The 72,089-nt window shown below is 43.1% G+C and overlaps 1 protein-coding gene across 1 annotated transcript; it reads left to right on the forward strand.

Moving 5' to 3' along the window:
* Positions 1-25,754: 25,754 nt before the first annotated feature.
* LOC142740518 (thread biopolymer filament subunit alpha-like) lies at positions 25,755-46,562 on the forward strand. Its single transcript, XM_075849991.1, has 11 exons — positions 25,755-25,926; positions 25,963-26,420; positions 27,838-28,049; positions 28,931-28,991; positions 29,268-29,363; positions 29,743-29,919; positions 31,419-31,544; positions 32,322-32,435; positions 33,029-33,135; positions 43,288-43,646; positions 45,736-46,562. Exons 1-11 carry the CDS (start codon positions 25,755-25,757, stop codon positions 45,756-45,758), a joined length of 1,905 nt encoding a protein of 634 aa, XP_075706106.1. The 3' UTR covers positions 45,759-46,562.
* Positions 46,563-72,089: the final 25,527 nt, after the last annotated feature.

Consider the following 72,089-nt stretch of genomic DNA (forward strand, 5'->3'; position numbering starts at 1 on the left):
TCCAGTCCACCAAATAAAATGTCCTTCCTCCCACCTTCTTGGTAGCCAGAATCTCCTTTACCTCGAAAGTCCCAGATGGGCCGCCAGGAACCACTGTGGGACTAGGAGTCCTGGAGTAGCAGTTCAGGACCACGGGTTTTAGCAGGGAGACGTGAAAGGAGTTAGGAATCCTGAGAGTGGGGGGGGGGGGAGCCGCAGCTTGTAGGATACCGGGTTAATTTGTAGCAGGACTTCAAAGGGACCAAGGAACCTCGGGGAAAATTTGCATGACTGCACCTTCAGCCGGATATTCCTAGAAGACAGCCAGACTTTAGTCCCTGGAAGGAACTGCGGAGGAACCCGTCTTCTTGTATCTGCCTTTCTATTCATGCAGTCCACCGCCAAGAGGATAGAAGATCGGGTCTGTTGCCATATCTGTAGAAAGTCCCTGAAGGTGGAGTCGGCTGCAGGCACCTGGGACATTGTAGAAACAGGAAGAGGTATACGAGGATGTTGGCCGTAGACGATGAAAAATGGACTGGATGTGGTCGACTCACTGGTGTGGTTGTTATAGGAGAACTCTGCCCACGGGAGCAACTGCACCCAATCATCATGTCGCCTGGACACAAAGTGACGTAGGTAGTTCTCCATAATCTGGTTAACTCTCTCGACTTGCCCATTGGACTGGGGATGATAGGCCGAAGAGAAGTCCAATTTCACACCAAGGAGCCCGCAGAGTGCTCTCCAAAACTTCGAGGTGAACTGGACACCTCTGTCCGAGACAATATGCAGGGGCAATCCGTGCAGGCGGAAGATGTGCTGTATGAAGAGGTCAGCCAACCGCGTAGCAGACGGCAGAGCGGTCAACGGGATGAAGTGAGCCATCTTGGAAAATCGATCCACCACCACCCAGATCACACTGCAACTCGCAGAAGGAGGAAGATCCGTGACGAAGTCCATAGCGACATGTTGCCATGGGGCAACGGGCACAGGCAGTGGTTGGAGCAGGCCCGCAGGTCTGGAGTGAGCAACTTTATTTGCTGCACAGACTGTGCAAGAGGAGACAAAGTCCATGACATCTTTGGGCAGCGTGGGCCACCAGAACTGATGGGTGATTAAATCTTGGGTCTTACGAGCACCTGCGTGACCTGCCAGCTTAGAGTTGTGACCCCAGCGAAGAATTCTTCCTCGGTCAACCAGACGCACAAAAGTCCTACCCGGAGGAATGTCTCTGACTTGCAGGGGATTCACAGAGAAGATACAGGATGGGTCAATGATATTCTGTGGAGACTCCATGGCGTCCTCGGTTTCGAAAGATCTAGACAAGGCATCGGCCCTCACATTCTTGTCGGCGGGACGGTTAGGAAGTTCGAACCGGAACCGAGCAAAGAACAATGACCACCTGGCTTGATGAGGATTCAACCGCTGGGCCGTCTGTATGTAGGTCAAATTCTTGTGATCCGTGAAGATCAGGATAGGGTGAACCGCGCCTTCCAGTAGGTGTCTCCACTCCTGCAGAGCCAGTTTGATGGCCAGTAACTCCCGATCCCCAATCGAGTAGTTACGCTCTGCGGGAGAAAACAGCTTGGAATAGTAGCCGCATACCACGGCCTTGCCTTTCGGTCTTTTCTGGAACAACAGTGCACCAGCACCCACCGAGGAGGCGTCCACCTCTAACGAAAACTGTAAGGATACGTCCGGATGGTGCAGAATGGAGGCAGATGTGAAGGCTTTCTTTAAGGATTCAAATGCGGCTTCAGCCTCCGGGGTCCACATATTGGCATTCATACCTTTCTTAGTGAGGGTGGAGATAGGTGCTGTCAAAGATGAGAAGTTGGGGATGAAGAGTCGATAGAAGTTGGCGAATCCTAGAAAGCGTTGGATGGCCCTTAAGCCTTGGGGGCGTGGCCACTCCAGGATGGCCTTTACCTTCTGGGGATCCATCTTGAGACCCTGATCTGAGATAATATAGCCCAGGAAGGATAGAGACTTCTTCTCGAACACACACTTCTCCAATTTGGCGTAAAGTCGATTCTCTCTTAGACGGAGCAACACCTGGCGGACATGACTTTGATGCGTTACTGGGTCTGGGGAAAAAATCAGAATGTCATCGAGATACACCACAACACAAACATACAGGAGATCACGAAAAATTTCATTGACAAATTCTTGGAATACTGCGGGAGCGTTACACAGGCCGAAGGGCATGACTAAGTATTCGTAATGCCCATCACGAGTATTAAAGGCAGTCTTCCACTCGTCACCTCGACGAATCTGGATCAGATTATAGGCCCCCCACAGGTCCAGTTTAGAAAAAAATTTTGCCCCCCGTATGCGATCAAACAGTTCAGAAATTAAAGGCAGAGGATACCTGTTCTTCACCGTGATCTGGTTTAGGCCTCGGTAGTCGATGCAAGGTCGTAATGATCCATCTTTCTTTTTAACAAAGAAGAACCCTGCTCCGGCCGGGGATGAAGATTTACGAATAAAACCCCTCTCCAGGTTCTCCTTGATGTAAGCCGACATGGACTGGGTCTCTGGCAAGGAGAGAGGATATACTCTACCACGAGGAGGAGACGATTCCGGAACCAGGTCGATTGGGCAGTCATAAGCCCGGTGTGGCGGCAAGGTCTCGGCCTCCTTTTTATTGAAGACATCGCCGAACATGGAGAAACAGAGGGGCAAACCTGCCAACGACTGAAGAGGAGCGGGCTGTGGCGACTGGATGTGACTCAGACAGCGGTCAAGACACTTCAGGCCCGACTGGAGAACCTCTCCAGAGTTCCAATCCAGGACGGGGGCGTGCAGACGAAGCCAAGGCAACCCCAGCAGCACGGGGTTGACAGCCTTGGACAGGACGAATAGAGAGATGATCTCAGCATGAAGGGCTCCCACTTGGAGTTTCAACGGCTTGGTTACGAACACAACTGGGTCTGGTAATGGCAGTCCATCCACCGAGGCAACGATCAGCGGCCTTTCAAGCGGGATAGTGGGCAACTGTAGGAGATCCACAAGATCCTGACAGATGAAGTTGGCTGCAGAGCCGGAGTCCAGATATGCGGAGACCTGATGAGACCTCTCGCCAGCAATGATGGTTACAGGGATAAATAGTTTGGAGGACAGTTCTTGCTTCAATGTGTTGACGCCCAGGGTTGTCTCTCCAACCAAGCCTAGGCGCTGGGGTTTTTTGGCTTGTGAGGGCACAGACTCACGACGTGGCCAGCGAGGCCGCAATATAAGCACAGTCCAGAGGTGCGCCTGCGCTGTTTCTCCTGGACCGATAATTTTAGTTTGTCAACTTGCATCGGAACCTCGGGCAAAGCGATAGAAGCAGGCAAGAGGGGTTGCTGAAAGTTGGGCGCCAGTCTAGGACGCCGGCGCTCCTGACGAACCTCATGGGATCTCTCCCTCAGCCTTATGTCAACCCGAGTGGCAAGCAGAATCAAGTCGTCCAACGTGGGAGGCAGGTCTCGACCAGCCAGTTCGTCCTTGATCTCGGGCGACAGGCCATGCCAATAGGATGCCACAAATGCCTCATTGTTCCAGGAAAGCTCTCCTGCCAGAGTTCGGAACTGAATAGTATACTCGCCCACGGAGTTGTCCTCTTGGCAAAGGTTGAAGATGGCGGTGGCGGCTGATGAGACTCGTCCTGGCTCCTCAAAAACGGTTCGGAATATTCGTGCGAACTCCTGGAAGTCTCGGGTCTCGGGTCCCTGACGTTCCCAGATAGGGTTAGCCCATGTCAGGGCCTTGCCGGTCAAGAGGGAGATGATAAATGCGATCTTGGCTCCATCTGACGGAAATGCCCGAGAGTGCAGGGTAAAATGAATGTGGCATTGGTTCAGGAACCCCCGACAAGCACTGGCGTCTCCATCGAACCGAGAGGGCAATGGCAGCGAGAACCGAGGGTCCGTACAGGAACTGCCAGGAGGAGCAACAGGAGGGTCGGCTTGAGGAACTTGCATAGAAGCAGGAATGGAGACAACTAGCGTCCCTAGCTGCTGCACCATAGAGTCCACGACCACGAGGAGCTGGTCCTGCCTAGCTCGGAGATCCAGCAGATCCGCCTGCATGGCTTGGGAGGGTGTCAAGCCCTTGAATTGGCCAGCGGGCTCCATGGCCAGAGCGTACTGTCACGATGCGGGGTGTGGACCCACTGGGCCGTACCGCGTAGCGGGGATGGCAGCTGGCCAAACCGGAAAGTACACAGTTCAATGGTTCAGCGAGAGTACCTGAGGCAATCGTAGGCAGTGGCGAGGCGAACACGTCCAGAACCAGGCGGTGGGAAGTCGTTCGGTGAGGCGTAGCAGGGTAGCGTAGACTTTAGCACAGCACGGTAGGTAGCACAGCACGGAAATAGCACTAGGTAGCACGGAAACAGGATACGGGATACGGAATACAGGAGCAAGGTACACTGGGAGGCTGGAAGACACTGGGAGACCATAAGCAAGACGAACAACGGGAAAACTAACAACGCTCTGGCAAAGGGCAAGAGGGCAGAGCCCCTTTTATAGCCCAGGGCATACTGGGCCAGATTACAGTTTTTGCAAAACGCGCGCACTGGCCCTATAAGGCCGTGCACGCGCGGGCGCGCGCACCCGCCGGAGACACTCGGAACCCGGAAGAGAGTGCCGGCGCCTGACTGGGGGACGACGCTGCAGGCAGGTAAGCTGTACATGGCCACGGCCGTCGGGGTTAACGACCGATCGACGGGCCGTGGCCATAGACGTTACAATAATAAAAGTGGGAAATGAACAAAATCTTGTGAAAAGTTTTAAGCTATTATAAGGGAACCTTTAATAACATAATCTGGATTAAAGTAAAGCAAGTATTGTGATACTGTATAGTCTACATAGTACTTCCTTGTAATGCACACCGAGGCATGAAAGCTGTGGTGGACCAGAAAAAAAATGTCAATTCGGATTCCTTGGAATGCAGAACCTTAGGCTTTACAAGCTTTGAAGTCCTCAGTTTTAGAGAAATTCAGGGACAGTCTGATAATAATATGTTACCCATGTCAGCTAGTACAGAATGGAATAAGGATATCTGAAAGAACATGGTCAAGAGAATGGGACCCACATTTTGTGCCATCTATTACATTTCCCTATAACATGTAGGACAATTGTAGCTGAGGGGGGTTTGTTGTATTCTGCAGCTGAGTTGGTAATTTGGCTAAACCCATTGTAATATCTCAATGTGTTATCTGTGGTTTTCCAATCAATGGTGTAAGGTCCATAAAGGCAGAACATGTGGCTGTTATGGGGCATTTGGGGAAGCCCTGGTTGGTACTATCATCTTTGCTATTAGGTGTAAGAACCTGTGTAGGACTCCCATCTGCTAATGTACTGCATTGGCTGCAAACAAAGGGGTGAGGAATTGGCCCAATAGTGATGGAAAGGACATAGAGGGGGAAACAAACATCAGACCCAATGGAGGCCCATTTTGACCTTTGCTATGGGGCCCTCTTTTTCTATGTATGTCACTGCATAGGACTACACTGTAATATCATTATCTGTTAAGGATCTGCCAGGCACAGCTTCTGTATCTACGCCCATAGGTAATCAGTCTGCACCTGCTTCTATGTCTGTGAGACTGACTCCATCTTCCACCACTCAGGATGGCAGGCTTAGGAGTGGGAGAGCCTATCACAGCCTGGCCAGACGGAGCTAGCTCCCGCCCTCTGTCTATTTATACCTGCCTTTCCTGTTCCTCCTTGCTTGTAATTCTTCTCATTTGGTTTCCTGGCCCTGCTGCAGCTTCTTGAACTATTTGACCCTGCTTCATATTGACCCTGGCTTACTGACTACTCTCCTGCTCTGCGTTTGGTACCTCGTACACTCCTGGTTTGACTCGGCTCGTTCACCACTCTTGTTGCTCACGGTGTTGCCGTGGGCAACAGCCCCTTTTCCCTTGCTTCTGTGTACCCTTGTCTGTTTGTCTGTCATGCACTTATTGAGCGTAGGGACCTTCGCCCAGTTGTACCCCGTCGCCTAGGGCGGGTCGTTGCAAGTAGGCAGGGACTGAGTGGCGGGTAGATTAGGGCTCACTTGTCTGTTTCCTTACCCCCATCATTACATTATCACAACAAAAAGTTTCAACCCCCAAAAATTACAAATTCTTGTCTCCTACATCTGTTCACCCTCATGTACAGTAACATTGAAGGGGTTGTCCAGGAAAACAGTGCCATGCCTGTCCGAAGGTTGTGTGTGGTAATGCAACTCAACCCCATTCACTTTAATTGAGCTGAGCTGCAATACCAGAGACAACCCATTGGTTAATGTGGCGCTATTTTTGAAAGTGAGTGGCCATATTTTTCTAATCCTGGACAACCCCTTCAAAGTAAATCTTTAGTCAAAAACCTAAAAAATGCATTTGCTCTAGATAGAACAACCCAAAACTAATGCTTCCAAGTATTCTTTCCTCAGGGACTACTTTTCTGAGAGTTTTCTGGTCACTCTAGGCAAGCTGGAGGTCTAACATGACTATTTTATTATGCATGAAGCAGGAGGTTGGCTTTGGCACCCCCTTTGGTAGCCATTCTCTTTAATATTGCAATCTTTCGCTTACCTGTAGATTTCGGCAGCAAAGTTTGGAAGTTGAATCTTTAACTAAAACTGAAAATTGCACTAGAGAATGACTCCCATGTCTTCCATTATTTCGAAGACATTCTAATGAACCATCCAGGGCAATTAAACAATGCATTGCTTACTTCAACCATGACTGAAAAGAACAAGGGACTTATTATAATGCATTTCTTCAAGTGAAAGGTGCAGTGGGGCATGTATAAACGAACCATTTAAATTAGATTCTTACTTACACATACATAGAATTTAGATGGCATTGCAGATTCACATTGTATCTAATATGATGGCTGTCAGTGGAAAAAAAAATAGAGATAATAACTTGAGAATGAATGTTAGCAATTTTTTTTTTATTCCTAACAGTTACTGATGAAATTATATATTTCCAGAATTTCCTAGTTCCAGGTTTGGAATGGATCTATAGTTCTTGATCAACTGAGAAATATAGAGATAAACAAGCAGCTGTAATTTCCTCTAAATAATACTTCACGTCAGTGCTTAAATAATTCTGCCCTATAGTGCGCATAGCTGTATATTTCTCAATACTCTCCATATGCAATACAGTCACCATGCTTAAAGGGGTATTCCCAAAATCAAAAATTCTCACCTATCCACAGAATAAGTGATCTTTTTCTGATCGCTGAGGGTCCCACCGATTGAATCCCCACTGATCATGAGAACGGGGCTTCTGAACCCCCAGATCCTCCGCACTGCTCGACTGAAGTGCCCGCCGCTTTATTCACCGTCTATGAGAATAACAGAAACAGCCAAGCGCTATACTTGGCTGTTTCCATCATTCCTATAGACATTGATTGGAGTGGCAATTCGCATGTTCGATTGGTGCTCCATTCAGTGTCCTACTCACTGCAGTTGAGCAGTAAGGAGGATTTGGGGGCTCAGGACGCCTGCTCTCACAATTGCTGGTGGTCCCAGTGGCCCCCAGAAATCAGAAAGTTAGCACCTATCCTGTGGAGAGGTAAACGTTTATGATTTTGGGAATACCCTTTTCTATAATGCCATACAATGTTCTCCAAAAAGTCATAATAAACACAGACAAATAATTATTCAAATAAACACAGACATGAATATGTACATATAAAATATCTATACATACACATACAAACACATACACAAATAAACACACATAAAAGGCAATACACACATACAGACATAAGGCAGATATATAAATACTGTTTCAGAATCAATTTTTATAGATCCGCTATGTAAAAACTATAATAATCATGCTTTTACTTAACTTCATTTGTCTATAACATTATTTATTAAAATGCTTCATAGCACATTAAAAAACTTTTACTGTGTTAAGTGCGCTCTACTTTTGCAAAACACAAATCTTTCTTTATATACTTTTAAATATGACACTTACGGCAAGTTTTCTCGTAATTTCAGCCCACATAATACCATCATACAGTGTTCACATAATATGCGATATCTAAATAATAATCCCGATCCCAGATAATACTGACAAATGGTTCCCACAAAATATTACACTTTAATTTTCAAATAACTACTATATATCCCTCAATAATACGCGGTGGTTTTTGCTCCTGGGGTTCATACATACACTATATGGACAAAAGCACTATAGGAGCTTTTATACCCATTCTATATCCATAGGCATTAATATGGAGTGGGTCGCCTCTCTTTGCCGCTAAAACAACTTCCACTCTTCTGGGAAGGCTTTATACAAGATTTTGGCAAGTGTCTGTGGGAATTCTTGCCCATTCATCCAGAAGAGCATTTGTGAGGTCAGACACTGATGTTGGATGAGAGGACCTGGCTCGCAATATCCGTTCTATTTCATCCCAAGGGTATTGGATGGGGTTGAGGTCAGGGCTCTGTGCGGACAGTCAAGTTCTTCTACACCAAACTCCCCCGACCATGTCTTTATGGACCTGCTTTACATCACTACGGCCGACGCTTGGCATTGTGCATGGTGATGTGAGGCTGGCATGCAGCTGCTCGGCTATGGAAACCCATGTCATGAAGCTCCCAGGGCACAGTTTTTGTGCAGATGTTAATGCCAGAGGAGGTTTATCCTCTGCAGTTATTGAGTCAGCCGAGCGTTGGCAGCTTTTCTGCATTATGTGCCTCATCACTCGATGACCGCGCTCTGCAACTTTACATGGTCTCCACTTCGTGGCTGAGTAGCTGTGGCTCCTAAACATTTCCACTTTACAATAATACCACTCACAGTTGATTGTGGAATATCTAGGAGGGAAGAAATTTAATGAACTGACTTGTTACAACGGTGACGTCCTATTACAGGACCACACTGGAATTCAGTGAGTTCTTTAGAATGACCCATTCTCTCACAAATGTTTGTAAAGGCGACTACAGGCCGAGGTGCTGGATTTTATACACCTGTGGCAATGGGACTGAATGATACACCTGAATTCAATTATTACAAGGCATGTCCCGAGACTTTTGTCCATATCGTGTATATAGAACCCCCTGGGGAAAAAATTTGCCCCTGGCAACTTCTACCAGTGGCTCTTACTTCACAGATGTAAGAAGCTGTGGTCTGCATTTGCTGCCAGCTTTCTGCTCTCCCTAGCAAGGGCAATGTGTTGTGCCAGCTTCATTCATAACGTGTGTTATCGGACATTAATGCAGATAACAAAATGTGTCAGGGGAGTGTGCAATTCAGGTACACCGCAGACAATTGTGGCATGTGGCTTGGGACCTGGAGCGCAGCCCTTGGGTGGCCAATGTGTTCCCCCTAGTCCTGTGGCGCCTTCCGTTTGGAGTGCAAAATTCCCATCTCCAACTTAAGGCTCAATCTACCCCCCTTAAGTCATCTAGGGGTTCAGGTAGCTGAGGTTTATGGGTACTCCTTTGCTGGATTCTTACAAAGTTGGAGAGGGGCACAGAGGTACAGGGGAAGCAATCATATCCCAGGCCTTGGTGCTTGAGGGATCTTAAAGGGAATGTGTTGCCAGAAAAACATGTTGTTTTTTTTTAATTAAACAATTAGTGTGTAGGTGATTAAACATTGTTCAAATTTTTTTTATTTTTTTCACGAGTCAGGAAATATTATAAATTAATTCTAATTTATAATATTTCCCATTGCTGGTCACTAGATGGAGCTATTCCCAAAATTGCAGCATTGCAAAATTGGGTAAAAAGCCCTCGCTCTAGTGAGCTCTCAGCATCCCCCCCCCTCCTTTATCCTGGCTAGTGCCGGGATAAACGAGGGGTTTGAACGGTCTAACCTCCTACAACTGTGTGTCGCCATTTTTTGAGCTAACACACAGTGTAGTAGGTTTACATACAGTAGTAAACGTACACAAACACGAACATACATAGAAATCTCTTACCTGCTCCTGCCGCCGCGGCTCCCTCCGGCCCGTCCGCTCCGTCTGCTGCCGCTGGTCCAAGTGCACAAGTCCGGAAGCCGCGATCGGAAGTAGTAATCTTACTGTCCGGCCGCGACTTCCGGTCCACAGGAAAATGGCGACGGACGGCGCGCATTTCAAATTGGACTGTGTGGGAGCGGCGCATGCGCAGTTCCCACACAGACGGCGTACATGTTAGTGGATGGAACGGGCCCCGTTCGCAGTCCCTATGGGACTGTGGCTGCCGTATTCCATGTCTGTATGTGTCGTTAATCGACACATACAGAAATGGAAAAAAAAATGGCAGCCCCCATAGGGAAGAAAAAGTGTAAAAATAAGAAAAAGTAAAACACAAACACACAAATAAATATAAACGTTTTTAATAAAGCACTAACATCTTTAACATATTAAAAAAAAAATTGTGATGACATTGTTCCTTTGAAGAGACTCTGTCACCAGATTATAAGTGCCCTATCTCCTACATAATCTGATTGGCGCTGTAATGTAGATAATTTTTTTTAGCACGTTATGAACAATTTTAGATTTACGCTAATTACTTTCTTAATAGACAACTGGGCGTTTTTTACCTTTTTACCAACTGGCCGTTGTAAAGAAAAGTGTATGACGCTGACCAATCAGTGACCAATCAGCGTCATACACTTCTCCCAATTCATTTTTAGCAGTACTCGCAGCAGAGCGTGATCTCGCGAGATCACTCTGTGCTGTCACATACTTACACATTAACTTTACCGAAGTGTCTTGAGAGTGAGTAGACATTGCCTCCCGACACTTCGATAAAGTTTCTGGGGGACTTAACCCCTTCCCGACATTCGCCGTATATATACGGCACTGTCGGGCAGGGCTTCCCGCAAAGGGCAGTACCATTACATTGCGGTGATAGTGTAGGCTCAGGAGCTGAGCCCACACCATCACTGCTGGGTGACAGCTGTATGTTACAGTTGGCACCCTGAGGTATCGCCCAGGACCGTAGCTAGCATCCGATCCGGCCGATTAACCCTCCAGATGCTGCATTCAATAGAGATCGCAGCATGTGAGGAGTATTTAGCCACCGGCACCCCAGCAACATGATCGCTGGGTTGCCGGTGGCTGCAATGGTGATCGGAGGCCTAATACTTACCTCCCGGTCCGCCAGCAATGTAAGGCTTCCGGTACCATCGGCAAGATGGCGCCGGCTCAGCTTCCGGCTCAGGAGCTGAGCCGGCGTCATCAGCAGTGGGTGTCCGCTGTATGTTACAGCGGACACCCTGAAGTATCGGCAGGATCAAAGTGGTTTGTAGCAAATCGTCAGCTTGCCATGCGATGGCAAGGCTGCCAACTGCTACTATAGCAACAGGAGGCCTAACAATGGCCTCCTGTCTGCTATTACGGAAGTCAATTATGCCCTGACCGGAGCAGGAGCCTGATCGGCTTGCTGTGAGTGAACAACTGACAGTTCTAATACATTGCACTACATAGGTAGTGCAATGTATTAGAACATCAATCCAACCGTTGCACCTTCAAGTCCCCTAGTGGGACTAAAGAAAAGTGTAAAAATAAAAGTTGTAAAAAATAAAATAAAAGTTTCAATTAATAACATAAAACACGATCGCCCTTTTTCCCTTATCAAGTAATTTATTATTGAAAGAAATAAATAGAACCATACATATTTGGTATCGCCGTGTCCGTAACGACCTGAACTATTAAAATATTATGTTATATGTCCCGCGCAGTGAACGCCGTAAAAACCTAGACAATAATGCCAGAATTGCTTTTTTTTTGTCACTTTGTCTTCCAAAAATTGAAATAAAAAGTCGCATGTATCCAAAAATGTTACCTATAAAAACGATAGCTTGTCTCGCAAAAAAAAAAGCCCTCACACAGCCCTGTCAACTAAAAAATTTAAAAATTATGGCTCGTTCAACTTAGCGACAGAAAAAAAACATTCTTTTTACAAAAGTAATTTTATTGTGCGAAAAATTGTAAAACAAAAAAGTGCTATAAAATATGTATCGCCGGAATCGTACTGACCCGCAGAATAAAGGCAACATGTAATTTATGATGCGTGGTGAACGCTGTATAAAAAAAACTATGCCAGAATTGCTGTTTTTTGATGACCTTGCCTCCCAAAAAAAGGATAACAAGTGATCAAAAAAGTTGCATGTACCCCAAAATGGTACCAATAATAACTACAGCTCGTTCCGCAAAAAAACAGCCCTCATACCACTACGTCTATGAAAAAATAAAATTAGTTAAGACTCCAATAAGTCAGGAAAGAAAAATATGCAGATGCGCAGGTCCGAGGGCAACATTTCTTCTGTTTCAAGTGGCGATTTGTCAAGGCCCTAAAATTAGGGAACCAGGAAGGGGGGTCCAAACATATCTGCTGGAAGCGAGGGCGCCCGTATTATACCAGGACAAAACTTCCCAGCAAAATTCCCCAAACTGCAAAGCTGCGGAGTGTGGACCAAAAGGGGGATAAGGAAGGACATTTATCAGTACGACACTGGCCTGTGCAGAAAGGATTGTGTCACAGCATAACACACATCTATGGATTATTTTATTGTTTACCCCATTATTATACCACCTGACTATGCCCCTGATGTACTCTGCCCAGCTCACATATGCCCCACATTATAAACTGAAATACCAGTAAAACTACTACCAAGCAAAATCCACGCTCCAAAAGCTAAATGGCGCTCCTTCCCTTTTGAGCCCTACAGCATGCCCAAACAGCAGTTTACTTCCACATATATAGCATCGCCATACCTGGGAGAACCCTTTTAACAATTTTTGGGATGTGTGTCTCCAGTGGCACAAGCTGGGCATGACATATTTCCCACTGAAATGTCACATCTAGGGAAATATTTTAATTTTACTTTGCACCATCCGCAGCGCAATCATTTATGGAAAAGACCTGTGGGGTGAAAATGCTCACTACACCCCTTAATAAATGCCTTGAGGGGTGTAATTTCCAAAATGGGGTCACTTCTCAGGGATTTCTTTTATTATTTCACATCAGAGCCTCAGCAATTGTGAACCAATACTGTGTGAGTTGCCAAATTAGGGTATGCTCACACGCAGAGTCAAAAACGTCTCAAAATACGGAGCTGTTTTCAAGAGAAAACAGCTCCTGATTTTGAGAGGTTTTTTGTGCCACTCGCGTTTTTCGCTGCGTTTTTTACGGCTATTTTTGGAGTTGTTTTCAATAGAGAAAACAGCTCCAAATACTTCCCAAGAAGTGTCCTGCACTTCTTTTGATGAGCCGTCATTTTACGCGCTGTATTTTGACAGCGACGCGTAAAATGACAGCTCGTCTGTACAGAACATCGTAAGACCCATTGCAAGCAATGGGCAGATGTTTGCCGACGTATAGGAGCCGTCTTTTCATGTGTAATTCGAGGCGTAAAACGCCTCCATTGCATCTGAAAAGAGGTCGTGTGCACATACCCTTAGGGTATGTTCACACGCAGAGTCAAAAACGTCTCAAAATACAGAGCTGTTTTCAAGGGAAAACAGCCCCTGATTTTCAGACATTTTTTGAGCAACTCGCGTTTTTCGCTGCGTTTTTTGCAGCCGTTTTAGGAGCTGTTTTCAATAGAGTCTTTGAGAAAACGGCTCCAAAAACGTCCCAAGAAGTGTCCTGGACTTCTTTTGACGAGCCGTTATTTTACGCGCCGTCTTTTGACAGTGACGCGTAAAATGACAGCTCGTCTGCACAGAACATTGTAAGACCCATTGCAAGCAATGGGCAAGTGTTTGCCGACGTATTGGAGCCATCTTTTCAGGCATAATTCGAGGCGTAAAACACCTCCATTACGCCTGATAAATGGTCGTGTGAACATACCCATAGGCCTTCATTTCGTATGGCACTCTTTCACTCCTGAGTTCTGTCAAATGTCCAGGCAAAATATTAGTGTCACATGTAGGGTGTTTCTAAAACCGGGAAACACCGCATAATAATTAGAGAGCTGTCTTATTATGGTGGCACAAGCTGGGTACCACATATTGGCATATCTATGGAAAAAAAATAATTTCATTCTGCAACATCGAGTGCACACTAATTTCTGCAAAACACCTGTGGGGTTAAAATGCTGGCTACACCCCTAGGTGAATACCTTGAGGGGTGTAGTTTCCAAAATGTGGTCACTTCTGGGGAGTTTCCACTGTTTTGGTCCCACAGGGGCTTTGCAAATGCAACATAGTGACCAGAAACCAATCCAGCAAAATCTGCACTCCAAAAGCAAAATGACGCTCCTTCCCTTCTGAGCCCTGCCATGTGCCCAAAAAGCCCTTTATGACCACATATGGGGTATTGCCGTACTCAGGAAAAATTGCTTTACAAACATTGTGGTTCTTTATTTCCTTTATTTATTGAGAAAATTAAAAAAATTTTAGCTAAAGCTACGTCTTATTGATGAAAAAGGATTTTTTTTTATTTTCACTGCCCAATCCTAATAAAATCTATGAAACATCTGTGGGGTCAAAATGCTCACTACTCCCCTAGGTGAATACCTTGAGGGGTGTAGTTTTATGAATGGAGTCACTTTTGGGCAGTTTCCACTGTACTGGTTCCTTAGGGGCTTTGCAAAAGCGACATGGTTCCAAGAAATCAATCCAGCAAAATCTGTACTCAAAAAGCCAAATGGCGCTCCTTCTCTTCTAATCCTTGCCGTGTGCCCAAACAGCAGTTTATGACCACATATGGGGTATTGCTGTACTCCAGAGAAGTTGCTTTACAAATGTTGGGGTTCAATTTTTCCTTTATTTGTTGAGAAAATGAAAGATTTTGAGCTAAAGCTACGTCTTATTGAAGAAAAAGGATTGTTTTTATTTTCACTGCCCAATTCTAATAAAATCTATAAAACCACTGTGGGGTCAAAATGTTCACTACACCCCTAGATAAATTCCTCAAGGTGTGTAGTTTCTAAAATGGTGTCACTTGTGGGAGGTTTCCACTGTTCTGTCCCTTCGAGGGCTTTGCAAATGTGACATGGCCTCCGCAAACCATTTCTGCTAAATTTGAGCTCCAATACCCAAATGGCGCTCTTTCCCTTCTAAGCCCTGCTGTGTGTCCAAACAGCTGTTTATGACCACATGTGGGGTATTGTTTTACTCCGGAGAAATGTCATTACAAATGTTGGGGTGCTTTTTCTCTTTTAGTCCTCATGAAAATGAGAAAAAAATTAGCTAAACCTACATGTTCTTTGAAAGAATGTAGATTTTAATTTTCACGGCCTACTTCCAATAATTTCTGCAATAAACCTGTGTGGTGAAAATGCTCACTATACCCCTAGATAATTTCCTTGAGGGGTCCAGTTTCCCAAATGGTGTCACTTTTGGGGATTTACACTGTTTTGGCACAGCAAAAGCCCTTCAAAACCGACATGGTACCTAAAATATTTTCTAATACAGGTGCTCCTTTGCTTCTGATGGCGGTGCTTCGGTCCATTAGCATACAAGGGCCACATGTGTGATATTTCTTAAAACTGCAGACTCTGGGCAATAAATAGAGTTGCAGTTCTCTGGTAAAACCTTCTGTGTTACAAAAAAAAAAATGGATTAAAAATGAATTTCTGCAAAAAAAAGAAAGGAAATGTTTAAATTTCATCTCTACTTTGCTTTAATTCCTGTGAAACGTCTAAAGGGTTAAGAAACTTTCTAAATGCTGTTTTGAATACTTTGAGGGGTTTTTAAAATGGGGTTTCTAATATATAAGGCCCTCAAAGCCACTTCACAACTGAACTGCCCCCTGTAAAAATAGCCTTTGGAAATTCTAACTTATTTCCATAACCTGTGCTGCATTTCCACGACTGTTCTGCTACTCCACGCCTGACGTCTACCTGCGGCCTGGTCCCAGCCGAGCCTGCCTTGCTACTGTCTACATTGCCTCAGGTAAACTTTCTGGACTATAGACTCTGACCATACCTGTTTGGCCAGCTGCCATCCCGCCCCGCAGTATGGCCCAGTGGGTTCACACCCCGCATCATGACAGTACGCTCAGGCCATGGATCCCGCTGGTCAATTTAAGGGCATGTCACCCTCCCAAGCCATGCAGGCGGACCTGCAGGATCTCCGAGCAAGACAGGATCAACTTCTTGTGGCAGTGGACTCCATGGTGCAGCAGCTAGGGGCGCTAGCTGCTTCCCTTCCTGCTTCTATGCAAGCTCCTCCGACCGACCCCCCTGCTACACCTCCTGGTGGTTCCGGTTCGGATCCTCGGTTCTCGCTGCCATTACCTTCTCGCTTTCATGGAGACGCAAGTACGTGCAGGGGATTTTTGAACCAATGCTATATCCATTTTACTCTGCACGCCCGAGCATTTGCGTCAGACGGAACCAAGATAGCCCTCATCGTGTCTCTACTTGCTGGAAAGGCCCTGGCATGGGCGTACCCAATCTGGGAACGTCAGTGACCTGAGACTCAAGCCTTCCAGGGGTTCGTGCGGTTGTTCCGCACTGTTTTTGAGGAGCCAGGATGAGTCTCGTCGGCAGCCATTGCTATCTTCAACCTGCGCCAAGAGGACACCTCCGTGGGCAAATACACCATCCAGTTCCGGACCCTGGCAGGAGAGCTGTCCTGGAACAATGAGGCCTTGGTAGTACCCTTCGGGCATGGCCTATCGCTCGAGATCAAGGACGAACTTGCTGCCTGAGATCTACCACCTGCCTTCAGGTTCAGGGAGAGATCTCATGAGGTTCGACAGGAGAGACAACTTCCTAGATTGGTGCCCAACTTCCAGCAAGACCTCTTGCCGTCCTCTACTGCCTTGTCCGAGGTTCCGATGAAGGTGGATCGCCTAAAATTGTCTGTACAAGAGAAACAGCGCAGGCGCACCTCTGGACTTTGTCTATATTGCGGCCTCGCTGGCCATATCGTGCGTCTGTGTCCACAAAAGCCAAAAAAAAACAACACCTAGGTTTGGTTGGAGAGACAATCCTGGGCACTGCATTTAATCGTGAACTCTCCTCCAAACCCTTTATTCCTGTGACCATCATTGTTAGCGAGAAACCCCATCTGGTCTCCGCCTACTTGGACTCTGGCTCTGCAGATAATTTCATCTGTCAAGACCTTGTGGATCTTCTCCTGTTGCCCACTGTCCGTCTGGAAAGGCCGTTGAGTATCGCCTCGGTAGATGGACTGCCATTGCCTGACCCAGTATTGTCTGTGACCAAGGCATTGAGACTTCAAGTGGGAGCTCTTCACACTGAGCTCATCTCCATTTGTCCTGCCCAAGGCCGTCAACCCCGTGCTGCTGTGTTTGCCTTGGCTCCGTTCCAGGATTGGAACTCTGGAGAAGTTCTCCAGTGGGGTCCCAAGTGTCTCGACCACTGTCTGGGTCATATCCATCCACCGCAGCCTTCGCCGTATCAGTCATTGGCAGGGTTGCCTTCTTGTTTCTCTATGTTCTCTGATGTCTTCAATAAAAGGGAAACAGAGACCTTGCCGCCACATCAAGCATATGATTGTCCGATCGACTTGGTTCCTGATTCATCTCCTCCTCGCAGTAGAGTATACCCTCCCTCCCTGCCAGAGACTCAGTCTATGTCGACCTACATCAAGGAGAATCTGGAGAGGAGCTTCATTCGTAAATCCTCATCCCCGGCCGGAGCTGGGTTCTTCTTTATCAAGAAGAAGGATGGATTCCTTTGAACATGCATTGACTACTGGGGCCTCAATCGGATCACGGTGAAGAACAGGTACCCATTGCCTTTGATTTCGGAACTGTTTGATTGCATACGGGGGGTAAAAAAAAAATCTAAACTGGACTTGCGGGGGGCCTACAACCTGATTCGGATTCGTCAGGGTGATTGGCATTATGAATATCTAGTTATGCCCTTCGGCCTGTGTAACGCCCCCGCGGTGTTTCAAGAATTTGTCAATTACATTTTTTGTGATCTCCTCTATGTCTGTGCTGTGGTGTAACTCGATGACATTTTGATTTTATCCCCAGATCCGGCAACTCATCAGAGTCATGTCCGCCAGGTGCTGCTTCGTTTAAGGGAGAATCATCTTTATGCCAAGCTGGAGAAGTGGATATTTGAGAAAAGATCTCCTCCCTTTCTGGGTTATATCATCTCCAATCAGGGCCTCAAGATGGACCCTGAGAAGGTAAAGGCTGTCCTGTAGTGGCCACGCCCCCAAGGCTTAAGGGCCATACAATGCTTCCTGGGATTCGCCAACTTCTACCGGCTGTTCATTCCCAACTTCTCGTTATTGACAGCCCCCATCTCTACCCTCACAAAAAAGGGTATGAATGCCAAAATGTGGACTCCGGAGGCAGAAGCCGCATTTGAGACCTTAAAAAAAGCCTTTACGTCAGCCTCTATTCTTCACCATCCTGATGTGTCCCTACAGTTTTCTTTAGAGGTGGACGCTTCCTCTGTTGGTGCGGGTGCACTGTTGTTCCAGAAAAGTTCTAAAGGCTAGACTGTGGTATGTGGCTACTATTCCAAACTGTTTTCTTCCACAGAGCGCAACTACTCGATTGGGGATCGGGAGTTACTGGCCATTAAGCTGGCCCTGCAGGAGTGGAGACATCTGCTGGAAGGCGCAGTCCATCCTATCCTGGTCTTCACGGATCACAAGAATCTGATCTATTTACAGACGGCTCAATGGTTGAACCCTCGTCAAGCCAGGTGATCGTTGTTCTTTGCTCGGTTCGGGTTTGAACTCTACTACCGACCTGAATGTGAGCGCCGATGCCTTGTCTAGGTCATTTGAAACAGAGAACAATGTGGAGTCCCCACAGAATATTATCGATCCTTCCTGCATCTATTCTGTTAACCCTCTGCAGGTTAGTGACATTCCTCCAGGAAGAACTTCTGTACGTCTGGCAGACAGAGGAAGAATCCTTCGCTGGGGTCACAGTTCCAAGCTGGCAGGTCACGCGGGTACCCGTAAGTCCCAAGACCTAATCGCCCGTCAGTTTTGGTGGCCCATGATGCCCAAAGATGTCACGGACTTTGTCTCCTCCTGTACGGTGTGTGCAGCAAACAAAGTTGCCCACTCCAGACCAGCCGGTCTGCTCCAACCACTGCCTGTGCCCGATGCCCCCTGGCGGCATGTTGCTATGGACTTTGTCACAGATCTGCCGCTCTCTGCGGGATGCAGTGTGATCTTGGTAGTGGTGGATCGGTTCTCTAAAATGGCTCATTTTGTTCCCCTGACTGGTCTGCATTCTGCTGCTGGACTGGCTGACCTCTTCATACAACACACATTCAGTCTGCACAGCTTGCCCCTGCATATTGTCCCGGATGGAGGGGTCCAGTTTACCTCAAAGTTTTGGAGAGCACTCTGCGGCCTCCTCGGTGTAAAGTTGGACTTCTCTTCGGCCTATCATGCCCAGTCCAATGGGCAAGTCGAGAGGATTAACCAAATTATGGAGAAATATCTACGTCACTTTGTTTCCAGGCGACATGATGACTGGGTGCAACTGCTCCCGTGGGCAGAATTCTCCTATAATAACCATACTAGTGAGTCCACCACCTCCAACCCGTTCTTCATAGTCTACGGCCAACATCCTCTAATACCTCTTCATATCTCTACTATGTCCCAGGTGCCTGCAGCTGACTCGACCTTCAGGGACTTTCTGCAAATATGGCAACAGACCCCCTCTTCTATTCTGCTGGCAGTTGACCACATGAAGAAAAAAGCAGATACTAGAAGACGGGATCCTCCTCAGTTTCTTCCAGGTACGAAGGTCTGGTTGTCCTCAAAGAATATCCGGCTGAGGGTGCCGTCCTGCAAATTTGCTCCCAGGTTCCTCGGACCCTTCGAGATCCTGCTACAAATGAACCCGATCTCTTACAAACTGCGGCTGCCTCCTACCCTCAAGATCCCTAACTCCTTCCATGTCTCCTTGCTGAAGCCCGTGGTCCTGAACCGCTACTCTAGGACTCCTAGTTCCGCAGTGGCTCCTGGCGGCTCGTCAGGGAATTTCGAGGTAAGGGAGATTCTAGCCACCAAGAAGGTGGGAGGAAGGACGTTTTATTTGGTGGATTGGAGGGGATTCAGTCCAGAAGAGAGGTCTTGGGAGCCAGAGGAGAACATTGATGCCCCTGTCCTCATGAGGAAGTTTCTCTCCAGCTCTGGCCCCAAGAAGAGGGGACATAAGAGGGGGTATACTGTAACATCTATGACCGCGGTCCGTCGTTCTCTCTTACCCCTCGATGACCGCGGCCATGGACATCCTGCTGCTGTGCGGCGCCGGCATTCACTTCCGGGCATCGAGACTATCTCCCGTAGGGTGTGCGCGCGCGCTCGTGCCCACTCATAAAGAGCCAGCACGCGCATGAAATCATCATCAGCAATTCACATGATGTCCTGGACTATAAGAAGGCCACCGCCCTTCTGATCCTCGCCTGAGCGTTGTTGTTGTTTCCCAAAGTCTGTCTTGCAAATGGTCTTCTAAGTGTCTTCTAGCTTCCCAGTGTTTCCCGTACTATCCAGTACAATCCTGATCTACTGCCGTGCTGAGCTGTTGTCGCGCAGTACTGCATTTCCACGCCTGTTTTGCTATTCCACGCCTGACGTCTACCTGCCGCCTGGTCCCAGCCGAGCCTGCCTTGCTACTGTCAACATTGCCTCAGGTAAACTTTCTGGACTATGGACTCTGTACCATACCTGTTTGGCCAGCTGCCATCCCGCTACATGGTACGGCCCAGTGGGTTCACACCCTGCATCGTGACAGAGGTGATGTCTACTAACTCTCAAGACACTTCAGTAAAGTTAATGTGGGAGTAAGTGGCAGCACAGCGTGATCTCGCGAGATCACGCTGTGCAGAGAAACGAGCTAGACATGATGGAGAGAAGTGTATGATGCTGATTGGTCAGCGTCATACACTTCTTTTTACAACGCCCAGTTGGTAAAAAGGTAAAAAAAACGCCCAGTTGTCTATTAAGAAAGTAATTAGCATATAATCTAAAATTGTTCATAACTTGCTCAAAATTGATCGTTTTTCAAAATAAAAACCACTGTTGTTATCTACATTACAGCGCCGATCAGATTATGTAGGAGATAGGGCACTTATAATGTGGTGACAGAGCCTCTTTAAATGTCCCTTTGCCACATAAGAAGACACCAGTTTTATAAGTGGCACATGGTGTAATGACGGGGGTAAGGAAACAGACAAGTGAGCCATAATCTACCCGCCACTCAGTCCCTGCCTACTTGCAACGACCCGCCCTAGGCGACGGGGTACAACTGGGCGACGGTCCCTACGCTCAATAAGTGCACGACAGACAAACAGACAAGGGTACACAGGAGCAAGGGAAAAAGGGCAGTTGCCCACGGCAACACCAAGAGCAACAAGAGTGGTGAACGAGCCGAGTCAAACCAGGAGTGTACGAGGTACCAAACGCAGAGCAGGAGAGTAGTCAGTAAGCCAGGGTCAATATGAAGCAGGGTCAAATAGATCAAGAAGCTGCAGCAGGGCCAGGAAACCAAATGAGAAGAATCACAAGCAAGGAGGAACAGGAAAGGCAGGTATAAATAGACAGAGGGCGGGAGCTAGCTCCGTCTGGCCAGGCTATGATAGGCTCTCCCACTCCTAAGCCTGCCATCCTGAGTGGTGGAAGATGGAGTCAGTCTCCCAGACATAGAAGCAGGTGCAGACTGATTACCTATGGGCGTGGATACAGAAGCTGTGCCTGGCAGATCCTTAACACATGGTTAGTGAGGGTCCCTGCTACAGATGTTGCAATGGGGTCCATGAGCTTTAAGTTACGCCTCTGAGTACAGCACGGCCCCTTTAAGTGAATGAGGCTGAGTTGCAATACCAGACACAGCCTATGGGCTAACTGTGGCTCTATTTCTGGAAAAAACATACCCTTTTTTTTCTAGTCTAATACAACTGCTTTATACACCGACTATTTGGGGTAACAATAAATCTTCAGTAATCAATTTGATAATATTACAGCAGCCCATACTTGTGTCCAATATAACTGTAAAGCCGGGGCATATGGGTTTAATCTCTGCATTTTGCTTCATTGACCCTTAGTGCCTCCATTGTCCTTAGACCACTAACAATGAGCAGGGAGTTGAATCCAATAAACGATCGCCGAGGCGAAAAAATTGTCATGGCAACATAATACAGACCATATAATAACCTATCATTTCCTATTGGAGGGCTGTAATAAGCCATTTCATAGTATAATGCCATGTGCGATGCTAACATTATCTGAACACTTTACATGTGAACATATTGGAGAATATCTACTGTTCTATACCCGACGGATGAGAAACATCTATTGTTAGACTTGAATGAAGAATACAGTATAATTGAATTTCAGGGGAAACCGCTTTCCAGCCCATAAACAACGGTGAATAGATTAAGAAGCCTTTTAATGTATTTCGATCTATTCGAAATTCTGTTCGGCAATGAATTTGCAAATGGAAAGCAGATAATGAATAATGTGCCCTGCAATATAATGATTTGTCAGGTGAGAAGGTATGTGTAGAACAAGACAATTACTTCTCGCACAATGCTTCTCATGCGGTTGCTCAAGTGCCTTAACAGTAATTGAAGCAGTTTGTGTATTAAGGACTAGTTCAATAGAATGGAGGATGACGATGACGTCATGTGTGTGCGCTCCTGGCTCCAGGCATCAATTATCTATCAGCTATTGTCACTTTCTTTGATTTCCTTTTTTTTCTCCCCACCATGTAATAATGTTACATTACTGTGTCCTGAAAGCTTCAGTAATTGCCTATGTAAAGCCTTGGATATTGTTCTAAGTGCATTGCAGTTATTAGTTACGGTTTCTTGTAGACAGATATCTCAATGTAAATTATTAATATATTGTATTTTTTTTTAAAAATTATATATAAAATAGCATGACGTACTAGACTATTACAGCTCCTAAAGTTAAAATGAAAGGAGTGTGTATTCTTAGCTACAAGCTTGGATGTGGACTGTCATGCGGTTGTTTCTAATTCAGCATAGGAGTGCCTACTATATTAAGTAGGCAGAGAAGGCACAGAGGTATAGCTATGAGATTAAGGGGCTTATCCTGAATTAGAAAAACATGGCTACTTGTTTCCTAAAATAGTCCCACACCTGTTCATAGGTTCACTCTGGAATTGCAGCTCAGCTCAATTAAAGTGAATAGGGGTGACCTGCAATACTACATGCAACCTGAGGACTGGAGTGGCACTGTTTCTGGAAGAAAGTAGTTATGTTTTCCTAATCATGGAAAATTCCGTTAAGGTCTCTTTCACTTGGCAAAGCCAATGTATGGAGCATGTATGATGGCACATGCATTCCCTAAATTTGTAGAGTTGGAGGAACTCTGTGTGCCACCATATTGTGCCTCAGCAGAATATATCCACAATACATCATGTGATGGAACATATGACATTTTTTTTTTTACGGATTCCATATGAATTGAAGGCATACAAAAGTCCAGTGTGGGACCATAGATGTATTAGATCCAAGCATGGGATGTATTAGATCCTGTGTGCATGAGGTCTAGAGCAGAGAACTAGTGCTGGGTGGCATCATCATTAAGGGATGTCCACAATGGGATGTGGATTTTCTTTGCAGGAAGCACATGGAAAATCTGCAGCAGACTACAGTGCAATGTAAGTGAATTTGGTTTTCAAGCCCGTATTAAAGGATTGTGGAAATAATATACACGGATTTTGAAATCTACAACTTGCTCCATTAGTAACAGCGCCACCCACAGTGCCCTCAATAGTAATAATGCTCCCCCACAGTGCCCTCAATAGTAATAATGCTCCCCCACAGTGCCCTCAATAGTAATAATGCTCCCCCACAGTGCCCCTATTCGTAATTGTGCTGCTCCACAGTGTCCCTATTAGTAAGTGCTCCCCCAAAGGGACACCTTTAGTAATAGTGCTCCTCCGCAGTGCCCCATTTGTATACAGTAAGCCAGCCCCCACAGTGCCCCATTAGTGACAGCACACCCACAGTGCCCCCATTAAGTATTACACTCACGGTGCTCCCATTAGTAACAGTGCCCCATTAGTAATAAAGCTCCTCTACATTGCCCACATTAAAAACAGCGCCCCTATTATTAACAGCACCCACTAAAGATCCCCATTAGCAATAGTACTTTCCCCACAGTGCCCCTATTAGTAATAGTACTTTCACCACAGTGCCACATCACTAAAAGTACTCCCAAAGTGCCCCATTAGTAATAATACTCCCTTAGTACCTTTATTAGTAAAAGTACTTTCCCAACAGTTTCCTCTTTAGGAATAGTACTCCCCTCATAGTGCCTTCCTTAATAACAGCTCCCCCAAAAGTGCCTAGATAGATGATAGATAGATAGATAGATAGATAGATAGATAGATAGATAGATAGATAGATAGATAGATAGATAGATAGATAGATAGATAGATAGATAGATAGATAGATAGATAGATAGATAGATAGATAGATAGTGTTCCCTGCTATCAGTCATTGCAGGTTAACTTTAGTGGTGTCAAATGAGATTACTGTCAGTCCAGAAAAAAATCCTATTGGTGATCTTGTAGATGAAATTATGTTAATGTTATAAATATCTGTGTATATGTCCTGCGCTGGTAAGTCTTGATGTTGTACCATTGCTTTATTGTAGCATTGACCTCCAGAAAAGTAGCTACGTGGCAGTATCCTTCTTGACATGAGCTGAAGCTTCTATACAGTATATACAGTACATGGCTGAAATCCTGAGGAACATCCCACCAAAAATGATGATTATCTGAATATAACATTACAAGTTCAGACAATCTCCAGCCTGGGGGCATAGTGAAGGTAACGCTAGCCTTTGGCAATGAGCTTGAATTTAGACACTACACTTTGACATTTTCTTAATTCTTTCAGCTGCTTGCTAGCCCTTGTCCTGAGCTTGATCATTACCACCCCAAGGCTTATTTCAATTTTAAATGCAGAATTTTGATGAGTCTTGTAAAAAGGGGCCTTGCCCAATAGGAACCGGAGATTGTGCGTCTCCCCTGGACACCAGGCAGGAGTATATAATTGAGCCTCCTGACGAAGCCGGTCTATCGGGCGAAACGCGCGTCGAGGCGTCTGTTCACCCATCCAGCTCTTCTGACCCCTCACGCTCCTCAACATGTCTCAGGGTATGTGTTCATTCGGTCTTGCTATGGCAGTTTTTTCTTTTTTTACTACCTGAGCTGCTACACCTTCTGATATACATTGCCTTCTGTGCTAGCACTGCACGTTCTATTACACCTTTTGATATACATTGGTATCTGCATTATTTCTTGTGCCAGCATTGTACGTTCTATTGGATGCATACCCACTTTGATGCTCCCTTTACTTATCGTACTGGCCTTTATGCATTATTACATGTAGATTGCCATATGCACATTGCTTTTTCTATATCTTATCATATACTGTGTAGTATACGGCGGTGTATAGGTTACTATCTCTGTACACGGGAATTTTTTGCCAGCAATATTGTGCCATATGTCACATCATACACCCCTGGGCTTGTGTGTTACTCATTATCATCTGAGCGTGTTGTAGGTCATTAGTGGACGGTTGATTCTGTCGGTCATGGTCTTGTATATCTGACCCTGCTGTTTATGTCTCCGTATATGTTGTATCATTCCTCTTTTTCCTATCATTGTGTTATTTTGTCATTATATTTAATAAAGATATTTTTTGTACTTTTTATATTGAGTACAATATTTCTTTTAGGGATATGTCCCAATTGGTTCGTTTTTAGGTTTAACTGTTATAGGGGACCCCATTACATGCCATTCAGTTGGTGTGAGGTTTTTGGTTAGGTTGTCAGGAGTATATAATTGCACAGAGGTTCAAGTGCAGCTTTGTTCTGGAAGTCTCAGTCTTGGATACATCTCAGGATGACTGTGGAAAAGCAAGTCAAAGTCAGCAGCTCTGCCGTGCGCTATGGCGCATCTTATGGAGGCAACAAACTCTTCTCTGCGGGCAGGAGTGGTGGAGGATTTGGAGGTGCTAGGAGTGGTGGAGGATTTGGAGGTGGCTTTGGAGGTGGCTATGGGGGAGGCTTTGGAGGTGGCTATGGGGGAGGCTATGGGGGAGGCTATGGAGGAGGATTTGGAGGAGTTGGTCTCTCCAGAGCTGTTGGGCTAGGAGCAGGAGCAGGTGGAGCAGGTTTTGGATTAAGAGGTGGTTTTGGTCTTGCCGGTGGTGCTGGTCTGAGAGCTGGGTTCGGTGGAGGCTTGGGTGGGGGTGCAGGAGCAGGAGCAGGATTTGGGATAGGAGGCGGCATTGGTGGTGCAGGAGGCAGATTTGGAGGAGCCATAGGTGTACTTAGAGGTAGACTAGGAGGTAGAGGTTTCAAGATAGGCAGCTATGGTGGAAGCCCATCCTTCCTGTTTGCTGGAGTTAAGCCAGGATTTGGGGGATTAGGAAGTGGTCCAAGTGCTCCTGATATCCCATCTATTGACCCATCCCTGCCCTCTGTGGACACTGTTCAAGTCACCCGTCTAAAGGAGAAGGAGGAACTCCAGATCCTCAACAACAAGTTTGCAACCTTCATTGACAAGGTACATGTACTAGCTAGAACTACTTATCTATTTTATATACCTACATCTGACCATGGTAGCATTCTTGCTCATTGGACATATGACTAATTATGGGGGCTCCTTAATCTGTTCAAATCAAAATACTTTGGCAATTTGACTTTTGCGCCCTCAAAGTCATCATTTATCTATCTATCTATCTATCTATCTATCTATCTATCTATCTATCTATCTATCTATCTATCTATCTATCTATCTATCTATCTATCTATCTATCTATCTATCTATCTATCTATCTATCTATCTATCTATCTATCTATCCATCTATCTATCTATCTATTGAATATCTGTTTAGTTCAAAGAAAATGTTGATACCTTGACTACCATTTTTTTTTTCATTTTTCTTAATAGCTCTAAGCTTCTGTGTTAATTCATATATATATATATATATATATATATATATATATATATATATATATATATATATATACTGTATGTGTGTGTATTAAGAGCAATTTTAGTTCTATGTTTAGTTACAGAGCCCCTGCAGAGAATTAGATTTAAATGATACAATTCTGTCTGCCTGCATCACCACAAGGGGGAGTTTAGGAGCTCACTGTAATATTATTGGAGTCAATGAATAAGTAGCATGCAGTAAGCTCCTGAGCTCCCCCTAGTGGTGACTGTAGGCAACCAGAATTGTATCATTTAACTCTATGTCTATGCATGATTCATTTTTCACAAAAACATGTAAGTAGTCACATCCTGTCATCAACTCTGTGAATTAGAGTGTGCGCTTATACCCTCTAAATAGCCGGTTATATTCCTGTACCACCATCAAAGGAAATCAGCTTCTCAAATATTCTTCCTTTTTGTGATTCATCAGAGCTAAAAAGGGTCTAAGGGCACATATCTGTGTAGTCAAGATTCTTTAGAATCCAGAAGAGTCATGTGGAGGGGCCCACATTTTCTGGCACCCACTGACATCTATAATGTTGTCAGGTTAGCTTTAACAATAGTTCATCTTAAAATTCTGACTATTGTATAATATGATATTATTATATGACTGTAATATACCATTTAAAGTGTTGAATAAGGTATATTATACAATTTATATAATTGAAAGGGATTGTGTTTGAAAAATAAGTCTTTTTTTTCTGCAACAATGCCACCCTTTTACATAGGCTGTGATTGGTATTGCAGCTCACTTGAATGTGGCTGAGCTGCCCATGGACAATAGTGACGCTGCTCCTGGGGGTACAAAAGCAGACCCTTTCTTTTGAATCTCATACAATACCTTTATGTTTAACTAACTGGAACTATTCTTTATCGTGTAAAAATGTATTTTAGGGAACTTGCCTATTGACTAACACAGGACGAGCTGTTCACATGCGCCACATAACTTCATGATTGTCTGACAAATATCTTTTCTTATTTTCAGGTCCGCAGTCTGGAACAACACAACACCATTCTGAAAGCTCAAATCAATCTGTACAACAGAAGTGACCCCAGTGCTCCAGCCAATGCCGTCGTGGTCGCAACTACTGCTGTTGCTGGTTACAAAGCTCAGATTGAAACCTTAAATCATACCAAGACCGCGCTTTTGGCAGAGATTGATCACTACAAGACAGGGATTGAAGAAATCCAATCCAAGTGAGTGAGCACCAAAAGTGTAGATCACTAAAATGCTAGGGAGCTAGTGGATTCTTTACGGTTACTGAATTTAAAGGAGAACTCCAGACACACGTTTTATTCTTATATCATCACATGTTTTCAATCGTATTTTCATTTTAAGTAGTCATAATTCAGTCCATTAAAGGGAACTGCCCTGTTATGTTCCATGATATCCCTAAGCAGACGTGTATAGTGACAGGTTGCCTTTAACTGTAAGGATTAAGGAACATAAGGAAAAGTGTTTAAAAAGAAAACTTAGAATGTACATTTTAGATTTTTGGGACTTTTTTATTTCTTTTGACAAGTGGCTGCAATTCATAGTTTATATAATAAAATAGGACTTGGTAGAAAGCCAACAATACTCCCTACAGTTTTTATCTGCCTTGATGCACCTATGTTGCAAATCTTTCTGTCTATTGTCTGGTTTAGCAAAATCTACTTTTATGAGCTTTTAAGACTTTTAAGACTTTTAAGAGTTATTAGAGGGGTTCCCAAATTCAGGAGCCTCGTCTATTAGCCAGATCGGAGAAAAGTTACAAAGAGCAGTTCTTGTTCTGGAGGACCTGGCACCCCAGTGCATTACATGGACAGCCCATTGATTACAATGAGAAGTGTGTAGTACTTCCTTTCTACTGTGGAGGCACTGGAGGGAAAAGGCACACTCACTGTCAGGTTCCTTTACAAATTACAGCTGATCTTTGGGGGTCCCAGCAGCAGGACACCCTAAGATCAACGTATGGTTGAGGGTCCCTTCTAACCATAAGGCATTTCAAAGGGCAGATAAATAAGTTTAACTTTTTTCTTATCATAAATTTTGCTTCTATTTGATCAAAAAGCTGATTAATTATTGTTGTTTGCAGATATGATGATGACAGCTCATCCACAAAGACCCTGGAGGCAGAATGGACTACACTTAAAGAGGTAAGATACTGCCATTGATCTAATTCATAATTGAAAAATGTAATCTATGCATTCATATCTATCTCTGTATTTGTCTATATTATATCTATCTGTCCACCCAGCCATCCATCCATCCATCATCTATCTCATCCAGTCTATTTGTCTATTTCATATTTCTATCTATCTATCTATCTATCTATCTATCTATCTATCTATCTATCTATCTATCTCATATCTATCCCAATATTTAAAAATTTGCCTATATGTAAATTAATTTATTTTTTCTCTTCCTTCCAGGATGTCGATCACTTGTACCTGACAATCTTTGACTTACAGACAAAATTAACTGGAGTGGAGGATCAAATTACTATCTCCAAACAAATATATGATGCTGTAAGTACCGGACATAAAAAACATTATCCACAATCCTAAATCTTATAAATAAATTAGAGCAATAATAAAAATTCTATGTCTATTTTTATTGCAAACTGAAAAAATATTAGTTCTTGTCAATCTCAGTTCAGCCATAAAACCTCTCTACAACAATGGCTCCTATCAAACAGGGGGGGGGGCTTATTTCTAAGGAGTCAGGGAGGCGGAGCATAGAGATTAGATCTTTAAAGAAACATACATTTATTTTCCATCAGACAATACAACAAGTTGTTTTTCACAGATATCCCCAACCTGTCAAATAATCTATATGTTCTTAATGTTTTTCCATTGTTGGTGTCATAAATAATGAGTCAAATATTCTTATTTTTCCAAATCACAGAAAGTCAGAGAAGTCCAGACCATTATTACCAGCGGCACAAAGGCAGCCATTTCCATTTCATTTGACAACTATGCTCAAGCTGTGGACCTGACATCTGCCATATCTGACATGAAATCCCAATATGAATTACTTGTTGCAAGGACCAAACAGGAGGCATTTGCAGCAGCTGAGAGCAAGGTAATGTTATCAGTATGTATTAGCTGTATGTCACAGAATCCTGTATATATGTGCAATAACCCAGTGTGCATCTGAATTATATACCATAATTTTCTACGTATACTGACATAGGTGACCAAATGCGCTGTTATTAGGAAATATACAGAGAGTCATCTGTTAGCTGTTTGTTTTGGGTGTTTGCTAGAAACCATCAGATTGGCGCCCCCTACTGGTGATTTTTCACATCACCACACCTTTCCATACCAGGATAGGAGGGGCCTGTGCTTGTTCACCTATCTTTGTAGATGTGAAGGGTGATCTGACCCACAGAACTGTCAATTTTTCTCGATTTCTAACATTATGGTGTCTCTGGAGATTGGGGACCCTAAGGAAGTTTAGTTCGTCCATGGGGTTGAGGGAAGGTAACATGGTGAGGTCGGGATTCATCTCTCTGTTGGAATTGTCTTTGAAGAGGCTGCAACTGTGTTTTCTATACAAAGAGCTCGAAATCCAGCAAAATGATAAAACTCAAAATGCCTGCTGCCTCCACTAGGGGGAGATCCCTGCATATAAATGTATACAGCTGCTATTAAACTTAATGGGAGTTGTAAAATCTGTATACAGTGAGATCATTAATGGTTGCTGAAGGCAAAGACTATATCTTAGTAATGCAAAGCATTTAAGCATGGGTGTAGCTAGAGGGATGGGCTACGTGGAATGTTCCCTGGGTGGTGGGTACCAGGTGGCGCCAACAAACCACTTTGCTTGGCAAGGAAATTAAGATACAGGGCTAGGGCAGTGAACTGAACCTTTGCCCTGGGTGAAGAAATGCCGAGTTTTGGCTCTGAGATCACAATTGGGCCCTATCTAGAAAACCAAAGTTTGGCACTGTAGATCCTGACTGCGCAAATGTAGATTTTGATCCCAATCAGATGGACATGCAGATCATTTCTTATTGGGGCGATTGGCTGCCCTTGCCTTATACACACAGGGATCTTTTACTAGCATTTGAACAGTCATTTTAGCCATGTCCACCATAATTGGGGCTTTAATTTGATAATTGTCTGCAAACTACAAACATAGAGATAGCGGACTAGTTTGGAATGTTTTTAGCAGGTCAGTAAAGTATCACCTTCTTAAAAAAGCAGGGATTTGCTGGGGTGTAGCTACAGGGGGTGCGGAGGTAGAAGTCCCACGCAGGCCGTGGTGCTTGAGGGGACCTAAAGACATCTCGACCACATAAGAAAACACCAGTATTATATATGGCACCTGGTAGGTGGGAGGAATGTTACAGATCTTGCACTTGGGGCCAAGGAGCTTTATGTTACACCTCTCTGTATTTGTATGTCATCTCCAGCACAAATTCCAATAACAAGGGCTCCACAAGTTATTGAATAGCTAACCAAGAATCTAGAATTGCTTGTATATATTACAAATACAGTCTGTAATGATATGATTTCTCCAAATCTGATGATATTTTTTTTAGTCTTCACTTTGTAATTGTTTTTACTCATCTACAGATTTATATGGCATCTGGTTCTACACATCCAACTGTACATGCAATCACATCATTTAAGGAAGAATACAGGACGATCAAACTTCAGGTTGACGCAGTACAACGTGAGATTGAAAGGGTTAAGACTGTGGTATGTATCTTTCATTTAATCTTTACAAATAATATAAATCATTTATACCTTGGAAGTCATCATATTATAGTATATGTAACTTAGAGTGTTAAATCCAGCACATTCTCATCTACATATATTTTCAGTTTTTACATGCACATAAATGCAGTCATATGCTAATCACATAATTAAAGAAGAGCACGACCCTTAAGGTGTTAAAGGGGTTGCCTGCTTTCTACAATTATTATTTTTTTGCTAGAATAGTTCCCTAAAAATAAACTGTCTTAGTACTAGGAGCCTCATCGATCAGCTGTAATCTGTGAAATAACCAAGCAGCAGATGTTTAGTTCCCCTGCAGCGCCACCACAGGGGATATGAAGCATTACATTCTTAGAGTCCTCCACAGAGAGAGATTCTTTTTGTAGCTGCTCTCTGCTCTTGTTTATTGATAGAGGTTTCAAATAAGGTTTCCATTATATTAAATCAAAATTCAGTAATAGGGTATTTCAAAATAGTTGTGTCTTTTAAGACCGGACAGGCGGGTCCCCTGTAACCCTAAACTATTATCCAAAGCGCATACATATGTGATATGTGTCACGGGGCACTTATTGCAAAACACTGCATGATATGGATATCCATCGATTTCAATACACATCCTTTTTCAGGAAAATAAGCCTAAATGTTATATATATATATATATATATATATATATATATATATATATAATGTCTGTCTGGATGATGTCCAAGTGCCCTACATTTCAGATGATCTTTGTGACGCTCTTGTCTTGCTTTACAGAACATTCAGCTGGAATCCTCAATCACAGAAGCTGAAACCAGCTCAGGCAGTGAGGTTGACACCTACCAAGAACAGTCCGCAGCCCTTAAATCTCAACTAGATGACATTAGAAAGGTAAGGTTTGCAAATTCTATGGTAGGAGACATCTTAAAGCCTTTTAAACCTACCTTGATTGTGACATTTACCATAAAAAAAAGTTGATCCAAACAAATGCTATTACTTTTTTTTTATTGTGCCAATGCCTCTAAAATAAAAATTGAAACTTTGCAATAGCTCGTTTTATTTCTACAGCTCATATGCAGACTATGCATTTAACAGACTGCAAACAAATCCTGTATAGCCTGATCTTGAAGTCACACTTCCTTCCACTTGTCCTCTATTTTATGCTAACACATTGATAGATAAGCAAGTAGCAAAGGACAGATAGAATGGGATATGATTGCAGGATCAGACTACACAGAGTTTATTTGTAGTCTGTTACTATGGAGACATATAGTCTGTATAGGAGCTGCAGAAACAAAACTATGGAGGGAATATTTAATTAAGATCTATTGCAAAGTTGATTCATTACTCATTTTAGATGCATTGGGACAACAAAAAAGAAAATTTGGTTGTGAAGGTGCACATAGCCTTTAATGAATCCATCATGAAAATATAACTTTACATTTACCTTAATGGTAATATAATTCCTTTTTTTTACCTAATAGCAAATTGCTCACTATGGTCAAGAATACCAAGATCTGCTGGCAGTCAAGATGGGACTGGATGTAGAGATTACAGCCTACAAGAAACTGATGGACAGTGAAGAATTGAGGTAAGAAATCATTACATTAGAAATATACAGTGTTTAGAGTAGATTCACACTTTATTAAACTATGGAAGCAAAAAGCTTCTTTCTATAATTTATAAAAGAGGTTTTCACACTTCGTTTCATTCTATATGGGGCTGTCGCCACAGAATTGGCAATCTAATTTGTAATTTTTTCCGGAGAGTGCCAAAAATCCCAGACAGCCAACATTTGTAACTGATAAATTGGAAAATCATAATAAATCATAAAGATTATAAGTGATATATTACTGTAGATTGCAATAGTGATATGAGCACAACAGCAGCATTTACTGTGACCTCTACAATTATGATAATTACAATCCCAATTATGTATAAATGTTCCGCCAATTTAAAAACAAAAATCACGGACGCATTAAATTTTTCAATTATCGACTGACGGTCAATGTAGATTGCTATTCAAGGGTACGGGGACTACCATTCTCCTGATATGTGGAGTTCCCAGTGGGTGAACACCAACCTTTCAGATATTTTTGCCATATACTTTAAATTTCTGGAATTAAAAAAACCTCTTTATTGTGCCCTTTCGATACGGAAATCAATGGTAGTCTGAGATGTTCTCACACGTATCTATGACCCTAAATTCCATGAATCAAATGGCAAAAGGGGTGGAATATATACTAATCTGCATTAAAAAGTGCATTTCTGGGCAACATTGGGACCTTTCTGGGCCAAATAGGGCAACGCTTAAAGTATCCCATTGAATATTTGGGCTTCAAATTTTAGTAAGTGTGCCAAACAAATTGCTACTTCTATGGGGCCCCAGGTGATGTGATCCGGTCTACTTTCCTTCCAGCAAGTGTCAATGAGAGGGTGGTTGGGAGGAGTAGTTGCTTAGGCATGTTTTAAGAACAAAAACAAGAATGAGGAGTCCTCTATGGTAGTGTCTTATCTTAATATTGTACGAATATGAGATAAAGTTCATGCACATAGGGTATACCTGTTTAAATCCAGTGGGGATTATATAGTTTTTCCCTCCATTGGCTATATGTCAGATTGTATTATTTGTGAATCACATTGGTTCTATACTAGTCATATGATTTTACCATGTTGTACTTCAGCACTGTCATAGTAGTTGTCAGCTGTTTACTGTGAGTTTTATCAGAGCTGTCTGTTAAAAGAGGTATTAAATGGCGGTCTATAGCCCGCAGCATGGAAGTTGCGGTTGCGGTCTTTGCTGTGTTCATTCAGAATCTACTGCCTTCCCTGACCTGCTATTCTGCCTTACCGTGAACAGCTGTTTCCATGAACCCAGCTGATTGATCGCCGGTTTTGCTGAGTAACGGAGTGTAGCAGACTGTAAATTAGAGAGCTCTGCTCAGCCAGTCCAGGAACATACAGTAGGAATAGGATGAATTAATCAGACCCTAGACAGATCAGGCAAGGTGACCATTCGATAAATTTAGGATAGCCAGAACCGGGCGAGATTTAATGGAACTTGTTTTACTTCACTGAGAAAACAGCAGTAAAATATCTGCCTGATGTTAGAAAAGTCACTTGCATTTCACAAAGTATATTTTACATTTGGATATGGTACTTTCACAAGCAGAGATATTTACAGCCCCCAATTTAAAAAAGACCTGTGACCTCTCCTGACCTGTCTCTGTTAGTAAATAGTTGTATTTCCCATGAAATAACAATTCTGGAACATCTTTTCTTAGAACTCTGCATTGTGCTGTTCCTTTGTTATTCCTCCTAGAAATGTATGAATAAATTGACAACTGGGTGTTACCAGATGGGGGTGTGTCCCTACGCAGACTGACACTGTCCAATCAGTGCTGCCAGATGAGACTGTGGAGGGACACACCTCTTTGATAAGGAAAACGGTAACACCTAGTTGTCAATTTATTCATACATTTCTAGGTGAAATAACAGAGGAACGCCAAATTTCTAAGAAATAAGATCCAGAATTGTTATTTCATGGAGAATACAAGTATTTACTAAAATAGACATGTCAGGAGAGGTGACAGGTCCTCTTTAAAGGGTTCCCTGCTTTTCTACTATGAAACAAATGTATAAAACGATCTTCCCATGCTTGGATGTTTGCATATCTTCCATACATGTCAATGGAGAATGACCACATGGCCAATTCTCTCCCAGGAACAAGGGAGCAGAAACATGGATCCACTCACACTTTTAGGATCAATGCGGGTCCGAGAGGTTGTTGCCCCCTACCGATTATACATTTCTAGCATAGCCTATCCAAATGGCCTAGATTTGCCATTAGAGCGGACTTGTCCCCTACATCATGACATTTTGATCATATTCTACTCAGGCCCCACTAGCCAGAATGTTGGGATGTCTGGGCCTTACCAGTGATAATAATAATTATGTAACATTCCCTCATTCTTGTCTTGCCTAAATTTCAGACAACTAAATGGTGCCATTTGCAGCAGCCTGTAGTCTGTTAGTGGGCTAGCCAATACTGGCTACCCTACAATAGACAGTGTCTGCTGCTTAAGTGCTTAAAGGGATAATTTCATATTATTAACATTAAGCATTTAATTCGTTTAGAAAATTGCTCAAAATATAATTTCCCAAAATATTATTTAGGGTAACTTCAAACCAGAACTCCACAGGGGGTCCCTGTTCAGAACCCTGAAATATTAACGTGGAGAGCAGATATAAAGAGTGTCTCTTGCTCTGGAGGACCTAGCACAGGCATGCATTACTCAGACAGTCATTGATTTCAATAAGAACTGTGTCATTTTTAATTTCACCTGTGGTGGCACTGTAGTGAAGTTGAACAGTTGCTGCCAGGTTCCTCCACTGCTGATTACTGGGAGTCCCGTAATGGGACACCCTGTGATCACCTCATCATATGAATAAGTTTTAACTCCCAGAATAAACAACTGAAATTATCTGCAGCATTGATCACAGTAAGGCCTCATGCACACGAACGTGTTTTTGCGTCCGCAGTTCAACCGAAAATCTGCAAGTGAATTGTGGACCCATTCATTGCTATGGCCCATGCACACCACCATGGTTTCCATGGTCCGTGCACTGGCCGGGAGCCTGGACCACAAATAGATAGGACATATCTTATTATGGGCCACATTTGCGGTCCAGGCTCATTAAAATCAAAGTGTGCACGTGCGGGCGGCCCGCGGATGACACCCTGCGGCCGTCCGTGCCACAATCCCGGGCCGTGCACACAGCTACGGTCATGTGCATGAGGCCTAAGTCTTCATTATCCTGCTCTTATACATCACTGCAGTATAGAAAATATATTCATCTGCATTGTGTCCTGTACCAGAAGAGCTTACCATCTAATTTAGCTACTATAGAGATCCAATGACTGCTTTGATTGTTTTGTTCTAGAGTCAATGTGCCAATATGTGCAAGATTGTGGATAGCAGGGCAAGATTGAGAGTGGTTCGAGTCCCTGGGGGATAAAGGTCAAGAGACCCTTTAAATTAATCGTGTTATTATAACAGTGCTAGCGTCCCCCTAACAGTGCCCATCACAGAACCCACCGTTAAATCCAGACGATGGCCTATACTTAAACTTTAATAACCACTGCGGCTGGATCCGATAATCGGGCTGTGGGCTTTTTTTGGCCATGCCCAAATGGTTGCCCCCTTTCTGGTTGGAAGAAACTAGAATCATTTGGGGAAATCCACACAAACATGGAAATAACATATGAACACTTTGTTCTGGATAGAATGAAATTCATGTCCTGTAATCCACAGCCCAGCACCCCACACGAGGCCATTTTAGCTGGGCCAGCGGCTGACGTAAAGATGATCTATAATGATCATTTGTTATAACAGTCCAGGGAATCTAATTTCCGACAATTTCTATTATGTCTGAAACTTGAGTGGATATTGAACCTACCAATAGAGCCAGGAAAATCTTCTGTTGAAAAAGTAATACTGAAAATAGCCTGAACGGAGCATTTATTCAAAATCTTGACACTGTCGTGAAGAATTCTGGTATAATCCAGTTTAAATTATTTAGCAGAGCAATTTAGAGTAGAGAGGGACATGTCAGCCAAAAATAAGCAGAGATTGAGAGAACGTGAAAAATATACTGAGCGAAAAAGCTGGGTAATCAAAATGTGCCTGATTACATTATGGCCTCCATAGTCTGTTATAGTATGACAGGTATATTGCCCACGAGGTCAGGCCGTACTCAGGGGGCAATGTTTTAAACTGCAACGACAGTCAGGTCTTGGCTGTTTATCTGGGTTTTTTTTTTACCTTCTCTGCCACAAAATGACTAAGAAACTAGAATGCAGAACAGTAGATATTCCTGAATAGGCAGCTTCATAGAGGAAAGGCTCAATTCAGATACAGAAAACAAAAGTGACCATTGTGCTTTAAAAAATGGCAAAATAACTAATAACTATCATGAAAACACTGGTATAATAATTTACTGAGCATAGTAATACCGCATGTCACATCAGTTTGGGATTTATAATCATTTATACATGCTGTAATAGAAATCAGATCTCCCTGCAGTATCTCCCTGGTGAGCTTGTGGAGGGCTTGTGCTTATGCCTGGCAGTCAATCTGAACAAGCAGAGCTGCAGTGTAATGTAAGATGAAGGGACTGGACAGCATTCTTAGCCTGTGATGTGATAGAAGGTGGGTTTCAGACTACCTCAGATTCCTAAAAACCCATGCAGCTAAACTGCAGTCATAGATTATGACTTATTCCCTAAAAAAAAAAAACAACAACACTGCAGGAACTAAATAGATTATTAGTAGTTACAGTATTTATATGTCATTTTTAAGATACTAGCTTATTATCTTCTGTAATATAGTATTATGGATGAATGCATGCATGTCCACCTCTCCTTCCTACACAGAGGACCCAGGACCCCTGTTCTTAGGGTTCTATGTACTATGTTCTATGTACTATGCCATGTACTATGTTTTATGTACTATGCCCTGTACAATTTTCTATGTTCTATCCCCTGTACAATGTTCTATGTTCTATTCCATGTACTATGTTCTATGTACTATGCCCTGTACAATGTTCTATGTTCTATCCCATGTACTATGTTCTATGTACTATGCCATGTACTATGTTCTATGTACAATGCCATGTACTATGTTCTATGTACTATGCCCCGTACAATGTTCTATGTTCTATCCCATGTACTATGTTCTATGTACTTTCCCATGTACTATGATCCATTCTGCTGGTGCTTGGCTGCACAGGTTGAGTTTCCTCTTGATATTCTGGTGGATTCCACTAAACATTGAAGTGCATTTCGCATCAAACAAGACCCTCGCTTTAATGTATTTCTTCATTGCGCACTTGTTAATGGGTTGCTAAAAATAGCCGTACTGTATTCCAGTAAAATATTACTAGTGAAATAGAGCAGAGCGCAGGGAAGCGTAATGCATTATGTTATGTACAGCTAAAGTATGCTCTGCTGACTGGCATCTTCCTGGCATTACAGCATTTTCCAGAGCAGAGGAATAAATATACTAATGCCCTTGTTAGAAGGAATGAATAGAGCGGGGATTGCGTAAAATATATCTACCTGGGAAGGTACTGTATGCCGCATCCCCGCTCCTTTAAATAACACTTGAGCAGGAGATACTTGTGTCTTGCCGGGCTCTCCGGGGTGACATTTGTATGGAGCTTTCACTGGATTGCTTGTTCTAATCAATAAATCACTTGTAATACGCTGCATGTTGACCTACATAGAGGTTATTTACGTTGTTTTTGTTTTTTTTGTTGCTTGTGTGTAAGTGATACCCTGACCCATATTTACATTTCTTTCATTAACCCTTTTTGGGCAAAAAGTGGTATGTGCTATTTCTTCAGAGAGAACCGCTTTGATGTGGAGAGAACATTTTGGTCACCAGTCATTTTCCTTTTCTTAGAAACAATTTCAGTGGTCCACGGGGTCCACATTTTTTATTCTATTAATCTGTAGTATGTGCTTATAGATCTCTGTTAACATTATTTATAAAAATAATAATGCTGAAGCATCGTTTCTTAGAACTCTGCACTTTGGCATTCCTCTGTTATTCCTCCTGGAACTGTATGAATAACTTGACAACTGGGCAGGGGCCAAACCCCTTTTCAATGGGGTGTATCCCTACACACTTAGGCCTCATTTACACGAGCATGTGCGTTTTGCGCACGCAAAAAAACGCAGCGTTTTGCGTGCGCAAAAGGCACTTGACGGCTCCATGTCTCATCAGTGTATGATGCGCGGCTGCGTGATTTTCGCGCAGCCGCCATCATAGAGATGAGGCTAGTCGACATCAGTCACTGTCCAGGGTGCTGAAAGAGTTAACTGATCGGCAGTACCTCTTTCTGCACCCTCGACAGTGAATTCCGATCACAATATACAGCAACCTGTGAATAAAAAAAAGACGTTCATACTTACCAAGAACTTCCTGCTTCCTCCAGTCCGGTCTCCCGGCCGTTGCCTTGGTGACGCGTCCCTCTCTTGACATCCGGCCCCACCTCCCTGGATGATGCGGCAGTCCATGTGACCGCTGCAGCCTGTGATTGGCTCCAGCCTGTGCTTGGCCTGTGATTTGCTGCAGCTGTCACTTGGACTGAATTGTCATCCCGGGAGGTCAGACTGGAGGAAGAAGCCGGGAGTTATCGGTAAGTCAGAACTTCTTTTTTTTTTTTACACGTTCATGTATATTGTGATCGGAAGTCACTGTCCAGGGTGCTGAAACAGTTTAACTCTTTCAGCAGCCTGGACAGTGACTGTCTCCTGACGTCGCGTACCGGAAACTTTTTTGCCGGGTTCGGTCAAAACGAGTTCGGCCGAACCCGGTGAAGTTCGGTTCTCTCATCTCTAAGACACTCCGTTTGGATGTTTGTAAACAGAAAAGCACGTGGTGCTTTTCTGTTTAAATTCAGAGTTTGACACCTTTTGCGCGAATCACGCAGTTCGCACGGAAGTGCTTCCGTGCGACCTTCGTGGTTTTCACGCACCTATTGACTTCAATGGGTGCGTGATGCGCGAAAAACGCAGAAATTTAGAACATGTCGTGAGTTTTTTTCAGCGCACTCACGCTGAGCAAAACTCACGGACTGTCTGCATGCCCCCATAGACTTGTATAGATCCGTGCGACCCGCGTGAAAAGCACGCGCGTTGCACGGACGTATATCACGTTCGTGTAAATGAAGCCTAACACTATCTAATCGGTGCTGACAGTGTTAAACTGTATATGGACACACCCTTTTGACAAGGGAAATGGTAATGCCAAGTTGTTAATTTATTCATACATTTCCAGGAGGAAAAACAGAGGAACAACACAATGCAGAGTTCTAAGAAAATATGTTCCAGAATTGTTGTTTTATGGGGTATGCCAGTATTTACTAAAACAGACATGTCAGGAGAACTGACAGGTCTCCTTTAAAGGGGGTTTCCTATCTTAGATAATCATGGCATATCCACTGGATATGCTGAAAAAGTTTGATCGTTCGGGGTACTATCGGGAGAATGGGGGATGTAAACCATGAGGTGGCAGCCACGCCTAAGCAGAGACTCAATGTAGAGGTGGCTTCAATGAAGTCCATTGGGAGGTAAACAGTTGAGCAAACTCATGTAGGGTTACTTATCCAACTGACTCGTCTGGACACGACTGGTGGCCTCCGGTCAAAGAATGGAAGATAATAGGGACTCCCATCAGTGAGGATGAAAAAACGCTACTGGTGAAATTAAGGAGAACCCTAATACAGTGTTCTCTCTATGACACAGGTAGGAACAGGGACTACTAAAGTAGCTCTCGAGTGAGAGGACCCACCCCACCCCCAAACAACTTTTTATACAGACCAGAAATCTTTCATCTAACTTTGAAAAAGTAGAAATAAAATGTCAGGAGAGGTTAAGAGTTCTTGAAATTCAGTGAAATTGCTAGCAGAGGTCTTGGCGACCTGTATTAATCTTCTGCTACTTCTTATTGTGTGTAGCGTAAAGGGAATTTTATATCTTTAAAAATAAGCCAGACTTAATTAACTTTAATCCAAATGTCTATTTCACAAATATCCAACATTACTTTCTGGTATTATTAATGTCAACGGCATGTCAAAATCGTTATTATGAGCGGCTGATCTAATATTTTACTATAATTTTTTTGCATAAAAAGTTTAATATACTTAGAATTGTTATCATTTGTGAAAAGGTCATGTGGATTATTGCTAAAAGTGAATGTTTTAACCTGAACACCATTTTATTTTTTGTCATCTAAATAAGTCCAACATTTTTGCTTTATAGAAGTTGGGGCTCAGGTTTTCCCGTACAGAGCTCCAAATCCTTTTCATAGATACACTATATGGCCAAAAGTAGATGGACACTCCTCCTAAATATTAGGTACAGGTGTTTCAGCCACACCCATTTCAAACAGGTGCAAAAAATCAAGCACACTGCCATGTCATTTCCATAGAAAAACATTGGTAGTAGTATGGGTTGCACTGAGGAACTCAGTGACTTTATATCTATAATGATATATTAAGATATTAACCAGGACAGATGGTTGGAGCTAAAAACGATATGGTGATGAAAGGCGAATATTCACTTTAAGACGGTATAAGAATCTGTTATCATTTTGCAAAGTTTTTGTTTATTTGATTAACGTATGAGCTGTATTGGCATATAGATATATAAAGGCTGCGTTGTTGTATATACCTTCCAGTAACCCCCTTTCCCTGGTAATCTAGAGCATTTCCACTCATATGATACTCATACATGAATGAAATGAGCTTTAAGGGACCAGACAAGTCTTCCACAGGAGAGAGATGTTATGTGGGGGAAGGTAGATGACAACTCTTTTGCGCACACATTGTGTTCCTTTTAGGAGTTGTCAAGGCTGTAGACCCCTTCCCCAGCACAGGTTTCATTTATACTGCAAGGTATGAACCATCCCCCAAGTTCGATTGACCAGATATGTTCAGGTGTATTAAACTCTTTAAGCATTTTACTAAACTTTGACTACCGGTTCTTTCGATGGACCACATCCCTCATCATTTCATATCCGGATTAGTTACATTTTCTTTTCCCACTTTACTGTATCTCTCAGGTATATTGTATCTAGGACAGAAGACATTTGTGTTGCTTTTCAGGAACTTTTACATATACAAACATCTTCGATTTCTGTATTAGGAAGATTACCTAATTACCTTGGATTTCTGGTGTGGTGATGAATGAGGTTGTGGAAAATAACATCAGTTGCTTCATAGCCCAGAACTAACACATTAATTTGCTTAAAGAAAAACTCCAGCAGCAAGATAAATTGTCTCCCGTCGACCTTCCTTTTTCTCTTCTGCTCATAGGAAAACATATAAGACCTTCTATTTACCTTTTAATTCCTTTTTCTAGAGTTTGGGACCAGGGACCTTGTTCTTAAAGAGGTTCTCCAGTTTAGAAATCCCATTTTCATATACCATATCAGGGAACTCGGCATTAATAGAGGGGGGTCCTCTGTTCAGGATCCTCATCTCTTGGCCAGAGTGGAGAGCTGTAAGAAAGAGCGTCTCTCACTTTGGAGGACCTGCCCTGTTCTGCATTACACAGAAATCCCATTGAAATGAATGGGCATTGTGTAATTCTTCATTTTCCCTGTGGTGGCGCTGCAGGGAAAATTACCACTTACTGCCAGGTTTCCCCACAGATTACAGCTGGGGGTCCCATCAGGAGGACACTTTGTGATCAGCCTATTGTCAAGAGACCGTTCTAACACGTAGAGATTATTAAAAACAGAGAATCCCTTGTAGAGAAATCCTGTGTGTAGAAGTGTTGTTAGGCAATTCTACAGACTGGTCGGAGACAACACTGGTTGTCACAAGAATCACCCACCTTCCTGTAGCACATTAGAATCTGAAGAACTTCATCAAGAATAAATCCGCCAAGATGCTCATTAGTTAACAAGTTTTTCCACTCCGGGCAAAATCTAAACACTTCCTGCCCACTGCAGGACGAGAGGGGGCGGTGCATGACACAGGGATTCTCTTTTTGGTGTTCTGTAAATCCCTGTGTCATTCGCTGCTTCTCAAGCTTTGAACCAGACATAACACAGTGTATCACTTGTGCTTTCTTTTTTATAGTCCTGTTTGGATTTATTTTTTGGCTTTAGTAAAAGGGGGAAATGTAGACATAATGTCTTATTTAATCTTCTGTTTCTCTGCCCTGCAGGCTCAACTCTGGAAGTGGCATCACCGTTCATATGACCAGATCTTCTGTTGGAGGATCGGCATCAGGAGGAGGAGGTGGTGGTGGAGGAGGAGGTGGATTTGGTGGCGGCTATGGTGGAGGACTAGGAGGTGGTGGAGGAGGAGGAGGTCTTGGACTTGGTGGAGGCCTTGGTGGAGGCCTTGGTGGCGGCTTTGGTGGCGGCCTTGGTGGCGGCCTTGGTGGCGGCGGCGGCCTAGGGCTTGGCCTTGGTTCCGGACTTGGAGGTGGTATCAGCGGAATAAGTCTGGGCGGTGGAGACTATGGATATGGATCTAGCTTTGGAGGCGGATTACAATATGGAAGCCTGAATTCCAGCTCATGTAAGTTTATCTTTTGAGCGTATATAATACATTCAAATATTATTCTCAAACGGTTATTTAAATGTATTATAGAAGGTATTTTCTATATATGATTGCACCAATAAGGCTATGTTCACACGGAGTATTTTGGGGGAGGAATATCTGCCTCAAAATTCCGTTTGGAACTTTGAGGCAGATTTTCCTCTCCCTGCACGCCGATTTTCGCAGCGATTTTCGCGCCGTTTTTCGCCCACGGCCATTGAGCGCCGCGGGCATAAAACAGCGCGAAATACGCTTTCTCTGCCTCCCATTGAAGTCAATGGGAGGTCAGAGGCGGAAGCGCCCGAAGATAGGGCATGTTGCTTCTTTTTCCCGCGAGGCAGTTTTACTGCTCGCGGGAAAAAGACGCCGATGCCTCCCATTGAAATCAATGGGAGGCGTTCTCGGGCCGTTTTTGCCGAGTTTTGCGACGCGGTTTCCGCGTCAAAAAACTCGGCAAAATACCCTGTGTGAACATAGCCTAAAAACTCTTACAAGTTGTATAAATCTAATGTCAACATTGATCTCATTCTTCCATAATTAACTCACAGGTGTCTAAAAACTTTGATAGATATGGAAAAATCTCCCTTGGTAAAAATAGCACCTAATCATAGCACAGCTTTGTTTTTTAAGAGCAGTTGAGGATATGAAAGCTGAGCTCTGATTTGTTAATATGGGTGACAAGGCAGTTTTTTCCTGTTAGTTGTGATAAATAAGTTCCACTATTTTTCTCTATGTAGGGTGAGTCAATAATAATAATAATTCATTTCATTAATATTATTATATGTTAGAACAAGTGGTGTGTACAAAACCCATGACTCTCTCCATTATGTTCAAAGCCGCCATACTAAATACACCTTAAACATTTTAGATTGAAAGATCAGGATCCTGATTTTTTAATAAACCCGCACAAGGAAGTTTTCACACTACTATAGTCCAGGATCACACCGAGTAGTTTGGTACAGTTTTTTGTGGGGTTTTTTTGCAGCCAAAACAGGGATCAGATCCAAAAAGGAGGAGGGATATAAGTATATTTTTCCCCATGTTTACCTGGTTTTGGCTATAAAAAAAAAGTGGTTTCAAACTCCACTGTGTGAACAAGACCTTAAAATGGACCTTTGAAATACATATTATGGAAGTGGACTAAAACCCCCAGCGATCAGCTATAATCTGTGGGAAAACCTGTCAGGAAGTGTTCCAATTCCCAGCAGCGCCCCCACAGGAGAAATTAAGCATTACACAGTGCGCATTAAAATCACAGGTCTTTTGTAGCCTCTCCCCACTCAGGCCAAGAGAAAAAAGATTCTGGACAGAGGATTCCCTTCCATTATCTCAGACTTCCCTAATAGGGTATATGAAAATGGGTTTTCTAAACTAGACAAACCCCTTTAACTATCATTATTATCAATGCACCACAATCTCATCAAAGGGATTGTCTCAGCACAAACATAAATGGCATATCACTTGGATATACCATCTATATCTGATAGGTCCGATTGTTGATCGCTAGAATTTAGTAGCTTGGTCTCCTGTTGGCTTTACATAGCTTTTTCATGAGGCCACATGGACTATAATGGGTCAACCATGGGGTCTTGGGAAAAAGGAAAGCAAAGCCAAAAAGTAACAATGTGGCACTGCCCTTTCCTAGCTCTGTTGCCACTTTATTCTAGCAATTGGCAAGGGTCTTAGAATTCGGACATTGGTGGCATATCCTAGTGATATACAATCAATGTTTGTGTTAAGACAACTCTTTAAGGCCAGGATCACACACAAAATTTTTGCTGCCGTTTTTCCTTCCCTTCCTTTTGAATCCACATCTGACTTCGCCTTAAATAAACAGAGCCAAAAAATGCACCAAAAACTGCATCAAAACCGTGTGTGTGTGTGTGTGTGTGTGTGTGTGTGTGTGTGTGTGTGTGTGTGACCATGGCCTTAGGCTGGAATCACACATGCAGTTTTTAGAACAAGTCATGTGTGATACCCGCCTGAATGGTAGATGATGCCAGTAATAATAATGTAGGGATTTATGATATCTGTATCTGATCAATGAATTCTTTGAATTATATTGCAGTATCCACTTCCACTTCTTATTGAAGATCAGGAACTTGTTACTAAAGAACAACATCTGCTATGAATTACTGAGAAATCCCACTGAACAACATTGCTGTGATAATAAAAACCCAGCCGGATTTTTCTCCATGCAAAAATGTTATATCTGCACTTAACGAGCTTCCAGAGAAGACATCATCGCTTTAAGGGTGTATTCACACTGTGCGGTTTTGCTGCGTTTTATGGCCAAAGACCACACTGCAAAACCGCATGCGTTTTTACTGCCATTTGCTGCAATTTCCATGCGAACTGCAAAACTGCTGCAAATTGCGGTAAGACCAGAAGCATTTTTGGAGTGCCGTTAAACCGCACCGTGTGAATACTCTCTAAGATTCTCTACGATTTTCTGGGTCTTTTTTTTGTGTGTTGATCATATTGTATTATTCTTCTTCTGTGTAAGTTTATGGTGATTTTAGGCTTTCATGTGTTGATTTTTTTTCCCATTTCTTTCCTGGTCATTATCCACAAAATGATAAATTATACATGTAACCCCCACGCTTGCCACATCAATCTCTAGTTTTTGAGCTGCAGGAAGTTTCGCCTAGTCTGGGAAATATCACTGAGCTATGGACTGCTGAACAGACAAGGGTATATCTCCTCCACATTGCATGTAAGGCTGCAATAATATAATCGCAGTATGTCATGATGGAGCGCGACGTGCTGCCAAGACTAAGACATTCAACGTCCAGGTACAGACAGACACCATGTTTGACTTCATATAAAGGAGCGCGTCTGAGTCACCTGCGGAGTCCTTGTATCAAGAGAATATTTAGCAGATCCCCAAGCAAAATAAGGGCTTTATGTGTTCATAAATGTAAAGAAATCAGAATAAAAGCATTTCTTAACCATTTACATGTGGGAGGCGTCAGTGTCTGTGTATCTTTACTAAATCGGAATTGATAATGGTTGCACTTGGTCTCACGTAGATTATATCTTAATCCTTGAATCTTTCTATGATCACCATAATATTAGGCCCCCTGCACACGGGACGGAAATGCTGTGGATTTGCCGTTCAGATTTTCAGTGCGGAAAATCCGCAGCGGATTGCAGTCCCAGCCACGTGGATGAGATGTGAACAAATCCCATCCTCATGCTGCCGAACATTTTCCGCATGAAAATCAGAGCATGCTGCGCACTTTCTAATTTTTCAGCAACGTACTCAATCTGCTATAAAATGTTCACAGCGGATTTCACTCTTTTCATTGTCGAAGGGGTGAAATCCGTTGTTAATCCGCATCAATCTCTAGAGGTAACACATGCATAGTTTAATGCGGAAACGCTGTGGATTTGCTGCGGAAAATCCATAACGTATGTGGGTACCCTTATAGATCCATGTTGGACTGATCCATAATAAATCACTCATAGGGCCCATACTATCCCTCCGCTTTTACATGGAGGCACACTCAGGTTTTTTTCTCTCGAAGTCCATGATAATCTGCAAGGATAAAAAGAAGGAGTATGGTGCCTTACAGAGGAACCTTATAGTGGCACCCATAAGTGCCTACTGTATGGGACTGTAATGAAGTAAACTAAATGAAAACTTTGTAATGCTTTGTTTGTCCTGTGGTGGCGCTGCAGGTAAAATGAATACAGATTAGAACTGATCACTGGGAGTCCTGTCATTGACCCATCACAAGGGTACCCGGATTGTCCAAAGCAGTTAACGCTTTAGACCTAATTCACAGTTTTTTGCCGGCAGAAAAAATCTGTCTCAAAATTCCTTTTTAAAGGCGTTCAAGTTAATGCAAAAAATGGCGGAAACTGCTCAAAGAAAGAGCATGCCGCGTTTTTTCCACAAGCAGCCAAAAGCTGCACAGGGGGAAAAACGTCTCTTCCTCCCATTGAAATTGATTGTGGGCGATTTGGGACGTTTTTGCTAATTCCGACGTGGTTTCCGAGTCAAAATCAGTGGCAAAAATCACTGTGTGAACTGACCCTTAGGATTCTTGATTAGCTTACTCCACCACCTGATGTGTTCCCGCTTGGCAACAAACTGTGACACCACAGATGTGACCACCTAGAACCTAAGACACAACACATGCTGCCTTTACTCCATTATTGGTAACTGTCTCTGCCAATCATTTTGACATAAAACTTGAAAATGAACAGGAATGTGTCCCCCACCTCACTTAAATGAGTGAGGGGCTTAGTGAGGGAGGGAATTAAGGTAAAAAAATTCTACAGATACAAAAGAATACATACTGTATATTGCAAAAACGTGGTGAGGAAAGCAACGGGTAGAAAATTGGAACAGACAGCACATAATTAAGATCAATATCACCATGACAACACATACTTTAAATAAAGCGTGCCTGCCGATCAGCTGATCGCTATGGGAAAAGCTTCTGAAACCCCTTGTGGCAGCCATACATTTTCCCTGCAGCAGGTGGAGGTGCACCAATCATGGAGGGAGATACCGAGCGGGGGAGCCTTCTCTTTGGCATAGACATAGGACATATGGAAAGGGACAACAACTTTAATAGAAATAGCATTAGATATTTACTACATAGATGTTTCCTGGTGATACCATTCACAATATGATTAACAATGAAGTGATTGTGAAGGAGCAAAAATAAAATGGATGTGCCGAAACACACTTAAATCTGGCCATTCGATTGTGGATTATAGACAGAGGTTTCCTGAGTTGCTTGCAGTCGGTCTGTGAAGGTTTTTAATTCAGATAACCACCATATAAAGAAACAAGACAAATTGCCAATCTCTGCCTTGTTCTGTGGCCTGGTCTGGGCGTCTATTGATGGGATGCAAATCTGTCACTTGACATAAACAACTTTCCAAAGACAGCACCCAACATGACCGGCAAAATGTAACATGGCAGATCTACATTTCCACAAACATCTGCCTGCGGTAGGCATCTGTCGCGCTTGTTCATATCACTAAAAGGTGACGACAGTCGGCAGAAAATTATTTAAATCTGTCTTTTCAGCCATACAAAATCTCATACGTATGGCCAGCTTTAGTAACAGTTTCATTTCCTGATATAGCTTCCCTGACTATACAGCTATGTTCATAAAGGGCGGATATGCTGCATGAAGGCACACAGCTCATCCGTCCTGGCAGCCATAGGGTTTTCCGGACGAAAAACCGCCCCAAATAGTGGTGCAATTTTTCGTCCTGAATGTCCGCTGTGGGAAACTGCACGTGAAAACCCCCCCAAAAAAACACATACTTACCCTCTGACGTCCTGCAGCCCGGCCTCCTGGAATGTTGTTTCATCCCATGTGACCGCTGCAGCTTGTGATTTGCTGCAGTGGTCACATGGGATAAAATGTCATCCCATTAGGCCAGCCTGGTTGAACAAGCATAGAATTCTGGGTAAGTATAAGATTTATTTTTTCCTGAGTTGCGTTTTCTTGCAGCGGAATTGCTACATGTTGCAGGTTTTATCTCACCATTTAATTTAATGGGGAAAACCTGCAACACAAAATAAGCGATTATGCAAATACAATTGACGTGCTGTGGATTAAAAAAAGTGTTTTTTCCACTCATCATTTACGCAGCGTGTGGATGGGATTTGTTCAAATCTCATCAACTTTGCTGCTACTGTATTATGCTGCGGATTTACGAAACGCGTGAACTCGTCCTTCCAGTTTAAGGGGTTTTCTACTTTGAATAATCTCTTTTTGCTTTCCTGACCATAGGTTAATAATGGGGTATCATGCTCCTTAGGCTCCTAGTGACCAGCTGTGATCTGTGGGCAACCTAGGAGCAAGTATTAAATTTGCCTGCAGCGCCAGTGCAGGAGAATAGAAGTATTACATGGTTACTCTTCAAACTAAAGGGCTATTCATGTAATGTGTTGGGTCATCCAGATGGGGGAAAAAAAAATGTTCTTTGAAGCTGATAAATGAGAGTACTGATCTGTAGAGCTCCCCTTTTAATTCCGAATTTCTTAATAAAGTACTTGAAAATAGTTTTATAAACCAAACAACCCCTTTAATTACTGTAACTCTCATAAATGGGTTTTTGCTTGGATCATTCAGCGAGAAGTAGTCTAGAAAACCTAGCGGGCTTTCACAATGGTATAGAAGGTTTTAGAATAATGTATATTTGATCTGTGGAGAATACAATTATTTTGCCTCTCCATTCTATTGACGGAGGAGTTATGTGATGGGTACATAAAAGTCATTGATAGACTTTTTAGGATTTAGCTCAGCTCATCCCCGGAGCTCGATGTTTACAAGAAAAGCTGAAGACGATGAATAAACTGCGGTTCCACTAAGTATTCTCCGCACATACTCTTTCCTTGGGTAATTTATTCTAGGCATGGTAGTTGGAAGCAAAAGGTGTTCACGCATATTTTATCAGGAGCAAGAACATAAAATTCAGTACATAAGTTTATTAGACACTACATTTACCAAACATAACAGAGAGGTGAGAAATCCACTGATTCATCAAATTCGCATAGAAAGGATCACAGGAGAGGGTATTAGAACAGCTGGCGGTGGAGTGTGAGGATATGAGATGGTAAGTGATACATATAAACTCCACTGGCTGGAAGGGTAGGAACATTTTTATAATGAATTCCCGTATGATAAATAGTTTATCCTACTTAAGTCTCATGCTGAATCTCCCACGCTCAGTCCCCTCTCATTTGGATCTTGTATTAAAACGCTCCCTTTCATTAATATTGGTGATATAGTCATAAATGTAATATCTAGAATCATTGTAATATGTCCTCATTCAATTTTTTGTAGGTTTCACTTACTTTTTAGGTTGTTATTATCTCTTGTTGCTAGTTGGAAACAGTCAGCAAGTTGCTGTTTTAGTGCCCGATTCTAAAAATTGTATGCTGATTGACTTAGTACCCACACACGTAGCGGCCTTGTTGTGAATTTTCTGCCCCGTTCCCGCCGCAAAATCAGATTTTGCTGCGGATTTCACCCCTTCTACATTGAAAAAGGTGAAATCCGCAGTAATATTCCAGAAAAGAATAAGCATGTTGCAGATTTGAAAATCCGCAGAATGCTCTAATTTTCCTCAGAACGTGGATGAGATTTTTTTAAACAAGGCTGTTTATGTGTGAATGCAGCTCTAAACCAGGGGTGGACAACTTTTTTTTTTTGTGCAGCCCCCAGCAATCAGAACGAAGAGGAGTGGCGAGCAGCGGCATGCAGCTGGAACTACGGGGGGAAGGGCACTGTGTGGCTAACACTATTATGGAGGAACTGTGGGGCTGTATGAGTTTTATCTTAAGCAAATCTAAGTAGCAATCTAGGCAAAATTGCTCTTTGAATCTTTTGTCCGCTTCATGCCCTGTGCTAGGCATAATGCATTGATATAATTTTTACCCAGAGTGATCTTTTAAAGGGGTATTCCCATCTGAGACATTTACAGTATGGCTAATCGGCACCCTAGAGAGGATGGGATAAGGCCACAAATGCATGCTGCTCTCTCCATTGAAGCTTATGATTGTGTTTCCCAATATGTTGGAGTCCCAAATGTGGCACCCCACTTGTCAGACATTTATGGCATGTACTGTCGATATCACAAATGTCCCAAAAGTATAATTGTGGTCCTTGGGAGTGATACAATCTGACAAAGTGGCCCCCAGACCAGCACAGGCTATGCACCCCTGCTCTAGACCATAATACAGACTGTAACTCATAAAAGATAAGTAATGCAATGTGTTCCGAAAGTCATATAATGTGGATTAGTTCTAAATGTAAACTGTAAAGATTTTTAGTTTTTAAAGATCCATACAGTCCTTTTTATTCAGACAATATTTATTCAAATGTATCCTGGTCCTGATTGCAAAAAAAAAGGAGGGCACAGAATGGGAAGTTGGAGGCAATGCTACTGTTAAAAAGCTTCCGCAACCTAAACCCCCTTGTACTCTAATAATAAGTGATAGAAAACTTATTAAGAAATAATTCTCATGTATAAAAAATATATATATTACAGCCCAAAATGTTCTCTCAAACCCCACCTTACCATCAATGAGGAATAAATGATATCAGTACGAAATATCACAACCTGAATTCAGCTTTACGTATCCTTATTCTGTTTTGTTATTCTTCCATCGTATTCCAAACTAAAATAAGAGTAAATAGTGTCATATTTCAGATGACAGTGACAGAGTATAAAAAACGAGTCACTTGTACATCAAAGTGTGACTAAAGTCCTGAGTAGGTCTTAATGGCCATTTTTTTTCCTACCAGGGATGGCAATAAAGGGTACCTAATTTTCTGGTGACTTTTCAGAATAAGCTGTTGTGTGTGTACATGAGGAATATCAGTATTTCTGGCCATTACATGACTTGTATTCTGCATTATTTAGCAGTTTTCCCTTCTGCAGGCTCTATCTCTACTTCTCAGTTTTCCCTGAGCTAGTGGGTCTCCTATACACAGCACACATAGAAGAGCTATCTATTATCTGTATCTATCTATCTATCTATCTATCTATCTATCTATCTATCTATCTATCTATCTATCTATCTATCTATCTATCTATCTATCTATCTATCTATCTATCTATCTATCTCATATCTATCTATCTATCTATCTATCTATCTATCTATCTATCTATCTATCTATCTATCTATCTATCTATCTATCTATCTATCTATCTATCTATCTATCTATCTATCTATCTATCTATCTATTATCTGTATCTATCTATCTATCTATCTATCTATCTATCTATCTATCTATCTATCTATCTATCTATCTATCTATCTATCTATCTATCTATCTATCTATCTATCTATCTATCTATCTATCTATCTATCTGTCTGTCTGTCTGTCTGTCTGTCTGATTTCAATGGGACCATCCACACATACGTGAGTTTTCACGCAGCGAGAGTCCGTTGCGTCAAACTCACTGCATGTCCTATATTGGTGCGTTTTCAAGCACCTAGTAGCCCATTGAAGTCAACGGATGCGTGAAAACCACGGACCACACACGGATGCACATCCGTGTGCTGTCCGTGTTTTCCACATCAATTACATTGAAAAAAAAAGAATGAAGTGCTTGCAAGTGCATGCCACTCGCAAAGCACATTGATGCAAAAACCCAACGCACACGGACACATTTACGCGTATTTTTACGTGCGTAAATCTGTTATGCTCGTGTGAATGTAGTCTTAACAAACAGAAAAAGTTAAGGCAGAAAGTTACCACACAAGCTGACGTACAGGGGTTATACCCCGAGTAAACATTTATCATTTGTTTAATACTATGTGTTCCTGTTTAGGCAATTATTCATGATATCTCTGAGAGCTCATCCAGCATCTCTTGAGAGACATTAAATATCCTCTGTTGAATGAGGCCGAGTAGAAATGATGTCCCCTAATAAAACCATCATCTAATTAAGGCCTTTGCATTGTTCGCTATTGATCTCAACATAATGTATTGGATATTCACATTCATTCTATATTCCTTCCCTTGTTAGTAAATTGTGTGACCTGAAAATGTTCCATTTGCTAAAGTAGAACAATGAGAATATTTATAAACTTATAATATATTTCTATAGATACATATATATTCTATCTATCTATCTATCTATCTATCTATCTATCTATCTATCTATCTATCTATCTATCTATCTATCTATCTATCTATCTATCTATCTATCTATCATCTATCTATCTATCTATCTATCTATCTATCTATCTATCTATCTATCTATCTATCTATCTATCTATCTATCTATCTATCTATCTATCTATCTATCTATCTATCTATCTATCTAGTGGTGTAACTACTGCTGTAGCAGCCATAGCGGCTGGTACAGGGCCAGCGGCATGAGGGGGCCCGTGCCGCTCGCTGGCATGGGCTTCCCCATGCCCGTGGCTCCGCTAGCAGCCGCTATGGCTGCTACAGCATTAGCGATGCCACATTCAATACTATTTGCATCTTAGGACGCAGATACTATTGAACACTATGGCAGAGCAGGGAGGTATCTCCCTGCTCTGCCATAGGCTACAGGTCACGTTCGGCCTGCAGCCAATCAGGCGCAGGGATCCCCATGCCGGCCAGCGTGATGACGTCACTGGATCATGCCGGCCTAAACAAGGATCCCGTCGGTGTTGTGGAGCAGCTCCGTTCATTGCGGGAACGTGGCCTAGGTAAGTAGAAAGTTTTTTGATTTATTTGTTTGGGGGGCAATTTATGGCGCTACTTACACAGGGCTGTATGGCATTATTTACAAGGGGGGTTGTATAGCACTGTCTTCAGGGAGGCTGTATGGCACAATCTATAGGGGGGAGGTATGGCACAATCTACAGGGGGCACTATCTACCAAGGGGGGCTGTGTGTAGCACCCAGGGGAGGGGAGTGGGGCCCAGTCAAAAAAATTTCAATGGGGCCCAGTGTTTCCTAGTTACGCCCCTGTATCTATCTATCTCTCTATCTACTTTCCTCATTTCCTCCTAAATTTCTGGCCCACGCTCAGTACAGTCATATAAGGTCTATTAGAGCATGGGGCTCGTTATTTAGAACAGGTCTCATCAACATGCTTTCAGATGTACTGAGAGTCTGGAATGATCAGGTGACCATATAGAGATGATCCTCAGAAAAAGCATGGTTGAACAGCAGCACACGTCTCCCAAATTTCAATCAATGTGTTCTCTTATTGATCAAACATCTAGTAAAAAATGGCAACGTTTCGACCCGTGACAAGTGGAGGGTCTTTCTCGAGCCTGATTCCCCATATAGAGATGATGTCACAAGAACAGCATCTCATGACTGTCACGATCACAGGGTATATGGACCCACTAGGCTGCTCCGCTGTAGCGGAGAGGCAGCTGGCCTAGTCAATCTATACAAAAGTCTATAGCAGTTCGTAACACACGAGTACCTGAAATAATCCAGACTGTAATGTCCATGGCTGCGGGCTGTCAGCTCCAACCTCCCCCTGACAGCCGCAGCCACGAGTCGGCAAACGCTGGCCCCAGCCTCCTCCTCAGGAGACACCAGCGCTCACGTCCACTCACCTCAGCCGGATCCCGTAGGTTGCGTGCGCACGCTCGTGCTCGCTCTTAAATGGGCAGCGTGCGCACCGGACCTTGTTGATGAACTTTGACCCGTGAATACCCTGGACTATAAGAGGAGTCCAGCCCCCTTCTTCTATGCCTGAGCGTTGTTGTGTTCCCTAGTTTGTCTATGTGATGGCCTCCTAGTGTGTTACCTGTTCCAGTCTCTGCTCCAGTCCCTGTTCCGGTCCCTGTCCCTGTACCTGTTCCAGTTCCTGTTCCTAGTATTTCATACATTCCCGGTCTAGTACAGAGCTGTGCCAAAGTCGTGCCGTGCTGCATCCACGTCTGACCTGCTTCACCTCGCCTGATGTCTACCTTCTGCCTAGTCCCAGCCGAGCCTGCCCTGCTGCTGTCTGAGCTTCCACAGGTACCTATAGAACTATAGACTTTCACCTGCTTCCTGTTGGCCAGCTGCCTTACCGCCAAGGCTGTACGGCCCAGTGGGTCCACAGACCCTTCGTGGCACAGACAGTGGCTGTGGCTTCAGCACGGATGGAGGTAGGTGCAGCAGGTTGCGCCAGACATGGCGGACTGTACAAGACGTGGCAGAAGACACTGGACGTGTCAGGAGATACTGGACGTGGCAGTAGACACTGGACGTGGCAGAAGACACTGGACGTGGCAAATGACAGCAGGTGCAGTAGGACACGACTCCAACACTAAGAGGCTCAGAGACGAGAATACATTACGGGATACAGGATACGAGTAACAGGGCACGGGTAACAACTGTTACGGGAAAACACTAAGGGATCATTTGCAATACAGACTTGGGATAGACTAATAACGCTCAGGCAGGGATCAGAAGGGCAGGGCCCTTCTTATAGTCCAGGAATCATGCGTAGTTAATGATAATGATTGTTTCACATGTGCCTGCGCTGGCCCTTTAAGACCGGGCACGAGAATGCGCGCTCACCCTACGGGACACAGCGGACCAGAGCAGAAGTGAGCGCTGGCGTGTCCTAAGAAGGAGATGCGAGCCAGCGCTCATTGATCCATGGCTGCGGGCGTGAGTAAACCAGACGACCCGCGGCCATGGATGCTACAATGACGTGTAAAGTAATATTCTTCAAAAAAGACTTTAAGCCAGCAGCAGAGTTTGTGATGTTTGTTCTTAGCATGTCCCTTTTAACTAAGAGGCACTTAGTACTGGGATCTTTAACACCTAGAAAAAAGCATTAAGCCCTCAGTTTACGTTGTGATTTATAGGATATTGAAGGGCTTGGACAATCCCTACTTGTTAGAAGGGCCCCTTGACAATAAACTGATCATAAAGCCTCTTCCTGCTGGGACCATCAGCCATCAGCTGTAATTTATGGGCAAAGCCTGCTTAATTTCCCTGCAGTGCCACCACAAGGGAAATTAAGAATTACACAGTGATAATTCAAATCAATGGGTTGTCTGAGTAATGTAAGACATGACAGGTCCTCCAGAGCGAAAGACGCTCTTTGTAACTGCTCTCCACTCTGCCCAAAAGTTGAGAATCCTGAACGTAGGACCCCCCCCCCCCTCTATCAACTTCAGATTCCCTAATAGAATATATAATAATTGTTTTGCTAAGTATTTTATGTATTAACCAGTAATCACCTTAGTGACAGGAACGGGAGAATAGCAGCAAAGAGTCACCGGTGGTTGGGTAAACTACAGATCCTGATGGCCCAAAGGAGAAAGGATGTTGTGACCCAAAAGGTTTCTTAAAAAAGTGTCTGGGCCACCAGAAAGAAGGCAAAGAACAATGTGAGGAAAAGGAAAAAAAAGTGAGAGCAGGTTAGTGATAGTCCGAAGAGAATGAGACTGGAGAGCAAGAGAAGGAATGAATTAACTAGATGATGGCCTTAGGAAAAAAATGAGAGACCTGCAGATAGTAGATCCATCTTGAGGTTCACTGCAAGCCTTGGCACCTCTAACTACTACAGCAGAATTGGGGCATTAATTATTTTTAACCCTTACCCATATCCAATTATGAAGTATCAGACAAAAAAGTAAAATAGAAAAGTTTCACATTGATGTATAAGACTAGATGGACATCTAAGGAAGGGGGAGCTGGTATAGGTCCTGCTAAATGTTACACATAAATATCTTTATTCATAGTTTTCTAAGCTTTTATATATAGACAGCAGCTGATACAACAGTATTTAGATTCTTCCCGCAGACCCACCTTCCACGACTGGCCAATGGAGTTTAGTCACAGCAGAACCTATGAGATCCCAATCCTACTTGACAGAGGTTCAGATCACTTTCTACTTCTAGCCAAAACTACTCATATGTGTCACGAAGTGGGTTTGTGTACCCACTAGGCCGTACCGCCGTAGCGGGCAGGCAGTTGGCCAAAAAACAGGAAACCCCAGCAATACAATGTCCCGCACAAGGGTACCTGGATAGTCCAGACAGTGGCCGCAGCTCTGGTACAGATGGAGAAGGGCGCAGCATGTAACGCCAAACGTGGCGGATGACACAGGTCGTGGCAGATGACACAGAACGTGGCGGATTCCTCCGGACGTGGCAGATGACACAGAACGTGGTGGATTCCTCCGGACGTGGCAGATGACACAGGACGTGACACGACTCCGACACTAATAGGCACAGGAACAAGTACAGCACGGGATACAGGAACATGTAACAAGGCACGGGTAGTGGCCTGGGGCCTTCTTATAGACCAGGAAATCATGGCAGTTGATGATGATGACGATTTCCTTTGTGTGCGCGCAGGCCCTTTAAAGCCGGGCATGAGCGCGCGCGCACCCTACGGGACACAGCAGACCGGAGCCATGGCTGCAGGTGTCGGGAGGTGAGTAAACCCGACAGCCCGTGGCCATGGACACTACAGTATCCCCCCTCTTACGCCCCCTCTTCTTAGGGCCAAAGCGAGAGAGGAATTTTTTCATAAGGGCAGGGGCATTGAGGTTCTCTTCTGGCTCCCAGGACCTCTCCTCAGGACCAAACCTTCTCCGGTCCACCAAATAGAAAGTCCTTCCTCCTACCCTCTTGCAGTCCAGGATCTCCCTCACCTCTAACACATCAGAAGAACCGCTGGGAGCAACTGTGGAACTAGAAGTCTTGCTGTAGCGGTTCAGAACCACAGGCTTCAGGAGGGACACATGAAAGGAGTTGGGGATTCTGAGGGCAGGAGGCAGCCGAAGCTTATAGGAGACAGGGTTTATTTGTTGCAGAATTTCGAAATGACCAAGGAACCTGGGAGCAAACTTGTATGAAGGCACCTTCAAACAAATGTTCCGATAGGATAGCCAGACTTTGGTACCCGGAAGATACTGAGATGGCTCTCTTCTTCTTGTATCTGCTTTTCGCTTCATGCGATCGACTGCCAGCAAAATAGAGGACCGGGTCTGTTGCCAGATTTTCAGAACGTCCCCATATGCAGAGTCAGCAGTGGGTACTTGAGATGTGGTCGACACTGGAAGAGGATGTTGACTGTACACAATGTGAAATGGAGTGGAAGTGGTGGATTCACTTGTGTGGTTGCTGTATGAGAACTGGGCCCATGGAAGAAGCTGTACCCAGTTATCGTGCTGTGAAGAGATGAAGTGGCGGAGATCCAAGATCTGGTTGATCCTCTCGACTTGCCCTTTGGACTGGGGGTGATAAGCTGAGGAAAAGTTCAATCTCACATCCAGGAGTTTACAGAGGGCTCTCCAGAACTTTGAAGTAAACTGAACACCCCGATCGGACACAATGTGAAGAGGCAAGCCATGCAAGCGAAAGATGTGTAGAATGAAGAGACTCGCCAGTCGAGGAGCAGAAGGTAGGCCGGTCAGCGGGATAAAATGTGCCATCTTAGAGAACCGGTCCACCACCACCCAGACAGTGTTGCATCCTGCTGAGGGGGGAAGATCTGTGACAAAGTCCATCGCAATGTGCTGCCAGGGGCATTGGGTACAGGCAGAGGCTGAAGCAGGCCGGCAGGCTTGGAGTGAGTAACTTTGTTAGAAGCACACACCGTGCAAGAAGAGACAAAGTCCAGAAAATCTATAAGTAGCGTGGGCCACCAGAAGTGACGAACAATCAGGTCTCGGGTTTTATGAACACCAGCGTGCCCAGCCAGTTTAGAACTGTGTCCCCAGCAGAGAATTCTTCTCCTGTATTGCCAACCGAACAACAGTCCTCCCCGGAGGGATGTCTCTAACCTGCAGAGGATTAGCAGTGACAATGCAGGATGAGTCTATGATAGTCTGAAGGGACTCCACCGTGTCTTCCGTCTCGAACGATCTGGACAGGGCATCGGCCCTCACATTCTTGTCCGCGGGACGGTAGTGGAGCAGAAACTGGAAACGGGTGAAGAACAGCGACCACCTTGCTTGATGGGGATTCAGTCGTTGAGCCGTCTGAAGGTAAGTAAGGTTTTTGTGGTCAGTGAAGATCAGTATGGGGTGAGCAGCGCCCTCTAGAAGATGTCTCCACTCATCCAGAACCAATTTGATAGCCAGTAGCTCCCGATCTCCAATAGAGTAATTGCGCTCAGCAGAAGAAAAAACTCTGGAATAGTAGCCACATACTACTGCCTTTCCTTTGGAGCTCCTCTGGAACAGAAGTACACCTGCACCAACAGAGGAAGCGTCCACTTCCAGAGAGAACTGCCGAGATACGTCAGGATGATGGAGGATCGAGGCTGAAGTGAAGGCTCTCTTGAGGCTAATAAATGCAGACCCTGCCTCTGGAGTCCACACCTTGACGTTCACACCCTTCTTGGTAAGGGTAGAGATGGGAGCTGTCAGAGATGAGAAGTTTGGAATAAACTGCCTATAGAAATTGGCAAATCCCAGGAACCGCTGTATGGCCCTTAAGCCTTGAGGACGTGGCCACTCCAGGACAGCTTTCACTTTCTCAGGATCCATCTTGAGACCTTGATCCGAGATGATGTAGCCCAGGAATGGTAAAGAACTCTTCTCAAAGACGTACTTCTCCATCTTGGCGTATAAATGATTCTCCCTCAATTGTAGTAGAACCTGACGGACATGCCTCCGATGAGTCGTCGGATCTGGGGAGAAAATCAAAATATCATCGAGATAAACAACAACACAGACATAGAGGAGATCTCCGAAGATATCATTAACAAACTCCTGAAACATTGCGGGAGCGTTACACAGTCTGAAGGGGTATCACTATGTATTCGTAGTGCCCGTCCCGGGTGTTAAATGCCGTCTTTCATTCATGACCCCTGCGAATCCGGACTAGATTATAAGCCCCACCGTAGGTCTAGCTTAGAAAAAAATTGGCTCCTCGTATGTGATCAAACAGTTCAGATATAAGTGGCAACGGGTATTTGTTCTTGACCGTGATCTGGTTGAGACCACGGTAGTCAATGCAGGGTCGAAGGGATCCGTCCTTCTTTTTAACGAAGAAGAATCCAGCCCCGACCGCGGAGGAAGACTTTCATATGAAACCCCTTTCCAGATTCTCCTTGATATAGGCCGACATGAATAGAGACTCTGGCAAGGAGTTTGTTCAGTCTTCCATCGCTCTGATGAAGAACCTGTGGTAGGAAGTCCCGTCACAGCGCGATCTCGTGAGATCATGCTGTGCAGTGAAGCAAGCTGGGCTGGAATGAAGACAAGTGTATGATGCTGATTGGTCAGCATCATAGACTTCTCTTTACAACGCCCACTTGGTAAAAAGTTAAAAAACGCCCAGTTGGTCATTAAGAACTAATTAGCATAAATTTTAAATTGTTCATAACTTGCTCAAAAATTATCGTTTTTCAAAATAAAAAAACACTGTTATCTACATTGCAGCGCTTATCAGATTAGGTAGGAGATAGGGCAGTTATAAACTGGTGAGCCTCTTTAAAGAGGCTCTGTCACCAGATTTTGCAACCCCTATCTGCTATTGCAGCAGATAGGCGCTGCAATGTAGATTACAGTAACGTTTTTATTTTAAAAAAACGAGCATTTTTGGCCAAGTTATGACCATTTTTGTAGTTATGCAAATGAGGCTTGCAAAAGTCCAAGTGGGTGTGTTTAAAAGTAAAAGTCCATGTGGGCGTGTATTGTGCGTACATCGGGGCGTTTTTAATACTTTTACTAGCTGGGCGTTCTGATGAGAAGTATCATCCACTTCTCTTCAGAACGCCCAGCTTCTGGCAGATCACGCTGTGACGTCACTCACAGGTCCTGCATCGTGTCAGACGAGCGAGGACACATCGGCACCAGAGGCTACAGTTGATTCTGCAGCAGCATCAGCGTTTGCAGGTAAGTAGCTACATCGACTTACCTGCTAACGCCGATGCTGCTGCAGAATCAACTGAAGCCTGTGGTGCCGATGTGTCCTCGCTCGTCTGACACGATGCAGGACCTGTGAGTGACGTCACAGCGTGATCTGGCAGAAGCTGGGCGTTCTGAAGAGAAGTGGATGATACTTCTCGTCAGAAAGCCCAGCTAGTAAAAGTATTAAAAACGCCCCGATGTACGCACATAATACACGCCCACTTGGACTTTTACTTTTAAACACACCCACTTGGACTTTTGCAAGCCTCATTTGCATAACTACAAAAATGGTCATAACTTGGCCAAAAATGCTCGTTTTTTTAAAATAAAAATGTTACTGTAATCTATATTGCAGCGCCTATCTGCTGCAATAGCAGATAGGGGTTGCAAAATCTGGTGACAGAGCCTCTTTAAATAAAATAAAAGTGCACAAGCCCTCGGTACCAGACGGGTTACACCCTAGAGTTCTTATAATGCTTAGTTCAGTTATTTCTGTTCCCCTCTTCATAATATTTAGAGATTCTCTAGTGACTGGTATAGTGCCAAGGGACTGGCGTAGGGCAAATGTGGTGCCTATTTTCAAAAAGAGCTCTAGGTCTTCCCCGGGTAATTATAGACCAGTAAGCTTAACATCCATCGTGGGGAGAATGTTTGAGGGGCTATTGAGGGACTATATACAGGATTATGTGACAATAAATAGTATCATAAGTGACAGCCAGCGCGGTTTTACTAAGGACAGAAGTTGTCAAACCGACCTGATTTGTTTTTATGAAGAGGTGAGCAGAAGCCTAGACAGAGGGGCCGCTGTGGATATAGTGTTTTTGGACTTTGCAAAGGCATTTGACACTGTCCCTCATAGACGTCTAATGGGTAAATTAAGAACTATAGGTTTAGAAAATATAGTTTGTATTTGGATGGAAAATTGGCTCAAGGACCGAATCCAGAGAGTTGTGGTCAATGATTCCTACTCTGAATGGGACCCGGTTATAAGTGGTGTACTCCACCTCTATTATTCAACTGATTTATTAATGATATAGAGGATGGGATTAATAGCACTATTTCTATTTTTGCAGATGACACCAAGCTATGTAATATAGCTCAGTCTATGGAAGATGTTCGTGAATTGCAAGCGGATTTAAACAAACTAAGTGTTTGGGCATCCAGTTGGCAAATGAGGTTTAATGTAGATAAATGTAAAAGTTATCCATCTGGGTACCAACAATCTGCATGCATTATATGTCCTAGGGGGAGCTACACTGGGGGAGTCACTTGTTGAGAAGGATCTGGGTGTACTTGTAGATCATAGACTAAATAACAGCATGCAATGTCAATCAGCTGCTTCAAAGGCCAGCAAGATATTGTCGTGTATTAAAAGAGGCATGGACTCGCGGGATAGGGATGTAATATTACCACTTTACAAAGCATTAGTGAGGCCTCATCTAGAATATGCAGTCCAGTTCTGGGCTCAAGTTCATAGAAAGGATGCCCTGGAGTTGGAAAAAATACAAAGAAAAGCAACGAAGCTAATAAGGGGCATGGAGAATCTAAGTTATGAGGAAAGATTAAAATAATTAAACCTATTTAGCCTTGAAAAGTGACGACCAAGGGGGGACATGATTAACTTATATAAATATATGAATGGCGCATACAAAAAATATGGTGAAATCCTGTTGCACGGAAAACCCCCTAAAAAAACAAGGGGGCACTCCCTCCGTCTGGAGAAAAAAAGGTTCAATCTGCAGAGACAACAAGTTTTCTTTACTGTGAGAACTGTGAATCTGTGGAATAGTCACCGCAGGAGCTGTCACAGTAGGGATAGTAGATGGCTATAAAAAAGGCTTAGATCATTTCCTAGAAAGAAAAAATATTAGCTCCTATGTGTAGAAATGTTTCCCTTCCTTTTCCCATTCCTTGGTTGAACTTGATGGGCACGTGTCTTTTTTCATCCGTATGCACTATGTAACTATGTAACTAGTAACCATAATTCCAAAAATTTAAGCCTCAAAAGGTCGGACATTCAAGCCTTGCATCTTTCCAACCAGAAACCTCCAAAAACAGTGTAAAAAGACTCTTTTTATACAAATTTACATAAGCCGTGTCCCTTTTGAAGTCCGATTTCACAGGACCGTCCCTTGCAAAAGCGGGACTGTTAGCAGGCAGTAACCACATGCTGGATTTCCTTTAAGTATATTGCCACAATTTTACTAATAATAACCTATAGTCCTATATAGAGATGAGCGAACTTATCAAAAGTTCGGTTCGGCTAGTTCGCCGAATTTCACTAAAAACTTCGATTCGGACCGAACCTATTAATTTCCATGCACCGAGCATGGTACAGTTCAGGGTGCTGATAGAGTTAATTGGCTGCACTAACTCTTTCAGCAACCTTGACAGTACATGCTCGGCGCGCGGAAAATACAATTTTAATGTAATAAAAAAATAATAATAATACCTTCATACTTACTTTCCTCCTGTCCGGCCTGCAGCGATGACGTTTCATCCATGTCGCCGCTGCAGCCAATCACAGGCTGTAGTGGCGGTCACGCACGTCAGGATGACGTCAGAAGGCCGGGCTCCAGGGATGACGCTTCAGCCCACGTGACCGCCTCTGCAGCCAATCACAGGCTGCAGCGCACTCTACACTACACTACACTACATTACATTACATGTGTTGTGGCGCAGATGACGTAATCATATCAGGCACACGTGATTACGTCATCTGCGCCCACCGCTCTGTTATTGTGAATGGGAGCAGTAAGAAGAAAAGTGACAGGACCTTTCAAATCTTCGTGGGAATGTTTTAGGTGAGTTTATTTATGTATGTATGTTTGCATGTATGTATGTATGTATGTATGTATGTTGTCATGTATGTATGTTGTCATGTATGTATGTGTATATGTGCATGTATGTTTGCATGTATGTATGTTGGCATGTATGTATGTTGTTGTCATGTATGTATGTGTATATGTGCATGTATGTTTGCATGTATGTATGTTTGCATGTATGTTGGCATGTATGTATGTTGTCATGTATGTATGTATGTATGTATATATGTGCATGTATGTTTGCATGTATGTTGGCATGTATGTATATATGTGCATGTTTGTATGTATATTTGCATGTATATATTTGCATGTATGTATGTATGTTTGCATGTATGTATGTTGGCATGTATGTATGTTGTCATGTATTTATGTGTATATGTGCATGTATGTTTGCATGTATGTATGTTTGCATGTATGTATGTATGTTGGCATGTATGTATGTTGTCATGTATGTATGTATGTATGTATGTATGTATGTGTGTATGTATGTATGTATGTATGTATGTTGTTGTCATGTATGTATGTATGTATGTATATATGTGCATGTATGTTTGCATGTATGTTGGCATGTATGTATATATGTGCATGTTTGTATGTATATTTGCATTTATATATTTGCATGTATGTATGTATGTATGTATGTATGTATGTATGTTTGCATGTATGTATGTTGGCATGTATGTATGTTGGCATGTATGCATGTATGTATGTATGTATATATGTGTATGTATGTATGTATGTTTGCATGTTTTTATTTTTGCATGTATGTTTGCATGTATGTTTATATATATGTGCATGTATGTAATTATGTTTGCATGTATTTATGTTTGCATGTATATTTGTGCATGCTTGTATATATGTATGTATGTATCTTTGCATGTTTGTTTGTATGTATGTATGTTTTCATGTGTGTGTGTATGCATGCATGTATGTATGATAGTTTGCATGTATGTATGTATATATGTGTGTATGTTTGCATGTACAGTGGAGGAAATAAGTATTTGATCCCTTGCTGATTTTGTAAGTTTGCCCACTGTCAAAGTCATGAACAGTCTAGAATTTTTAGGCTAGGTTAATTTTACCAGTGAGAGATAGATTATATTTAAAAAAAAAAAGAAAATCACATTGTCAAAATGATATATATTTATTTGCATTGTGCACAGAGAAATAAGTATTTGATCCCCTACCAACCATTAAGAGTTCAGCCTCCTCCAGACCAGTTATACGCTCCAAATCAACTTGGTGCCAGCATTAAAGACAGCTGTCTTACATGGTCACCTGTATAAAAGACTCCTGTCCACAGACTCAATTAATCAGTCTGACTCTAACCTCTACAACATGGGCAAGACCAAAGAGCTTTCTAAGGATGTCAGGGACAAGATCATAGACCTGCACAATGCTGGAATGGCCTACAAAACCATAAGTAAGACGCTGGGTGAGAAGGAGACAACTGTTGGTGCAATAGTAAGAAAATGGAAGACATACAAAATGACTGTCAATCGACATCGATCTGGGGCTCCATGCAAAATCTCACCTCGTGGGGTATCCTTGATCCTGAGGAAGGTGAGAGCTCAGCCGAAAACTACACGGGGGGAACTTGTTAATGATCTCAAGGCAGCTGGGACCACAGTCACCAAGAAAACCATTGGTAACACATTACGCCGTAATGGATTAAAATCCTGCAGTGCCCGCAAGGTCCCCCTGCTCAAGAAGGCACATGTACAGGCCCGTCTGAAGTTTGCAAATGAACATCTGGATGATTCTGAGAGTGATTGAGAGAAGGTGCTGTGGTCAGATGAAACTAAAATTGAGCTCTTTGGCATTAACTCAACTCGCCGTTTTTGGAGGAAGAGAAATGCTGCCTATGACCCAAAGAACACCGTCCCCACTGTCAAGCATGGAGGTGGAAACATTATGTTTTGGGGGTGTTTCTCTGCTAAGGGCACAGGACTACTTCACCGCATCAATGGGAGAATGGATGGAGCCATGTACCGTCAAATCCTGAGTGACAACCTCCTTCCCTCCACCAGGACATTAAAAATGGCTCGTGGCTGGGTCTTCCAGCACGACAATTACCCGAAACATACAGCCAATGCAACAAAGGAGTGGCTCAAAAAGAAGCTCATTAAGGTCATGGAGTGGCCTAGCCAGTATCCAGACCTTAATCCCATCGAAAAATTATGGAGGGAGCTGAAGATCCGAGTTGCCAAGCGACAGCCTCGAAATCTTAATGATTTACAGATGATCTGCAAAGAGGAGTGGGCCAAAATTCCATCTAACATGTGTGCAAACCTCATCATCAACTACTAAAAATGTCTGACTGCTGTGCTTGCCAACAAGGGTTTTGCCACCAAGTATTAAGTCTTGTTTGCCAAAGGGATCAAATACTTATTTCTCTGTGCACAATGCAAATAAATATATATAATTTTGACAATGGTATTTTTCGGGGGCGGCCGCAGGCTGGTATAATGACACTGGGAAGGGCCAAAAACAGTGGACCTTCCCACCCTTGTAATGCTAGGCTGCTGCTGCTGCTGCTGCTGTGTTGTATCTGGCTGGTTATAAAAGTGGGGGGGACCCCACGTCATTTTTTAAAATTATTTATTTATGATTTTTTTTTTTTTAAAAAAAAGACATGGGGTTCCACCCAATTTATCATAACCAGCCACATACAACACAGTGTTATTAGCCTGGGAATGGACAAAACCAGTTGCCCTTCCCACCCATGTAATGCCAGACTGCTGCGGCCTTGTATATGGCTGGTTATTAAAAATGTGTGGGACCCGTTTATTGTTAAATTTGTTAAATGAAAAAAAAAAACGACGTGGGGGTCCCACCCATTTTTATAACCAGCCCGATACAACACAGCAGCAGCAGCCTAGCATTACAAGGGTGGGAAGGTCCACTGTTTTTGGCCCTTCCCAGCCTCATAATACCAGCCTACAGTACCCACTCACAACAGATGGTCGGGTACTGGATCGTACCAAGCTCTTCCCGGCACCCCTGGTGGTGGTGGGTACCGGGGTAATAATGGGTGGTTAGTGCTAGCCTCTGCACCGGCTAACACTAAGTACCGCCTTAATAATGGACGCTGTCAATCAGCCAACTGCCATTATCTAGGCACTAATAAAGTTTAAAAAAAAACACAAAGACAATTCTTTTTTATTGAAATAAGAAATCCCCAACAAAACCCTCGTTAACCATTTTATTACAATTTGAAAAAACGTAGATCTACGCAGTAGTCCAACGAATCGAAGATGTAGTCCAATCGGTACATCAAAATCTGCAACAACATAAAAAAACAGTTATCAATGTGAACAATAACAATACTTCTACTCACCTACACACATATATACACGCACACACAAACTTAAAACCATACACAAACACACACATATATACACAAACACAACATGATATACACACACACACATAAACAGACAAACACACACACATATACACGAACTCACACATATACACAAACACATATACACAGTTATACACAAACACAACAAGATATACACAAACACACACACATAAAGAGACAAACAAACACACATATACACACACATATACACGAACTAACACATATACACAAACACATATACAAACAAAAACACACATACCCAAACACACACATATACACAAACATACACATATACACAAACACACACATATACACAAACACACACATATACACAAACACACACATATACACAAACACATGTACACAAACAGACCCATATATACACAAACACACACATATACACACAAACACACACACACACAAACATATACACAAACACACCCATATATACACAACACACACACATAAACACACAAACACACACCCATATACACACATATACACAAACACACATATACAAAAACACACACACACACACACACACACAAACATCTACACACACACACACACACACACTTCACAGCAGCACAGAGTATTTCAGGAGATGAGCGTGCGGATCTTGTGCGGGGTGGTGACTTGCCAATCATGTGAAGGTGTTATTGAGGACAGGAGTGGAGGAGAGGTAACAGACTGAGCTACGTAATGGTAAGAGCAGAGTTCACAGCAGCACAGAGTATTTCAGGAGAGGAGTGTGCAGATTTTGTGCTGCTGTGAACTCTACTCTTACCATTACGTAGCTCAATTGTACCTCTCCTCCACTCCTGTCCTCAATAACACCTTCACATGATTGGCAAGTCACCACCCCGCACAAGATCCACACGCTCATCTCCTGAAATACTCTGTGCTGCTGTGAACTCTGCTCTTACCATTACGTGGTGACTTGCCAATCATGTGAAGGTGTTATTGACGACAGGAGCGGAGGAGAGGTACAACTGAGCTACGTAATGGTAATAGCAGAGTTCACAGCAGCACTGAATCTGCACGCTCATCTCCTGAAATACTCTGTGCTGCCTTAAACTCTATGGACAGGTCAGGATCCTGTTTCTTTTAAATGCTGCACTGTAGCGCAGCCTTATATAGTGGATCGAGCGGGTTCCCCAGCAGCATTTAAAAGAAATAGGATCCTGACCTGTCCACAGAGTTTAAGGCAGCACAGAGTATTTAAGGAGATGAGCACGGCCGGGCATGGCCGGCCACGGGCAGCCCGTCGTTTTTCCGAGCCGTGCTCCCATTATAAAATATATTACCCGTAATGACGGGTGGCTACATGTGTGCACCCGTCATTACGGCAGCGTTGCTAGGCGACGTCAGTAAATAGTCACTGTCCAGGGTGCTGAAAGAGTTAACTGATCGGCAGTAACTGTTTGAGCACCCTGGACAGTGACTACCGATCACAATATAGAGTAACCTGTAAAAAAAAAAGACGTTCATACTTACCGAGAACTTTCTGCTTCCTCCAGTCCGGTCTCCTGGCCGTTGCCTTGGTGACGCGTCCCTCTCGACATCCGGCCCGACCTTCCTGGATGACGATACAGCCCATGTGACTGCTGCAGCCAATCACAGGCTGCAGAGGCCTCTGCAGCCAATCACAGGCTGCAGAGGCCTCTGCAGCGAATCACAGGCTGCTGCGTCAGAAAAGAAGGTCGGACTGGAGAAAGAAGAGGGACTCGTCACCAAGACAACGACCGGGTACGTATTATTTTATTTTTAATCAGCAGCCTCTTTTCTCTATCAGTGATTGATAGAGATAAGTGGCTGCCGATTTGTATAATATTTTTGACCGGGTTCGGTCAAAACGGGTTCGGCCGAACCCGGTGAAGTTCGGATTCGCTACGAACCGAACTTTTCCGGATGTTCGGACCAAAACCGGGTTCGGTTGTCCCAGTTCGCTCCTCTCTAGTCCTATACAGTCAAAAAAGGAACATAAAAATGTTACAGGATGATCTACGATAACCTTACATTTATACTACATATTAATATCATATAGAGAGTGGAAATGCGCTTCTAAGATATTATCAATGCTTTTGTGATAAAAGTCACTTAGAAACAAGTTTTTAAGGTGAAATAAAGTCTCCTTGGAAAAAGAAAAGCAGAATTTTCCTTCGGAAAAAAACAAATAACAATCCAGCAAGCAGTACAGCACGGTGTGATAAAAATCTATTGTAACACATCTTTTTAATGTGCATTTTATTTGTTCATTTATTTTACGCATTGTCATTTGTCGCTGAGATATTGTAGGCGCTGGGCAGCACAATTTATCCTACAGGGGTAAAAGGTAGAGTATTTATAAGAACTAAATAAATAGTGATACTAAAAGTAGATTAACTGGGTTGATGGATGACTCTTAATGTGCAAATAACTCTTTGGAGTCGGATAAACATAGTTAATTTAAAAAAAAACAGCAGCACTTCTAAATGGACAGTCAGACTACGGCAGCGTGAATTAACTGGCTGTTTATCAAGGCGTAATTGTGTAGAAAATCCTGCATAATATGAAGCGGACAACCAGAGTCTTATCTGCACATGAAATGGATGGCGGGGGATAATTCTGATGCATTATGGTTCCGTAACAAGGGATATTTATTGTAGTGGTTGAGCAGTGTCAACCGGCAGAATAAAAAGATAAAGCAGTATCTGCAAGAAATGGTTCCTCAATGTAATGACAAATGACTGCAGTGTTGAATGACTTAACCCATAGTCTTCTGAAATTTTAGCGCACAAGGTACCTGATTTATACCCATGGTGTGCATTTCCTTTCCAGTCATGTAGATGTAACATCTGGGGACTGAATCCCCAAGTAAAAGGGCAAGTAGTTATGGTAGAAAAATGCCTTCGTGACCACCATGGCCTTGTACCTATATCTGGTATATATTTAGCGTACTGCGCCTTTAAGCATTATTGTCACGCTGTTAGACAGATAGATAGATTAGATAGATAGATAGATAGATAGATAGATAGATAGATAGATAGATATGAGATAGATAGATAGATAGATAGATAGATAGATAGATAGATAGATAGATAGATAGATAGATAGATAGATAGATAGATAGATAGATAGATAGATAGATAGATAGATAGATAGATAGATGATGGATGGATATGAGATAGATAGATAGATAGATAGATAGATAGATAGATAGATAGATAGATAGATAGATAGATGATAGACAGACAGATCGACAGACAGACAGACAGATAGATAGATAGATAGATAGATAGATAGATAGATAGATAGATAGATAGATAGATAGATAGATAGATAGATAGATAGATAGATAGATAGATGATAGATAGACAGACATAACGACAGACAGACAGACAGACAGATAGATAGATAGATAGATAGATAGATAGATAGATAGATGATAGATAGACAGACAGACAGACAGACAGACAGACAGACAGACAGACAGACAGACAGACAGATAGATAGATAGATAGATAGATAGATAGATAGATAGATAGATCGATCGATCGATCGATCGATCGATCGATAGATAGATAGATAGATAGATAGATAGATAGATAGATAGATATGAGGTAGATAGATAGATATGAGATAGATAGATAGATAGATAGATAGATAGATAGATAGATAGATAGATAGATAGATAGATAGATAGATAGATAGATAGATAGATAGATAGACAGACAGACAGACAGACAGACAGACAGATAGATAGATAGATAGATAGATAGATAGATAGATAGATAGATAGATAGATAGATAGATAGATAGATATTAGATAGATAGATAGATAGATAGATAGATAGATAGATAGATAGATAGATAGATAGATAGATAGATAGATAGATAGATATGAGGTAGATAGATAGATAGATAGATAGATAGATAGATAGATAGATAGATAGATAGATAGATAGATAGATAGATAGATAGATAGATAGATAGATAAATAGATAGATAGATAGATACTTTATTTATCCCCAAAGGGAAATTGGTTTACAGTACATATTATACTAAACCATACAACATACAACAACAACATATAATAAAATATATAATAAAAAAAGCATCATGACACACTATAAAGACATATTATAAAGGGCAATAGCCTTTGGCATAAAAGATCTTTTAAATCGTTCTTTACTACATCGAAATTGTCGCAATCGATCACTAAAACAGCTTTGTTTATCGATTAAAATATTATGTAACGGATGCAACTCCTCTATTTTAATTGCACTAATCTTCCTTAATAATCTTTTATTTAATACCTCCTCAAATAACGGCACCTCACTAACCATGATCGCTTTTCCCTTTTTGATCACCTTATTTAATTTATCACACACATTAAACGAGCGCAAATTACGTAAAAAATACAACCGGTTCAATGCCTTTTTGTACACCTCTTCTGTATTCTCGATCCAATCCAAATTCTGGTCCAAATATATACCCAAATATTTGTACGATGTCACTCTCTCCACTTCCTGATTTAGAATAGACACCGGCACCACTGTCTCCCTTTTTCTGCGTAAATCGATAATCATTTCTTGTGTTTTCCCAATATTTAATTCCAACACATCATCCACACTCCATTTAACAAATTCAGATATCACATCCCTATATTCATTATCACATCCCCCCTTTACCGCCCCCATAATTACAGAATCATCAGAGAATTTCTGCAGATGACAACTTCCAGTATTGTACCTAAAATCTGCCGTATATATCGCAAATAAAAACGGCGATAGCACAGTCCCCTGTGGTGCTCCAATATCACTTATTTCTATCCTCGATGTACATTCCCCACTCCGCACACACTGGGGGCGTCCCCTTAAATAATCAAATATCCAGTTAGACACTCTAGAGTTAATTTGCATTCCTTCCAAT

This window comes from Rhinoderma darwinii, chromosome 2, assembly GCF_050947455.1.
Source record: "Rhinoderma darwinii isolate aRhiDar2 chromosome 2, aRhiDar2.hap1, whole genome shotgun sequence".
Lineage (NCBI taxonomy): Eukaryota > Metazoa > Chordata > Amphibia > Anura > Rhinodermatidae > Rhinoderma > Rhinoderma darwinii.

Bases quoted from the DNA above. Each gene is read 5' to 3' on its own strand.
- LOC142740518 (XM_075849991.1), top strand. From the start codon at position 25,755: ATGACTGTGGAAAAGCAAGTCAAAGTCAGCAGCTCTGCCGTGCGCTAT. The intron at 28,050-28,930 runs GTGAGTGAGCAC...TGTTGTTTGCAG, and splicing joins ATTGAAGAAATCCAATCCAA to ATATGATGATGACAGCTCAT. The intron at 32,436-33,028 runs GTAAGGTTTGCA...TTTACCTAATAG, and splicing joins AACTAGATGACATTAGAAAG to CAAATTGCTCACTATGGTCA.